At 37.2% G+C, this 70,526-nt stretch overlaps 2 long non-coding RNA genes across 2 annotated transcripts; both read left to right on the top strand.

The window, feature by feature from the left end:
- Positions 1 to 6,397: 6,397 nt before the first annotated feature.
- LOC117662507 (uncharacterized) lies at positions 6,398 to 8,716 on the top strand. Its single transcript, XR_004590441.2, has 2 exons — positions 6,398 to 6,433; positions 8,649 to 8,716. It is a non-coding gene; the product is annotated as an uncharacterized LOC117662507 (long non-coding RNA).
- A 38,591-nt stretch (positions 8,717 to 47,307) lies between these two features.
- LOC117662506 (uncharacterized) lies at positions 47,308 to 52,162 on the top strand. The gene is made up of 2 exons (XR_004590440.2): positions 47,308 to 47,873; positions 51,999 to 52,162. It is a non-coding gene; the product is annotated as an uncharacterized LOC117662506 (long non-coding RNA).
- Positions 52,163 to 70,526: the final 18,364 nt, after the last annotated feature.

The following is a 70,526-nucleotide window of genomic DNA, read 5'->3' as shown; positions in this document are numbered from 1 at the left end:
TTACAATAATTCAGACTGCTATAATGTCAAAGCATTGCGCTGAAAAATGAAGCCCAATAAGTATATGAAAGAGAGAAATTGTAGTAATTTACTGGAAACTCTTCTAACAGAATGGCTATACATTTGAATTATTCACAAATAAAGGGCACTTCTATATTAAAATAGAAGTACTTCTGTGTTACTTTGGAAAAGTAACACATTTCCTTTTGTCAGTTTTTGTTAGCTTTAATTTCCTGTGTTCTGGATGTTATAAGTAAAATTGCTAGTTGCTTTCCAAAAACAAAAAAGCATACTGTGCTTATTTGCAATGAAAGCTATTAAACTAGTGATCTTGGTTCTGTCGGTTTGTCAGTGGGTATGTGAGCATTGATAATGCACCAAAAATTCTATACTGAAGGTCAGAAAGCAAATATAGCAAAAGGCTATATTGTAATCTCAAGGCATACATAAAATTTCTACATAGATAGCTATTGTATTTCTGGCATCTTAGTAATATTTTAGTATATGAAATTAAATTCTAGTGTTAACAAGGAATAAAATACAAGGGTAGTCTCTGTTAAATGGAAACAACATCTGAAATAGATAATATTTGAATTATAATCAAAATTATAATTCATTTTCTCTACAATGCTGAAAATAGGACCAGAAATTGCATTTTACAGAGTGACAGCAATTTATTCAATTACTGCTACCAACATGATCTATTTTGTATCAGATAAGCAAGAACTATCTAAGATTAAGGTGCCCCATCCAGACATGGTTTGACTCCAAGTGTCAAGAAGTTAGGAAAGAATTGGTTATCCAGATTTACATTCCATCCATGAACTTTTATTGCTGGAAAAAAAAACAGTGCAAACAAATTTGCGCTGTATTTCTACAAATTCAGGGGGGAAAAATTTTTTTTAAGGGCTTCTGGAAACAATGGCAACATTACAAGTAATAAGCCAGCCTTATTTGGTACTTCAAAGCTTCTTATTTAATCATTAGTCTCCTTTCATCATCTTGTCTTCTACTGGCAACAGCATTGGAACATTACTTTAGGGTTCTAATTGCACAACAATTATACCTGGAGTAGATGTGGAGTCCAACAATTTAAGCCTGGTAGAGTCTCAGGCAATCCTGATGTTCTATATAGTAATCTAGAATGGTAGGTTGCATATATCATATATGTTATGCAAATATCAAGAACTGGGGTATAGTTATTGTAGCAGAGGGAGAGGGAGAGGGAGAGGGAGAGAGGGAGAGGGAGAGGGAGAGAGAGAGAGATCTTGTAACTACTGGATCATCAGATTCTTGAAGATAGTTAGCAAGTTTTATGCTAAGTGTTGATTTAATCAACTGTCACATTCTAGAACACAAGCAAGTAGATTTCAGAACTGGAGGCTCAATTTTTGATTCTGCCTTATCTGGCCAAGATAGGTTTCATATTGCACACTGTATTTATTGGTGTCAGGTCAACCTTACCTTCAGGACAAAGTTCTGAGGCAAATTCAAAAATAACACAATAGATAAATGGTTGCTTCTACTAATATAGGTATTCCAACAAAATCTAAAATAAAGGTTCACTGTTGTATCATTCTAGTAAAGAATAAAGGTTAAAGGAGAATAAGGCAGGGATGCATCTTGTTTCCCCTGATAATTGTACGCCAATCATCTTGTGACCAAAATAAATAATTCAGAGCATCCATCCCCAGAATTAGCCAATAAGCACATTACCATTTTACTATATCCAAATGATGCAGAACTCCTATTGCAAGCACCAAGTGAATTTAAACAAGTTCTAGTGCTTAACCACTTATTATTCAAAGGAAGCATATGAAATCAATTATATTGAAGCTAATTTTTGCAGGCAACCTACAGGACATGCCTAGTAGTCAAAGAGTCAAACAGAAGAACAAGTTAAAATTTGTAATACTTGGCCATAGTTTGTCATATTTCAAGCAAACTCACACTGCATGATGTAGTTCAAAATGTGCAAAAGTTAGTGGCAGCAACATAAACCGTTCACTTTGCCAGAGGTACATTATTTCAGTAATGCTAAAATTATTCCTATTTGGCTAAGGTATATCCACCACCTTTGGCACCATATCACTCCTTGGACCACGGGTGTCAAACTTGTAGCCTGCAGGCCGGATGGCTCATGTGCTGGCCACACCCACCCCAGTTTAGTGAAGGGGGAAAGTTGCAATACGTAATGTGACGACGTTTCATCACGAATTTAACACCCCTGCCTTGGACTTTCTGGAAAGGGTGCAATCTCAATTTTTAAGGAGTATATTTTACATGGCTCCACCAGCTCAAGTAGGGATGCTATGCAGCAAGGAAGATGGTATCACAGGATCAAATCTAACTGCTCCAGAGAGTCCATCTTCAACCACAGGGTCTTGCATCAGATTTTTAGCATGACAGAGACTCTGAAAGTTGTTAAGTCTCCCGAGTTAAAAGTTGTTGTTTTTTTCCCCAAAAGATCTAGGTTATTTGATTATAGCAGGTATTTAGTAATCAACATAGAAAACTCTAACACTGTAGGTTCTCAGAAGAAGTGATTTTGATAATGTTGTGCCTGTGCAACTACTGCACTCAAGCAATGCAGTAGAGACTTGGAAGGCAGATGGAATCAATCTGCCCTACCCACAAATACATGTCGAGCCTCTTTTTCAGCCTGGCCAGATATTTAAATCTAATCACCATTTCCAAACCTTAAAGAGCATAACATTAGCAGGTGCCAATGCCCTCTTAGCAGCTGTTCTTAAGGGCAAATAGAGTCCCTTACATGCTAAGATTGTGCCATTGTAGAAATGGGCCAATGAATCTATAGCCTATGTTCTGTTACACTGCATCTCCCTATAGAGCTACAAGGGCCAATTTTGTAACTCCCTACTGATGAAGAACCAAAATAGTTCTAACTTATTTTAAATATACCTGTGCCTGTCAGGCCGGTATGATTCCATTTCCTTGATGTAGTAAAATGTTGTTACACTGTTTGTAAAATCCAACACACTTTAATCACCTTAATGATATCTTTTAAAGTACTTTTACTTGAAACAGAAGCTATTTGTTTACTTTATTAACTTGCAGAATTTTGGTCAGTGACCATACTAAATAATTAATTAGCTAACTAGAAAAAGACATGCAGCATTTGCTATTCTCAAAGATGATCCATAATGCTTCTTTTATTCCAACCCAAGACTGATTGGGTTGGAATGAAGACACACAATGAGAAATGAGTCATCTTCTCCTTGTAAAGTTGCTTTATAGAGCAATTAACTAAATGCAGTCAATTAATCCAACACTATCTTCTACAACAATCAGTGCCTTTCTCTATGGAGCCATCTTCCAAGTTACTCGTTCGAGATGCTTTTAGTAAGAAATTATTGGGGCTGAACTGGGTGCATCTGAATACATCTGTGCTCTTTCCCTAAGCCATGACTATTCCATTATGATAAAATATATTTTCTTCTTCTCCTACAAGAAAGGGAAACAAACCAAAGCCATATGGTGTTGTAGGATGCCAATTCAGAGAATTGGTTCAGAACGAAGAACCTGTGGCCCTCCAGATGGTATCGAACTACACCTTCCAGCTTTCCATATCAAAAACAGTGAGGGCTGGAGTTGTTGCAAGTCATATTTCAGCACCATCTGGAAGGACACTGCATTAAAACGTGGTTGGAGTTACACAAATCAGATGTGTGCTCATGGGCTATGATTTTCCTTTCCTTTTCTGTTTAGTGGCAAATTGTAGCTTTCTGTGGCATTCAGACTCAGCAAAGAACAGCTTACAGCTTCAGCTGAATCATAGTTTCAGGGCTAATGAAGAATTACACAATCCAAATGACCCATGGCAAGCAAAGGTTTTCACACAGTTAACAGTGAGATGAAAAATTAGAATGTCAAATCAGTGTGGAACACTGTACTATGGTGTATAACTCCCAACATTGGAAGTCATGATGGCACAGTGGTTAGAATGCAGTATTGCAGGCTAACTGTGCCCACTGCCAGGAGTTTAATCTTGAGCGGCTCAAGGTTGACTCTGAAGTTGGGAAAATGAGGACCCAAATTGTTGGGGGTAATATGCTGACTCTCTAAACCACTTAGAGAGGTACTTTGAAGTACTGTGAAGCAGTATATAAGTCTAAGTGCTATTGCTAATATAAACAAATAAATCTGCTTTCAATCAAGTTAAACTATTTGCCCATCTGATCTAACATTGTCAGTTCTGAGTGCTAGTGAGGGCATAGGGATGTCATTTGGACTGGAGAAGTGTGGCCAATAGTAGGTCAAGAGAGGAAACAATTAAAACTGATGAGATGGAACCTCTCTGCCATCTAGCAGACATACAGACTGGCTACAAGTACCTTGGTATCCCACAGTCACATGGCAACCATGATGAGGAAGCAAGGAAGACAGCAACATCCAAGTACCACCAAAGGTTTAGACAAGTCTTGAAGAGCCAACTCAATAGGAAGAACAAGGTCCATGCCATGTATGCCCTGCCAGTCATCAAATATCCATGGCCAAAGCAGGTCATGGAAGCAGCCACTGTGAAGATTTGGAAACTCCTCACAATATATGGAGATTTCTGCTCCAAGTCCAACACCCAGAAACTATACACCAGCCAGAAAGAGGATAGTTGGGGTCTGGTGAGTATCAAAGCCACTGTCCTGGATGATACCGAGAATATCCAGGAGTACATCAATAAACTGGTACTCAAAAATGAGCTGCTGAGAGAATGCTGAGGTGAGGCAGCAACATACATGGGAGTAAAATGAAACAGGAGAACAGCCATGGCAAGACAAAATCCTGCATGGGATGTATCTAGAGTGGAGTGGAGTGGAGTGGAGTGGAGTGGAGTGGAATGGAATGGAATGGAATGGAATGGAATGGAATGGAATGGAATAGAATAGAATAGAATACTTAATTGGCCAAGTGTGATTGGACACACAAATAATTTGTCTCTGGTGCATAAGCTCTCAATGAATATGCAAACAAGTGATAAATCATGATCAGAATCATAAAATACAATCATCATAAATCATAAGATACAACACTCAGTGACAGTCATAGAATACTAAATAAACAATCAACATAAATCATAATAGGATACTAATAAAAGCAATCAACATAAATCATAAGATACAAAGATATCTGTCTTGTGTATCATTGACAGATGATCTGTTATGTGTATCATTGACAGTTAGCTGAGGCGGCAGTCATTGAGAAATCTTACCAGTGGTTGGAAAGGATTGAACAAAAAGACAGCACTGAGGCACTGATAGTAGCACAAAAGATGGCATCAAGCACCAGACCCATAGAAGAAGGATTCTATCCCACTAGACAGAACTCAAGGGGTAAAATATGAGAGAGGTCTCAGAGAGAGGCCAACACACAGTGGCAGGGTGTAAGATGCAGGCAGGAATAGCACACACTAAACGGCACAATCAAGTAGCTGGCATTTACAGGAACAGCTGCACAGCATATCGGCTCCTAAATTCATATGGGAGATTCTACAGAAAGTTGTGGAGAATAACAGAGCTAAGATCCTGTGGGACTTCCATGTCCAAAGGTACAGACAGGTACTACTGTCAACCAGACATTGTGGTAATAGACAAGCAGCAGAAGATAGTGGTGGTGCTAGATGTAGCTGTGCCAAGTGATAGCAACATCAAGGAGTATGAGAAGCTGGAAAAGCACTAGGGCCTAAAGGAGGAACTAAAAACAATGTGGAAAGTAAAGGTCAAAGTGGTTCAGTAGTGGGAGGAGCACTCAGGGCTGTGATTTCTAAACTGGAAGAGCAATTGTGACCCGAAAAACGATAACAGAACTACCTATATAGAAGAGTAAAGTGTTAAGAACAGTTAAGATGCTGTGCAGAACCCTCAGACTCCCAAACTTCTGGTAGAGGAGCTGAAAGTGAGGAGGACAGATACCATCTATAGAGGTGAGAAGAGAATTTTTTATACAGTATATAGCAAGCTGTTTTCAGTCAAGTTAAACTAGTTGCCCATCTGGTTTCATATTATCAGTTCTGAGTGCCAGTACCGGTAGCTGTCCAAAAGCTTTCAGTCAAAGTTTTCAGCTGTTTCCTGTTATTTTTAACTGAAGGTTCTTCAGATTAAACAAAATATTAACTGCTGCTAAAAGCATAATTCTGTCCACGAGCTGTGCTGTATACTCAGTTCTTCTGTTTCAAATCTAGCCTAGTCTTCAAAATTGCACACAGAGCCCCACTGAGTAGCTACTTTCAATTCCTTCTGCCTTAAAACCTGATATTCAGTCAAAGATTGGAAAGGGTCCACCCATCCAGTCGGGGATAAACTATGTCCAATCACAGCTTCAGTAGAAAGGATCAGTCACGCAATCCAATACTAATTCTCTTTATTCTATAAAGGCAATCAAGATACTCATTATGAAGAAATCAGTAAGCTTATATGCAGTAAGTGTCCAAGAATTTAATTATGTTTAATGTTCTGTAATTTTTGTTCAGCTAATAAAATAGTGTGTTTATTTCTTTAAAAATAATAACTTGATAATAGTGTGTAGTTAATTAGTTGAAAATTTTAATAGGCTTTTGCTAGTTTCATGAGTGGCCACTTCTTAAAGCTTCATTTGCTTCTATGTAACCAAGCTATTCCTTAGCTAAATCATTAAATATCTCCTGGAAATATTCCAGGCAGTATAAGTATATTGTCCTGCTTATCTAGGAAGATAGATATATAGATACTGTAACTCTCTATCTGGTCTATTTGCATTCCTCAGTATAAATTGATTCATGCTGTTTTTAAACAAGCATTTTATGTATATGAGGATGTTTTTATGCAGTTTTCTCTTAACTATTTTGTGTCTGTGTGTATATAAAAATAATATGCAGGTTTTGAGATAAGAACTGCATCTGAAAACCTAGGACATTTTCAGATTGCTATCACTAATGAGTCATTACTAACATCACTATTTTCTCAGCTGTATTGTAATCCAAGAAATGCTAAGGAAAGCAAACAAATTGATTGTATATTAAATTGAACTACATGACTCACATCAATATCCCAGTGACTTCTTTATATGCAGCAGTAAAGCATTTTATATTATTCTGTATTATGTAGCTTTTCAATACATTTTCATATTATTATTTATTTGCTTAGTTGATTTCCCTGTTTTTTATTTGGTTATATTTCTAGTTAACCCATTTTATCCCCACTGCTGTGTAAGCACTCCTGACAATACAAGGCTACCTGCTGTTGAATAAACAGACAGGTACTCTCCTAAACAGTGATTAATTTGTGCTAGAGCATTTCCGTGTCCATCTTTGGCAAGATCTTGAAGGGTAAGGACATCTTGAGGGCAACAAAGTTCAGAGCAGACAGACCTACTCTTTCAAGTAGTGATGAATAGCTGTGACAATTGGCTACTGAGAAAGACAGAGAGAATTATGGATTTGGAAATAGTTCCTAGGAGGGCTATGGACTACAAGATCTAATCAATCTGCCCAAGTCCAAATGAATGCTGACTCTTCTGTTGAGATGATAAGGAAGCAGGAATTCACATACTTGGAGCATGTGATATACTGTAAGTGGAAAAAAGGGAAAAAATATTCTTGGTAGAGTTGAAAGAAATGGAAAGAGGGGAGATATCAGAAAAACTGGATTGAGGAGATCAAAGAGATTACAGGAACAACCTCAAAACACTATAGGCTAATGCTATATATAGGTTGAGATGTAAGCAATTGTCTATGCAGTCAGTTGAAAACGAGGCTGACTCAACTGAACTTAAGTAATAAGTAATCTCTTTGGCATTTTTTCTTTTATCAACCCAACCTTCATTTCTAGGATATATGGACAAATATATATAATTATACAGAGGGAATTTTCTTACCAGTAAACAACTATTTGAGCTTTACTGTATTTAATTTGAAGTGCCAAAGAATTGAATATTTAATTTTGTGGTATGTAACATATATACACAACCAATAAATTATTACCTCTTTATAGAGGTAATTAGTCATTGCGTCAAGGCTGCCTTATTGGAGGAGGTGATATAAAAAAATAAGCAGTTAAATAATTACATGAGTTTGATAAAGTTTGAGCTGAGTAGTCTCATTTACTATTGGACAACATTGTCATCTAGTCATAAATGTTAACATTTTTTTCTATATGGACCAAAGATTTTGTTAACAGTTTGTTTTTTAAAATAAGAGAGCAGAATATATACTTTTGCCAAAAATAAAAATTCCAAAGAGGCCTTACAAAGGATTATGTGTGGTCTGGATAACTAGGAAGGGTCTCTTCTGAAATGCTTCTCACATCCTTTTGCTTACAAAGGCTATGATACTTTTTACAAGTTGCTAATCCAGTCTGCGGTTCTTCCTTCTGTCTCCCAAGGTCATTCCCACATACCATTACCATCTGATTAGTGCATAGCCAGATGTATGGCAGAAACAGCCACAGAAGCCAGACTAGCATAGAACTATGGGCCTTAACAAGCAAGAGATCAGGATATAAGCAACTGATTTAGCCAAAGGTGAAGAAGAAAGTACCTGGGAAGTATATTATATCAGTCAGAATAAAAAATACCCCAAACATGAAACCTATTTAGAAGCTATTAAGCATAATTTTTCCTCTTTTTTTAAGTGTGTGTTTCTCTGTGTTCTTTCATAGGAGGTTCTCTGCTTTCTTCATATTAAAGATCCAAGATATACTGCAAATAAAGTGTAAATCGTAGGGAATGTGGAGCCAGTTGGATCCTTATTGAGTGAATTAGGGACATAGGAAACTAAACTGCACAGCTTTATTCTCCAAATGAAATTTAGTGGAATCAACAACAATGTGAAAGTAAACTGTAAACAAAAGCAGTTTTCTAGACATTTTGCAATCTTATCCCCTGTAATGAAATTTTCATTGTTTGCTGACCAGATCATATAGCCAAGCTGTTTCTTATTTAGTGTTTTATCTGCACTAGGCTGGTTGTTTCTTACAAATATTTTATGTGCTTGCTGTCAGCTCCTACAATTCAGCCAATCTCATACTGTTAGATGTGTTTAGCTTAATGAGGTAATGGGCCATTGCCAATTAACATTAAGTCATGGCAAAAATGAGTAATATCCTGATTTGTTTAAACAGAAAGACAGTTGAAGCCCACTGGGTCTATTGGAACAGACTTTTGTAAACAATCTCTAAGCTGAACCTATTCATACTTGAGATTTATAGCAACAGCCACTCATCACTGTGGTTATATAAGGCCTGTCTGCATCCGTGATATACCACCATAGTGGCGGCTAGATGATACTATAAATTGCTAGTGTGAATTGCCTAAAGGCTTAAAACCGAAGTTATTCCAGAAGAAGCAAGTCATATTTTAAGATTTACAAATATATTGTTAATATATGGGTATGATGATTGAAATAAGTCTTTTAACAATGCATAAATCCTTCAGATTTCAAAATTAAGACATTTCATGAATTTCTTAATAAACATGACATCTTCGGCTTTGACAGATCAGTATCCTCCACTGACTGGTTGGTCTAAGTATCATTCCTTAGGAGTCATGAGTAAAGCAAGATATATTGTTAGATCTGTTTAATGATAAGCTATTTTTTTTTATAAAGCATAACCTTCTGATGCAGAAGTAATTGAACAAAATATAAAAAGTTGTTTGTATTTTAAATCATCTGTAAATGAACATAAATAATGCATTTTAGTTGGAGGAGAAAATCATATACCAGTAAAATGTAATTTATTACTTTGGTTAGCTTCTCAATAATGTGTTGTTCATCACAAAACAGCACAAAGAACTCCTCTCCTAGAGCCATTGTACATGTGCTGGCAATTATTTCAATATACAGAAAACTCTGTTTCAGAAAGTACTCTCGATTTGGAAATAAAACAAAAACACCTAAAATATGTATGTGTGAGCTGATTCTTGATTTTCAAAAAGAGAATTGTTGGAGTTCAAGGCTTCTTGTAGCCTAAGGCTCCTATTTGCAAATGTATGTGGATTGGTTGCAGTTATTCAGCTGAGAGCAAAATGTAAAAGCAGGCAACATCTACAGGGAAATGATCTCTTCTCTGATATTATTTTCTCTATTCCAGAACTGAGCTCTGGCACTAAAATAGATTGCAAGATTTAATCTTGGTGAACCTTGGCACCAATCAGCTCAATTCAGAGATATTTGCAAATGAAGTGGTTTAAAGATTCTAATCTCAGTTTGATGAAGGCCACCATGGACAACATGTCTCCCAGGTTTGGTTAAAGAATGATTTACCCTAAAGCACTGCATTGCATTCGGATTTTGGATTCATGAGATCCAAAGCAATGCAAGGTCAAATACACAGCCAATAGATACCCATATTAATTTTTCCCCCTTTTCTGTTTTTCTTAGATTTATATCCCACATTTTATTCAGCAGCATGAGACAGTGTACATAGCACTAACTACTCAACTGCTTTCAGTTTCCCCACAACAAGGACCATATCCCCTCTTTTGGTAGTACAGTGTTGGTCCATACTGTTTCTCGTTTAAAACAAGTTTTATTGAACATTTTCAACATTAAAAAACAAAACACAATTTTTCAGTCATTACAGCGTTTTCATATCAATGTCAATATCATCCATAACATTTGAATTTACATAAGTTCTATTTCTATGGTTCCCTATCCTATGTTATACAGTCATTTGAATTATAGTAGTATTTATATAGAGATACAATACATTCTTATTATCATCAATATTATATAATTCTTATACAATAATTTTACTCCTATTCTCTAGCCATATATACCATCTACTCCAAACTTGGTAATATTCTGATTCCTCTCTCTCTTTCAATTCTATCCATCTCTGCACATTCATATATCTTTCTTATTATCATTGCCTCTGAAGGAATATTAGTCTGTTTCCAATTTTGTGCAAAAACAATTCTGGTTGCCGTTAGTATGTGTAATATTATATATTGAAGTTTCTTTGCCGTTTTCCCATCTAAGATGCCCAATAAAAATAGTTTTGGCTTCAACTCAATCTTTTGTTCAGTAATTTCTTCCAACTATTCCCTTATTTTATGCCAATATTTTCTTGTGTCCACCACATATGGTAGAAAGTTCCCTGTTTATAACTACATCTCCAGCATTCAGGTGAGTAGTTTGGAAACATTTTGACCAATCTCGCTGGGGGTAAATGCCAATGATAGAACATCATATAGAGGTTTTCCTTATAGGCTGCTGACATTGTAAATTTATAATTTCTCTCCCATAATTTATCCCAATGGTCTAATTCAATACTATGCCCAAAATTTCTAGCCCAACTTAACATTGTCTCCTTCACAGTTTCTTCTTCCATTTTGAATCTTAGGAAGAAGTTGTATGCTTTTATAATCATTTTTCCCCCTGTCCCTAGCAATATTTTATCCAATTCCAATTGTTTTCCATAGATACCATACAGTTCCAAATCTTTTTTATACCTTGTCCTAAGTTAGAGATAGGGCCACCAATCAATCTTTATTCCTTGATTCCTTAGTTCCTGGTCCGATTTTAATTCTCCTTGTTCATCCAATAATTCTATGTATCTCACCACCTTATTTAAATCTAATACATTTGAGTAAATATTGCCTCCATTGTTGAGGTCCATACTGTTTCTAATTCAGTTATTCATTAGGCTATAACTGCACAAAGTGCAATCTATGCATCTAATATAATGTGTCAATCTGCCCATCAGCCATTGTGTATCCTTGTGCCAGTCATTCTGTCTCTTAGGGAAAATGCTCAGTGAAAATAACGTAAGGAAGAACCATCCACAATATTTTAAATTCCCCGGACAAAACATACAACATGAAGGAAAACAAGACAATGAGTATTTGATGACTGCTGCCCTGGCTACTAACACTATTCCTGAACGGAAAATTTACAATATGTTTTATAAAATGTGCGGCAATGTGACATAAAATTATGAATATGATACAGTACTTTTTTGGGGAAAGTAATATTACAAAATCACAAACTGAACTGAACGCATGTGGTTTACATGTAAAAGTGAGGACAATAAAAATGGAAGGAGATCACTTATTATCTCTTTCTATATTGAAGTCACTCCTAGTAAGATGATGAAATAAGAAGCTATGTCAGGCCATCATTGATAGTGAGCAGTTATTTTTGCTTTGTTGGATTACAAATAAGTAGGCCTGTTTTATTGCACTAGTCTCATAAAAGATATTTTTCTATGTGACAGATATTAAATGGAGGCTTTCCTATTCAGGCTGCAAAAATATGGGGATTACTCTTAGGTTAGTGTCCATTAACCTGCCACTGGAGAATGCTTCTTATTTAAAAACTTTCATTTACAATGTACTATAATCACCTGTATTTAGACATCTGCATTATTTTGAAGCATAATATATTTCTACAGAATTTGGAACAAAAGGGTTTTGCTATGGGATTACTTATATTATTTCACATCCACTACATGTCAACATAATTGATGCACGATATAGAGCATGATATTATAAGTATAGCAGATCTTGTAACCTAATTTTTCACATCCTTGCACAGATTTTAAAAACACATTTTGATAAAAATGTCAGTTTTATCCACTGACATTTCCAAAACAATTCTACAGACATAAAATTACCCAACCAATACTGACTATCCTAAATCTTCCTAATGTCTAATTTATTCTACCATTGAAAAGACATGTGTTTTATGTGTTACATTTGCAAGCATCATCCATAAAAATCTACCTGCATGTCTACTTAAATATGGGTTAAGGACATTTATATTTTCATAAAGCCCAGATGGAATTTAACATTTGTCTTTTAGTTAAGTTGATGATAACATGGACTTCTTTTGTAGATTTGACTTTTGGATATGCAACTGGAAATATGCAGACAACTTTAATGAGACATAATCAATAATTCTACAATAGAAAGACAGTGATTAGTTTTTAAAGCCTGAGGAGTTATTTTGACTTTCTTTTTTTCTTGCTCAGTATATTGAAAAGCATTATTAGTAGTGTTTCACAGGATTGCTTCAGAGTCTATTCTTTCCATTGCCTAATGTTTGTTATACTAGATTTACCTAAATTATTTTCTATTATTCATTCTAAAATAACAGAATAATAGAATTGGAAGTGACTTGGAGGAATTCTAGACCAACTGCCTGCTCAAGCAGGAAACATTATACCATTTCACACAAATGGATGTTCAATCTATTCTTAAAAACCTCCCATGTTAGATCACCCACAACTTCTGGAGGCAAGCCATTCCACTGATTAATTGTTCTAACTGTCAGGAAATTTCTCCTTAGTTCTAGGTTGCTTCTCTCCTTGATTAGTTTCCATCCATTGGTTCTTGTCCTGCCTTCAGGTGCTTTAGAGGATAGGTTGACCCCCCTCTTCTTGGTAGCAGCCCCTTAGATATTGGAATGCTGCCATTGTATCATCCTCAGTGCTTTTCATTAAACTAAACATACCCAATTTCTTCATATGTTTTAGCTTCCAGTCCCCTAATCATCTTTGTTGTTCTTCTCTTCACTCTTTCCTCAGTCTCCACATCTTTTTTTATATTGTGGCAACAAAAACTGGATGCAATATTCCAAGTTTGATCTTACTAAGGTATTATAAAGTGCTACTAACATTTCATGTGATCTTGATTCTATCCCTCTGCTAATACAGCCTAGGATCACGTTTTTTTGGCAGCTGCAGCATACTGCTGGCTCATATTTAAGTGATTGTCCACTAGAACTTCTTCTCACAGTTACTACTGTTGAGTCAGGTATCACCTCTTCTATACCTGTGCAATTGGTTTTCTTGCCTAAAAGTAGAATCTTACTTTTTTCACCATTGAATTTCATTTTGTTAGATAGCGTCCAATGTTCAAGTCTGTTGACTTCCTTTTGTATTTCTGGCATGTTGGCTGTCATCTGCAAATTTGATGAGTTTCTATTCTATCCCCTCAGATAAATAATTAATGAAGTTATTGAAGAATACAGGGCCTAAGAGAGAGCCTTGAGGTACCTCACTGCATAGTTCCTTCTATGTAGATTCAGTTCCATTAAGGACTACATATTGAGTCTGGTTGGTCAACCAGTTACAAAATCATCTGGTAGTGATGGTTTGTTCTATGTTCTATATTCAAATAGTAGATTTTGTCTAGTTTATCAAATATCTTAATGAAGTCTAAGTAAATTTTATCTACAGCATTTCGCTGGTCCACTAATTTTATCATATGTCAAAGAATACAATAAGATTTGTCTGGCATGATTTTTTTTTGACAAGCCCATGTTGGCTTCTGGTTGACTTTGCTTGTTGTTGTCTGTGGCCTGTTAAGAATCTGGCCACACAGCTGGAGATGAAACTGAAACCACTACCACCACCACCACCATCACCACCACCCTGATCCATGGAAAAATTGTCTTCCACAAAACTAGTCCTGATGTTGTGGACTTCTGCTCTAGTTTTATATTCCATTCCTTGGCTTCATTCCACCAGGTTTTGGTAATGGAAACAATCTTATATCTGCCCACATGTGCCGTGTTTCCCTGAAAATAAGACCCTGTCTTATATTTTTTTTTGAACCCTGAAATAAGTGCTTGGCTTTATTGCCATGCGCTCAAAAGCCCAATTGGGCTTATTATCAAGGGATGTCTTATTTTGGGGAAAACGGGGTACTTGGATTTCTAATTCATACTGTTTATTCCTCATACTTTGTGCATAGGCATTAGTGTATAGGCATTTCAGTTCTTGTTTAGTGACTTTGAGTTTGTTTTCTACATAACTTTCTACTTAACTTTGTTATACCTATATACAGGAAAAACCTGTACATAATTTGTCCCCCTTCTTTCTCACTACCTGTTTGATTAGTGCATATGGTATGGCACACATCAAAAGCTTGATTTTTCTTAGCAGCTATTTAATATTCTTAATCACACAAACATCTATGTTAGAAACATTGACAACCTTATCAGTTTTAGATTGCTGGGGACAGAAGTCTTCTGTACAAATTAACTCTGTGTCCCCATTATTCAGTTTAAAAGCTTCTCCAGAAAACCCCTGAATTTAATACTAAATAGCTCAGCCCCTTTTTGTGATGGATGCAAACCATCTCTTTTATACAGCTTTTCACAGAACAATTGCGACTATCATGACTAACATAACCAAAGCCTCCCACTTTACACCACTCTTTTAGCTACACATTGAACTCCATTATATGCTGGCATTTCTTTTTTGCTCCTTATATACAGGTAAAACCTTTGAAAAAGTAGGACTACAGCCTATCTTGTCCCAAGCATTGGAAAACATGCTGCACAGAAAGTTTTTGGACAGATCATTTGTGCCAAGATGCACAACAATGCCAACCCCACAGTCCTTACTAGCAATGCTCCTCTTTTCTCTGCTGGCAATAGCACCAGGCAGACACCTCACCTCTTTCAAAACCTCCACATCCTTCCCTAAATTGACTCCTCTTACAGTTGGCTCACCAATCAGAAGGTGGTTTCTCTTTTTAGATATCTTGTTCACCTCACATGGCTGATTTGCAACACCTGATTCATGCCTTCCCTTATCCAGGACAACTTCTTCTTCATAGGCCACAATCCCCTGCTCAATTGAATCATCATCATCACCACAAACAACTGAACCTGCCACCTTAGTATCCTTATTAAGTTTAGCAAGAGCATTATATCTGTTATGCAGGGACACCAACATCTTCATGTTTATTGTCCACAGTTCTCACTGTGTCAGATCCAACAGTTGTTCATACTATCTATCTCTTGCAGACAACACTCTTTGTCTTTACTCTTTGTGGTAGAGCAGGGCAGCTCAATAGAACACATCAGCTGAGTTGGCCACCTAATTTCAGCCTGAAGAGCACAAACTAAAGACTCTAGAGAAGTAATATACCAATACAAAGAGCAATCTGCTTACAAACAGGACAGTATCCAAACTTTTAAAAAATGACATGAAAAACAGCAGCAAAACAAATGTTGCACTGAAATAAAGCAGATATTCTAAAATAACATTGCAATCACACACACATTTCCCAAGGATGAATTACAGTTGTTTTCAAATTACTGATGTTTTTAAGACTACACTTTTGCTCAGATGCCCTCACAATGATTAGTTTCACAGAGTCAGTACAAATAGATATTCTTTCATAGCCTCTCTGTTTTAGATTCCTAGTGTATGATTTGTGCAGCTTTAGGTGCACAGACCACTAGCTTGCTCCACTGGAAGAAACATCATTGTGAGCTACTCCTCCCAGCAAGCTCTGGTGTTCTGCAATAAAAGTGCAACCAGTGACTCAGTTCCCAGGTGGCTAGTTTGTTCTATATTTTCTTTTCTAAAGAAAAGGAAAGAAACCAGATACACATTCATACATTACACATAGCATACACACACACACATGGCTTTTTTATGGTGTTTTGAAAAATTTAGCTTCTGTAAGAAACTTTTTTTTCTGTACAACTGTGGTAGAAGAAATAGTAATCTCTATGATTCCCACTTATGTGTCAGCAACTTTTGGAGAGATTCCAGGATCACATCCAAAGATTTCAGGGATATTCTGTTGTCATGGTGAGTCCGGTTGTCCATTCTTCATTCAGATGTTCTATGAGAGTTATTGGCATTATGTACCTATGATAAAATAGCCACCATTCTCTGAGAATACGAAGAAAGTATCTGACCATTAAATAAAACATTCTTGTATCCAAGAGAGGAAAGAAATGTGAAAAAGAATCATACCACTTCAATTACGCTAGGTATAAGCTGAGATAGAGAGTTATTTTGTCAGGCTTTCAAGACTTTGCTACAATACCCTACAAGCAATAAAGATGTTTCCAGAAATCCAAGTGGTTTTTATTTCCTAAGTTTGCTTGCCTCAAAGGGCTTGACAGTAAAGGAAAATTAAACCTGTATTTACTTAAAGTGATTTGTGCTCAGCCATTTCCTGGAGAACATTCTCTAACCCTCACTCTCTAGAATTATAAGTGTGCTTGAAATCAAGAATATAGCAGCACTTTTTATTAAATCTAGACAACAGTCAAATCAATTTTGCTAGGGTTTACAGGAATTCATAAAGTATAACTCAAGCACAAATATAATACTTCATTCTGTTTCATTCAATAACTGATGTGGTTGCCACCATGTAAAAAAGATGTGGAGACTCTAGAAAGAGTGCAGAGAAGAGCAACAAAGATGATTAGGGGACTGGAGGCTAAAACATATGAAGAACAGTTGCAGGAACTGGGTAGGTCTGGTTTAATGAAAAGAAGGACTAGGGGAGATATGATAGCTGTGTTCCAATATCTCAAGGGCTGCCACAAAGAAGAGAGAGTCAAGCTATTCTCCAAAGCACCCGAGGGTAGGACAAGAAGCAATGGGTGGGAACTAATCAAGGAGAAGCAACTTAGAATTAAGGAGAAATTTCCTGACAGTTAGAACAATTAATCAATGGAACAACTTGCCTCCAGAAGTTGTGAATGCTCCAACACTGGAAGTTTTTACAAAGATGTTAGATAACCATTTGTCTGAAGTAGTGTAGGGTTTCTTGCCAAAGCAGGGGTTTGGACTAGAAGACCTCCAAGGTCCCTTCCAACTGTTATTCTATTCTTTAAACAGGCATAGAATTCTGAAACCTGTAGTCCCCTGATGTCTAACAATTAGAAGTTTTTTTTTTCATGTAGACAAAACTGTACCATTGTCTCTACCTGGGTTGTGAAAATTTTGACCCAACAACCATATGTGCCCTAATTTCTTGCAGCTCTCTGCATCATTTGGTCCCCAAGACACTTTAGATCTAAATAATCCCAACCTGCAAAATAATTCATTTGCTGCATGTGTTATGCATGTGCCTAATGCCAAAAAGATTAGGTGACATAGAGGGGAAAGCATTTGTAAATTTGCAGTATTGCAAGTTTAAATTCTTTGATTGGCTTTTTCCATGGGTCAATAATACTTCATTGAATAATATTCTCCCATTCAGGCTATGCACACCTACCTTCAGATAAATTCTAGTAAAATTAATGGCTTATTTTTTAATAGACCTATAAAGGATGTTTCCATGCAAAGCCGGTAGTAGATATGGAGAATTTAATAAATAGACAATAATATTCAACCATCTGAGAGTAGACCTAGTTTATATTTGTTCACCATCTGGCATTGCAAAAATAGTTCTGAAATGCACAATCAATTTATGGGCTGCCTTGAAGTTTTCATTTTGTATAAAAGTGCTGTTGAGTTCAGAATGGGTAACAGATATAATAATGCTATGTTTTCTCTGCAGACATTTTGAGTCCCTTGTTGTTGCACTGGGTAAAACTGCCAATTATCAATCCTCAAGGTTTGGAGAGAGAGGTGGGGTTGTGTGTGGGAGAGAAAGAGAAGAGTGGGAGAGAGAGTTGGGTAGTTGAAGATGAGATAAAGCTACTTTTATTATTATTATCTTAATAAAAGGATACACAAATTCTAGAAAGCAGTAATCACAACAGGAAATAATGACTATTCCCATACAAGCTAATATGCTAAATTCTAGATAAGTGGTTCTAGATAAGTGGCTATGATTCTGCTCCTAGTAGACTTCCAATAATGTAGAATGGAATCACAAGGTTTTGTTTTTTTTTAAGAATATCACTGCAGGCACAGCAGAAGTACCAAAAAAACCTCATGTTCACTTTGCGTGGCCAGGCTCAGAGCAGAATTGCATAGGCAGAGTAGAGTTAAGACACCTGAATAATGTTATGTATTTTTAGCTATTATTTCACATTTCTGGCCTTTAAAAAAGGAAAAGCTTTGTTGAGGAAAGCTTACCAGTGAAGATATCACTGAAGATAAAAGAAAGCCTAAATTAAGAAAATATGATAAACTCTAAGAGATAAAATATTTCTTAGTAAGCAGTATGCATATTTATTTTTGCCCAATCTTAAAGCTAATAGTTTTATATATAAGAAGGTTGTATATATTCATTTATCATATTAAAAATTATTTCAAAGTCTGAGGATCTCTCTTCTAGAGGATTACAAAATGGATAAAGGAATTCCCGCAATAACTGGCTGCTTGCAATAATTTCCAATCCAATATACTAGATGCACATTTAGATTCAAAATTCGTTATTACAATTATATCCTGTTCTACTTCCAATTTTTTAAAAAATGTAATTTAGCCTTCACTATTCAGTATTTTCTCATTAGGAAACTTTCAGTATTTTCTATCTTGGAGCTATCTGTATCCTGAAACAGAGGCATTCCTAATGACATTTGTGTATAATCTATGTTAGAAAATTTCAGGTGAAATGTTTGAAGATTCTAAACTGAATGAAACTGCCTATTCAAATAGGAAATACCAAATGGCTCAACAGTGACAAACAAGATATGGGAAAAACTAGTTTCAAATAAAGTTATTTTATAACTAGTCATGAACAAGAATCTCCCTAGATGACCTTATAACTAGCTTTTGTTTATTTTATTTTAATTTTCCAAGATGAAAAACTACAATGTAGTGTAGCCTATAGTTCTCCCAGAGAGTTACTCCTTTAATGTGATAATCTCAGCAGCTCCAATGATACTAAGAGTTACACCACCATGACTACATGTAACCATAGGGATTGCAGGAAGCTAAGAAACTATAGTGAGAATGAGGGCATAAAAGAAACCAATTTACTTAGGAGAAAGAATTCTAAGATTTTATCAAGAAAAGGGAACTGTCACAATACTTCGACAGTGTCAAAAAACAGTAAGAAACACATAGGAATTTCACAAGTAGATCTGGAGGGATGACATGACCATAACAAACAGTGAAAAAAAAAATCTATTCATTTTTCGTATCACTATTAACTGAAAAGTTTCTCATCTTGCAAAGATGCGTACAATTGTAGCACTGAATGTGAGATGCATGAACAAAATTGTCAAAGCAATATTAATTTACATGTTTGAGAAATAAATTAATTCAGGTAGACCACAAAGGGCAATTTTAAATTAGGTGATTGGCAATATTATATAGTATTTAAGACATGACAAGTGAAGGGAAGAAGTGGTAATGACACTGAGGATGTGCTCAGCTATCATCCAAAGAAATATAGAATCATGTCTATTGGGATTGGTGGATATCCAAGAAATATCTGTGTAATAAAAATTTATCTCCTTGCTATAGATGCATGGTAGAAGGCACTTAAGAATTCCATTGCAAATTTCAAGATGTAATAAATGCAAGATCTAAAAAGACTGTAGTATTATTAATGCTGGGTGGGAATGTCAAAATTGGAGAAACAGGAACTTGGAATTATAGGAAGACTAGGATTGATAATTGCAATAATACATAGGTCCATGGGATTATGTGAAGACAATTTTTATTTACTACAAATACCCATTTCAAGAAGCATACATGCAGATGCTATTCCTGGACATCATTGTATGGGCATCATTGAAAACAAATCACTCAAACTATAGAAAAGAACAACTAAGAAATGCAGTCAGTCAGGGCTCTACAGATTGTAGAAAAGGCTATGGAATATTAGCCTCAACTATATGGATTAGATTTTAAAAATTAAAGAGAGTGTGACATCCATATTTGGAGAACAAATAGAATATAAGAATGTAAGACCCATGTAAGGAACAAATTCAGTACATGTACTTTATGCAAAAGAGAACCCGAGGAACTATGGGGAGAGTTAAAAGACATTTTGAAAAGTGAAGTTGAAAGCATATTCTCCAAATTTAAAAGGAAAGATCCAAGTGGCTTTCAGAACAAGTTATCATGATAGCAAAGTAAAAACAAAAGATGAAAGCAAGGGCAAATAAGGAGGTATGATGATTGAATGCAGATATTCAATAACAAGAAAAAAACAAAGAAAGCTATTTCAATCAAGATTTCAATGAATAGAGAAAAAGAACAAAAAATAAAAATAAGAAATATTTTAGGAAGATCAGAGGAATCATAACAAGTTTACATCTATGGTAGTGCTCTACAAGAGTAGTCATCAAAGAGAAATAATAGTGACAAATACATTTAAGGAGATAGACTATTCTAAGCCCTGCTATAAACAATATTATAGAATGATGAAACTTACTGAAAGAAAATGTATGCTGTATCTAAGAATATTATTTTGTGATGTCCCCTTTACTGAGATTAATATCATCCTCTTTTGTGGCATGTGCTTTTAAAATAGTTTTCATAGGCTTTAATAATGATTGTTAGTATGCATTTATTGGAGTTTTTTAACTGAGTGTTGCATGCCTCCCAGAGTAACTGTCTTGTGAGATGGGCAGCTATACAAATGTGATAAATAAATAATATATTACAAGAAGAGTAAGATTAGAAGAGAAGAAAGCTGGAATAAGAATTGAAGATCAAAATTTGAACAAATTGATATACCACTTTGCTAGCTGAAAGTAAAAATCTAGAAAAGCTCATTAAGGAAGTGAAAAATGTAAAATTATAATGAGGGTTTCTTTAGGATTCATCTGATCAAAGAGCATATGAAAATTTCTTTCTTTCTTTCTTTCTTTCTTTCTTTCTTTCTTTCTTTCTTTCTTTCTTCCTTCCTTCCTTCCTTCCTTCCTTCCTTCCTTCTTCTTCTTCTTCTTTTTTTTGGTAAATCAGCTAAAAATGAGGCCTTTGCTAACATTTCAAAGGTAGAAAGGTTAGCTTCTCTTTCAACCACCTAAGACTAATTAGGTTGACTCAGCCTTCCATCCTTTCTAAGGTAGGTGAAATGAGGACCCAGATTGTGGGGGCAATAAGCTGACTTTGTATAAATATACAAAAGTACGAAGGCTATTGCTTAACGCATTGTAAGCCGCCCTGAGACTCCAGAGAAGGGCGGCATATAAATTAAAGCAAAAAAAAAAAAAAACCTAAGCAAGCACCATTCAGCTAAAACATGCAGATTAATCCCACCCACCCACCTGTCCCTTCTTGTAAACTCTGACTTCAGAAAAGTATAGAATGTGCAAAAATTAATTCACAGCTAACTGCCTTACCATTTGGAGCTACCTCTTAGCTATTGTTAAGTGTGTAGTTTATTACCAAATGCCCTAAGAGTTAATCAAGGACTTTAGTTAGAACTTAGTGTATACAAACTCTATTTACAGGCTTTTACCACATCTGGAATTTGGGTCCCTCTTAGTATAAAGTATTTAATTTCTACTACAGGAACTACTATAATTCTTAACCTTACATTATTAGTGTTACTTTTATGTTTTATAGCATGCTCTGCAAAGATGGGTACATTGGATCACAAGATCATATCCTGCTGTACTGTAATTTTTACTACAGTAAGATCTACAATAAGCTACTAAAACCTTTTCTTAGCCCACTGTCAGGTTGGATTGAAAAATTCTATGTGCAGGTTTTTGGCACATCAAGATTATTGATTATTGATACTTTTGACAGATCAAGATCCCAATAATTTTTGTTCTTGACTATAGGCTATGCATGACTACAGCTCTTTTTTATCATGTATATTATCTCCAAGCCAATCAATAGAGTCAGCTTTTGAACACAGCCAAAAAGATGGGGGTGGATCTCACCTCCAGCAGCATGATGTTCCAGAAATCAGGAATATGGCAGAAAAGGCTTTTCTCCTGGACCTTACCATGCATAGTCCCTTGACCAATGAGGTCCACAGCATGCCCCTTCTGCCAGTGCAAATGGAGTGGACTAATCCTATTTGGTTGAGATAGTTCTTTAAATAGCCTGGCCCCATGCCATCAAGGGCTTTAAATTCTTCAATTGGACCTGGAAACAAACCAGCAATCAATTCTTAATACTCAATCTTATATGTTCTAGAGGCCCACAGTTTGCCTATGCTGCTATATTTTGTGCCAGTTATAGTCTGAATAGTCTTCAAAGTCTGAATAGTCTTCAAAGATATCCCCATGTAGAATACATTTCAGTAGGCCAAAAATAAGATGACCACGGCATGAGTGACTGAGTGCAGGGCCTCACAATCCAGAAAAGGGTGCAACTAGCACCAAGGCTCTCCTAGCCACAACTGTCACCTTTAGAAGAGCACTTGACAGCTGTGGCCGGGAGGGCGTTTTATCAGGTTTGCCTGATTCGCCAGTTGCGTCCCTTTCTGGATCAGGACTCATTAAATATGGTCACTCATGCCCTCGTCACTTCCCGCCTGCAATGCACTCTACATGGGGCTCTCCTTGAGGAGCACCCAGAGGCTCCAGCTGGTCCAGAGTGCGGCCGCGCGGGTGGTGATGGGAGCGACGGGGCACTCCCATGTGACCCCCCCTCCTGCGCGAGCTGCACTGGCTCCTGGTGGTCTTCCGGGTGCGCTTCAAGGTTTTGGTTACCACCTTTAGAGTGCTCCATGGCTTAGGACTGGGGTATCTATGAGACTGCCTTCTGCCACCAGTAGCCTCTCACTGACCAGTACGCTCCCATAGAGAGGGGCTCCTCAGGGTGCCGTCGGCCAAACAATGTCGACTGGTGGCCCCCAGGGGGAGAGCCTTCTCTGTGGGGGCACCTGCCATCTGGAACGAGCTCCCCCCGGAGATATGGAGGATCCCGGACCTGCACGCTTTCCACCGTGCCATCAAAACATTTCTTTTCCAGCAGGCCAGCCTGGCCTAACCTCTCTTTTGAACTGTTTTTTAAAATTTTTAAAATTTTTAAATTTTAAATTTGTCTTATGAATTTGGGGTGTTTTAAATTTCGTTTTCCGGGCCAATTATTTAATTGTATTTTAATGGTTTTTTAACATTTGTATTATATGTATTTTATTTGGCTGTTCACCGCCCTGAGTCCTTCAGGAGTAGGGCGGTATACAAATTCAATAAATAATAATAATAATAACCTGCTCTTTGAGCAGGAGTTGTTGGTTTAGGAGAACCCCTAGGTTGCACATGGGGTCTGTCTGGGGCAGATTAATAGCTAATTGATAGTTAAGAAAAATGAAAATATTCAAACTGTGGTCACCTTCTGAATGCACTACTATAATATGTTCTGCATGTGACTACCCTTAAAAAACATGTGGAAGTTTCAACTAATCCAAAATATGGTGGTATGGGCAGTTATGTGTGCCCCTAGAATAGCACACAGTGTAGCTCTACTATTTGAGCTGTATTGGTTGCCAGTTTGCTTCCAAGTTCAATTCAAGGTGTTGGTTTTGACTTTAAAGCCCTACATGCCATAACACCAGGTTATTTGGGGGACCATATCTCCCTGGTTACATCCTCCACAGCAGGAGTGACATGTTATGGGTCCCATCTGCTAAAGAGTTTCATCTGACAGGATCCAGGAGGTGGGCCTTTTTTGCCATGTCCTCTGGAACATCATCCCCCACCCCTAAGTGAGATTAGCCCCAACCCAATTGGCCTTATGGAAAACTCTTAAAACATGGTTTTTCTAGCAGTTTTGGGGATATCATAGAAATAGATACTGTGAGATGATTGAATAAGATATTGATCTATTCTCCCAGTGTCTTATTTATATTTATATTTGTTTTTCATGGCTGTTTTAATTTCTCATTAACTGTTTGTTTTATTGTATATTACCCAGAGTCATGTTTGCAAGATGGGCAGATATGGACAGGTTTTCTTTCTCTCCCTCCCTCCCTCTCTCTCTCTCTCCCTCCCTCTTCCTCCCTCTTCCTTTTTCTTTTTTGCATATAAACCTCCTTTGTGCTGATCCATTTTTGATCGTCTTGAATAACACTGACACCTTTCTTTTCTGTGGTTTGAAACTGCCTAATCTTACTTTTCTTTGCCAGGCATTTTTACCATCTTCTCCTTTTCTGAGTTTATCAACAACTCTTTTTGCCAGTTCCTTAATTCATATGAACTTCATTTTCCCCTTCATCAAATATTTCTTGTGTATGAAAAAAATACATTTTCTTCCCATTTTTTCCTTCCCCAAGTTATCAGCTGCAAGTTTATATGCCTGCAACATAACATGAGAGGACAACAGATAGCAACTAACATCTCCATTCTGCTACAATGAAAACTGTAAGTCCACATTATATAAGGAGTAAGCAACATCTCACAACATGCTAACTAAATTCATTGTTGATGAAAAAGAAGTGAGGTGACAGATTGCTTTGTTTTCTTGTTCTCAGGAATAGATAAAAATGGACAATATGTTGTAGAAATAAAAAGAAGATTAATCTGACATAATTCTCAATAAAAATCAGAATAGTTAAAATAATTGTTTTTCTCAGTGATAGTGTAGAGCTGAGAAATCCATACATTAAGAAAGAATGAGAGAAAGATAAATGCTTTCAAATTAAGGACATGGCTGATTATTTAGAGAATCAGGAACTGCAACAATCACTAATCAGTCCTTGATTAAATAAATGCTGACTATTCCCTGGAAGCAATTATTAATTATTAAAACTTACATATTTGGAGCATATAATGCCAGTGGATAATGGAAAAGCAAGTATGCTTGGCTAAGCTGAAAGAAGTAAAAGAAGAAGACAATGGATAAAATAGCCAGATGGGGTCAGGAATATCATTGGAACGTCTTTGGAAGAGTTTTGAATTGGCACATAGCATAGCTTGAAATGGGCTGTGTTTCTCTATATAGTCACTAGATGTTATGCACAATTTGATAGAATCAAACTGTATTCATTCTTACTAAATCCATGATTGCAAATTATATGGCCTTCAAAACTCTTAACCTTGAATATTTGCATGATCCAATGCTTTCAACAAAAAAGGAAAAACAGTGGTGCATCTCTATGATGAAAGTTTTACCCTTTCTATACAGTTTATGATGTCATGACACACAAACATAAGGATCAATGCTTGTTTGCAAGCTGCTTTCTCATTTGCTCCTCACTGCTGAGGTTTCTGAAAATAGCATTATTATTATATTGAAATAGTGAGTGAAATAGGGTATGTCTTGTTTAATAGCAATAGTGCTTAGACTAGACTAGACTAGACTAGACTAGACTAGACTAGACTAGACTAGACTAGACTAGACTAGAATAGAATAGAATAGAATAGAATAGAATAGAATAGAATAGAATAGAATTCTTTATTGGCCAAGTGTGATTGGACACACAAGGAATTGGTCTTGGTGCATACACTTTCAGTGTACATAAAAGAAAAGATACATTCATCAAAAATCATAAGGTACAACACTTAATGATAGTCATAGGGAACAAATAAGCAATCAAATCATGTTAGGAAACAGTCAATATAAATATACCGTTTTACAGTGCTTTACAGTCCACTCTAAGTGGTTTACAGAGTCAGCATATTGCCCCCAACAATTTGGGTCCTCATTTAACCCGCCACAGAAGGATGGAAGGATGAGTCAATCTTGAGACCCTGGTGAGATTTGAACTGCTAAATTGCAAGCAGCCGGCAGGCAGCAGAAGTAGTCTGCAGTACTGCACTCTAACCACTGCGCCACCATGGCTGCCAGCTATAGCATTATGTAACAAAAGCAAGATTAAATTCAAGGATTTCTTGATCATCCATTAAATAATACCTGAGTAATTTTTCTTATGTGTCATGCAACCTTAATTGCATTTTGCCTCCACACTCCATCCATAGCTTTAGGAAAATAAAATAATAAAATAAAATTCCAGTATAACAATGTAACAGCAGATGATTTCATGCATCTCCTTGCATATTCCATATACAGTATTGTAAAATTATTGTGAATCATATATATCATTATAGATACATATAGATATCTACTGTATGTGCATCTATATCTATATCTACTGTATCTATATTTCTCTATATAGAGAGATATAGATACAGATACACACACATATATAACAGACATGCACAGAGAGAGGTGGGGAGAGGGAGAGAGATTTTGTATATGTGTAACATATGGATGCAAAGTTGGAATGAGGACAAAATATTCTTAGTGTCCAACAAAATACATAAGGGTTAATTTGTAATTACTTGGCCTTCATTTTGTAATAGAATAATATCTGAACTTCATCGAATTGGAAAATCAAAACTCTTAACAATTCATACTCAAATGTTGCATGTATATATGAGGATAAAGAAGAGTGGTTTTATTATTAAATCATGTTTTTATTCCCAAGATTTTATGGTAGTGTTATATTATCAAGGGCTACTGTGTAAGCTATTTTATTGCAATAAATATTTTTACTACAAATGTAAAATTCACAGGCCTTTCATATCTGCATTTCTTGGACTTAAGAAATTTCTTTTCTCCAATTACTCTAAAATTGAGGTGGGGAGAAATTCAATAGAAAACATTCTAAAATCTTAACATTTATTCACTGCTACAGATGTTCTAGCTCTCCCCAGTAATGTACCATTATTACTACAGAAATGGCCGTAGTTTGTTCTGGTTCCCAAATTCTCCACACTGAGGAAAAAGATGGCTCATCACATTTGCGAAATGGCCTGCTAACCCAATTAACTCTCTTCAGAAAATTAAAGCTGTTCGTTCTCAGAGGGTGGCAGTCATTTCTTCATGTTTTCTAGTGCCAACAAATCTAAGACTATGACAGATAAATACTTTAAATGAACAGTGATAAAATAAACATTTCCAGCTTGGTAAAAGCTAAAATAAAAATGTTATTTTTCTGCAATACTGCTGTAAAGGGTGTGACTTTTTTAAAACAAAGAGGTTTTTCATGGAGGAGTACAGATGATTCACTTTGTGCTCTCTCTCTCTCTCTCTCTCTCTCTCTCTCTCTCTCTCTCTCTCTCTTTTTGTCACATAAAGTCCCAGCTACATTCTCATCATTTTCTTGTCACCTCGTGTGGTTTTAGAGCTTCATTCATTGTTACTTTGACTCCCTATTTTTCTTCCCCTGCCTTGTCTTCTGTCAAGAAGCAGCCTTCAAAAGGCCTTTCTGCACCATGGATTCTTGCTCTAAAATGAATAAAATCTTTTCTAAGTCTCTGGGTTTTTGTTGTTTCTTTTTCTAAAAAAAAAAATCTTTTGGCTTAATAAAGAGAGGTTGGTTATGTTAAAGTTCTTTTTCTATTCTTACTATGAGAAGAAAATAGGCATTATTTTAAAGCCAGAGGAAGGAACATCAATAATCTGTAGTACACTGATAAATGCTTTTCTGATAGCTGAAACTGCAAATGATCTGAAAGCTCTAGTAATGAAAAATAAACAGTGAAAAGAATGAAAATAAATTAAAGGTAAAGATGACCAAACTAATGACAACAGGTGTTCAACAGGTTTAGCAATCAGATGTCAGACAATTAAATGGTGGAAAACGTCTGTGATTTAGGAATAATAAAGGAACCAACAGTCAAGAAATATACTGCAGACAAGTTTTTGGTGGAGAAAATTATTATGGTTGGTTGCACAGCTAGCCAGATGTTGAGATTGAATTTAGCATTTTTATTGTTGAGGTTGTTCTTAGTCAATATCAACTCAGGACTTTTCATGAACCCCCACACCACAAAACATTCCCACAACTCAGAGTTCAGTCCATAAAATAAAACAGACTCTACATCACTAGTTTCACTAGTTTCACAACTCTAGCATCCTATCCAAATTACTATCACTCATGTGAGGGAGAACCTACCTTCAGTTGACTTCAAAGGAAAAAACTCAGATCCCAAAAGAAAAGGGCAAAATGGAGCCTGCCCTCTCCTCTTTCCACCTGAAAGGGAAAATGATTTCCTCCTGATTGGGGCCTCCATGGTTGATTTTCCCAGGCTTCTGTTGTCTCTGTCTATTACATGGATAGACAGATCAGCAGCTCCTTCAGCTGTATTTCTTGAAGTCATATTTCCCACATTCACTAATGTGTCATCCTATATTATTTCCTTAATAGAAAAATCATACACGAACATCAAATATTTCCATAATGTGTTATTTGAAATTCTAGAAGTAAGTATTGCAAGGACTTGATGGTTTTATGGCTGACAGATAGAAACAATAGATGAATGTTGGGGATATTATCTGGAATAATATCTGGTATATTTTCGGTATATGTGAAACATTAGAAATAAGAGGAGGGAAAATATTCATATTTCATATATAAACATAATGTATGCACTAAAAAATTAAACTTAATCAGTATCTTGAAGTTTAGCAAGCTGTCTAAGGATCAAAGGAGCAATTATATTATTCTCTTTTTCTGCTTATGTATTTCTGCCACAAAAAAGGTTCTCCGCTTTTCAGATAAATGTTTTCTAGAACTCAAATACAACATAAAAATAAGAACCAGTAACATCTTAATTTAAGACAAAAGTGCATTAAATTCATTGACACATTTTTATATGTATTATCATTGAGACAAGATGACATTTGCTGTACATTTAATAGCACATTAAATAACAGAAGAACTGAAACAGATTCATTAAGCACAGTAATATTTTTCATTTCAAAAGCTTTGAAATAACTGAATTATGTAAGAGCTTGGAATAAAAATTATTTTTCACTTCATCAAATGAGATTAAAACAGTTAATTAAATTAATTATGTGTCCCTCAATGTTGCTGCTAATATTGGACTGGGCTGTTTTCTGCATATAATTCTGTCTTCCTTCAAGCCAAATAAGCAGATGGGAAAAGCTATGATCTTTTTAAAAGTACCCTTAGCAATTATATGACATAATGTATTCATTAATAAGAAAACAGAATCAGTTATTGTATTGAAAATATCATTTCTCCTCTTCTTCCACTTCTAATTATTTATGAGTATATAACAATGTTTCACTAATATCCTAACTTTCCAAACTGGTTTTAACCAGATTGAGATAGAAGGATTAGGAGCAAAATTGGAGATTCAAAAACAGTTATGCTCAGGGCTGATATGCCATTATCTGAATCATAGTCAAATTATCTGGATCTTAGTCAAATCCTGTCATGGGCACAATTACAAACTCTGATTCTGCATTGCCATTTCTCTTCCTATTTGCCATTTCTCTTCCTATTTCCTAGGCAATATAAGGAGGTCAGAGGTGGCAATGTTTCAATTGTCATACACATCAAATGTCCCTTTAAAACTTTCACTTTCAACGTTCCTGTATAGATTATAAAGTAGGGCAATTAAGAACTATCCCAATACCAGTACAATACTTTCATGTTGGACTTGGACTATGGATCACTGATTAACAAGAGCCTTGGCAGTACAGTGGTTTAAAGCACCCTGTTATTAACACAGCTGCCTGCAATTACTGCAGGTTCAAATCTTACCAGGCTCAAGGTTGACTCAGCCTTCCATCTTTTCTAAGGTAGGTGAAATGAGGACCCAGTTTGTGGGGGCAATAAGCTGACTTTGTATAAATATATAAAAATATGAAGGCTATTGCTTAACGCATTGTAAGCCACCCTGAGTCTCTGGAGAAGGGCGGCATATAAATCAAATTTAAAAACAAAACAAAACAAGGCTTATATAATAAACAAAATCAAAACACCCAGATCATGAATTTATAATTTTGGGAAAAAGACCTAGTTTATACTTCCTTGTTCTTTCTGCTTTATATTTGTTTGTTTGTTTAAGCAATTGATATAGCCACCCATCACACAACAGTGGTACTGGGGAATGTACTAAAGATTAACACCCCCCCCACCAGAACATAATATATAAAATAACTCAATTATTAAATGATCATAGTAATAATAATAAGTAACATATGACAGAATCTTTAAAAATTCCTTTTTCAATCCATAAAGACCACAACAAAGAAATAGGGCTTTTTTAAACTCTCTTGCCAAAAAGCTGAGGAAACATCCATCAATTCATAACAAAAGAAAAATAGACACACTGAAAGATCCCAGTTCATGTAGGCTGCCTGCTATAGACAGTTACATTTTACGCATAAAGACTAGCTCTTCAAGGATATCTTGAGCACAACCTGGAGAGGGGGCAAAGCTGTTTACCAAAACACCCAGATGTTTAGTTATACCTATGGACAATTGCTTGGATAGGTCTATTGTGCTTTTCTGTTTGTTCACTTTAATCATTATCACACATCAAATTTACAAATTTACAAATTAAACAGATATAATCTAATAAACTATCTTGCAGGAGAAGATTCAACACAAAAGGTACAGGGACTGTAAACATAGTATTTCTGTAAACTCAGAATATCCATAAAGGAACAATCAGGATGTGGAGGCTGATATAGTATATCTGCCTCCTTTTGATGCTCCTTCATGCATTACCCACACTCACATTAAGAAAATCTGTAAATAGAGCTGATACTTTTGCTTCCTAAATATGGAAACTTGCTTTCTTTGATGTATGTTTCTGGATAGTAAATAAGCTCATTTATTGTTAACTTGAAAAAAAAATCTATCAAGTCTGTGAGATAAAACAAATGCTTTAATCTTTTTGAACCATTTATATTATTGGCCTCTAGGAGTTACTTAGCTATATGAAAAACCAGCTGAATACCCGTGCTCTGCTACAAAACTATGTGATTGGGCTTGATAAATCGACACTTAGAGTTTGAAAATTAATGAGTAGTTATGAACGGCCTCTCCTCTCCCCTTCTCTCCAATGGTGGGTTGCTACCGGTTCTCCCCGGTTGTTGCGAACCGTTACTGGAAATTTTGAGTAGTTCAGAGAACTGGTAAACACCACCTCTGCATGGCCCCGCCCCAATTTATTCGCTGCATCCCGACTCCTAGCTGATCGGCTAGAAAGAAAAAATCAGGGCTCACTTGACAAAGAAGAGAAAAAATAAAACAAAATACCATCGCTTTAAATTGAGAAACAAGAAGCCTCCCAACTGATCAGCTAGAAGGAAAAAATCAGGACTCCTTCTGAGCCAGGGAAAGAAAAAAAAAGACACTGTCGCTTTAAATTGACAAGCCAAGAAGCAGCTGCTGGAAGGAGGTTTTTGCTTGCAGAAGCAAAGTGACATTCAGCAGTTCATTTCTGGGTCAGCTGAACAACAAACTGGATAAGAGGAGGGATTCTTATATGGTTCTATATTTTTGAAGTTTTGGGGTTTGTGCACCATGGACTTTGTGTTTCTAAAAAGGTTTGGGCAATTTCCATTGTGAAATATCCTGTCTTGAATGAGTTTTCTGCCTGCTTCTAAATGGAGCTGAACTTCCGGCTTCCGCTTTCTATTATCTCTAACAGTAGCTGTTTTCTTCTTACAAAGTTTCCTTTATGGAGCTGGCAGGAATGTGGAATGATTATCAGGCAGGTTCCTTGTTAGCAGCTTGATTTTTCCTTGCTTTTCTTATGAGTAATATTTTATTTGGGGAAATGAAGAGGGACGAGTTTGATTCCTTCCCAGAGCAGGTTAGTGGAGTGGGGTGGGAATGGGGATTTTAAAGTAATCTTCCCCTGGAGTGGGGAGGGAATGGAGATTTTGCAGTATCCTTCCCCTGTCACCCACGCCACACCACGCCCACTAAGCCACACCCACAGAAGTAAAAAAATTTGAAACCCACCACTGCATAACTCCATCTTAATATTCTATTCCTGGTATGTGATGTTTTGTATACATACAGAGAAAGAAGCACTCTTGTAATCTTTGACTTTTAGGCTTGCTGTCAAACATCAGCCATAATACTAATGACTGTTTTGAACAATACGCAGGTTGTATTACACGAATGGCTATTTTATATGTGAAATTATGACTGAAATATTTCTGCACCTATATTGGTTCACACTGTCAGGAAGTTTCTCTTTAGTTTTAGGTTGCTTCTCTCTTTGTCCAGTTTCTGTCCATTGCTTCTAGTTTTGCCTTCTGGTGCTTTGGAAAATACATTACCTCCCTTCTTTCTGGCAGCCCCTTAAAAGCCTGTTGCCTATCACACTCTTGGGCAAAGCATGTGAGCCATTTCCTCCTTTCAGTGGTTCATGAAAGTGCATTTATAGTATGTAGATAATAAAGCTGAAAAAAGGTGAACAACATTTTTACAGAACTATAGATACGTTGAGGTTGGGTGTGAGAAGGAATGGCTGGGAGGGGAGGGGCCAGGCGAGGCACCCCTTGACGTGAGTGACATTGAGTTGGTCACGCCTACTGTCACATGACCATCAAGCCACACTCACAAAATAAGCCACACCCATAGAACTGGTAGTAAAAAAATTTAGAACCCACCCCTGCTTCTCTCCCTCAGGCTTGCCCCATAGATCCTCTCCTATCCCCTTCCTTATGCTGGCCCCATAGATCCTCTCCTATCCCCTTCTCTCCCTCAGGCTGGCCCCATAGATCCTCTCCTATCCCCTTCTCTCTGTCAGCCTTGCCCCACAGAAACGTCTCGTATCCTATCCCATCCCCTTCTCTTCCTCAGGCTTTCTAGCCCCTTCTCTCCATGAGGCTTGTCCCACAAAAGCCTGTCCTATGCTATCCCATTCTCTCCAGAGTTATTTTCAAGTTGGGAGGGGGAGTAGAACGTCTAACTAATTAGCATTAGAGTGTGTTTTAATAATATAGGAAATACTAATGCTCTGATGGTCATTTCAAAAAATCCTTTCTTAGTGAACACTTAGAAGCCAAGAGGAACATATGTGGCAAATTTCAAGTTTGTAGGCTTTACGGTTCTGGAGATTTTGTGATTAAGCGTGAGTGATTTTCTCTTTTATATATATAGATATTCAGCATAATCCTGCGTATGCATACTCAGAAATAAACTCCTTTACTTTCAATGTGTTGCAGACTGAAACTTGAGAACAACAATCCTAAAACTGTTATATATATGTATTACATTGTCAAAACAAAATCCATGGCAGCAAAACCAGGTACATACAGTAACATACAGAGATTGGTATCATCCATCTTGAAATAGTTCTTGTCTCAAAATAGAATATAAAATGTATACCTCTTAGGGAAGTTATATAAAATGAATATATTAAGGAAAGATGCATAACAGATAAATATATATTGCATATGTTAAAGAAAAAGTGTATATAAAATGTGCTTTTTTTCTGGCTTAAAGAAAGTGCAAATGATATAAAACTTTGAATATAAAAGGAGTATATGATATATGTTGTCTGAGTAAGCATTTGCTGCAGGGAAAAAGCCATTCCTCTTAAAAAAAACCTTTGCATTGATTTCCATGGAATTTGGCACATTTAAAATCTTATAGTGATTTAAAAGCTCTACAAATGTTGTCCTACTCTCGTGAAACTTAAGTAGGCACCATTATCTGTATTATGCTTTTTTTCAAATACAAAATAGATAGGAAATCAGAGTTCTGTTTTTCTCAGCTGATGTTTCAGAATAACAAAAGGTATGCCTGGCTAATTATGACACTGGGGATCAGGGGGAAAAAAACAGTCGAAGTGGTCCTTCACATCTTTTCACAGCATTTGCAGTATTACTGGAAATGATGGATGGAAGGAAGGAAGGAAAAGAGGGAGGGAGGTGGTTGTGAATCCCAAAAAAAAAAAAAAAGTAAGGATGTCACAGCTCTAAATAAAGGTGGTCTGATCTTGTGGAGATACAGAGAAGTAAAGCTGTAGGTATAAGAGCTGAAATATGTGTCAGAAATATGAATTACTATCATCTAAGTTTGTGAAGGCATATGGAAATATGAATGGGCAGGTTGCTTAAAGTTATATGTAATCCCTCCAGTGAGTGAATAAATATTCAACATTAGAAAAATCAATCAAGGTTCTAGACTGCTTATACCAGCAAATCTGAAGAATGACACAATGGCCAGAGGATTGGAAGAGGTTAATCTACATTCCAATACCAAAAAAAAGAGAGACTTAATAGAATGTGCAAACTATTGAACAATATCCCTAATTTCACATGGTAACAAAATAAAGCTTTGGATCGCCCAATGCAAATTAGTACCCTACATAGAAAAAAAGAATGGGAAAAAACAGACATGGAAGAAAAGGAGATAGAAAATAGAGTGAAAACAGAATGAATGTAGAAGAGAAAGCAGGAACCCTGTATGGAAAAGTAATTAGATTAATTTCCCAAGTCAATGAATGGCAAGAGGCTGTAAGAAAAGAGAATGTGAAAGCTGCTTGGAACAGAGTGAAAAGAATGAATGTTACCGAGTGCCAAAAAGTGTGGACTTGTGCTAACAAAAAGGCGCTTGGTGGAATGATAAAGTGAAATAAACTGGAAAAGGCATATAAAAGAATGATTATTGCCAAACATGAGGATAAGAAAAAGATATTGTGCAATAAAAATAGAGAGAAAAAGACAGTTGCAAAAAAATTGTATTCCAGGCAATCAAGTTCAACTAAGGTTAAAAAAGCAGAAAAATGCAGACTAATTTTGATGGAAAATATAATGAAACAAAACATTTGTAAAGTGAAGGAAGTAGACTAAACACTCTGTCCAGCAGACTGGCTGGAAATAAAAATAATAAAATGTATTTAAAATTAATATATGTTTTAGATATTTGTATAGAAATAATGATAATGTGTTGAATAGTGATGAAATGAATTAAATGAAACAATATTTATTTGTTTGTTTGTTTGTTGATTTGTTTGTTTATGTATTTACTTATATGCTACTCATGTCACCCATCCCAAGGTGATTCTGGATATCTTAGAAACGTTAAAACCAGTACGCATTAAAGTGATAAAACAAAAATAGCAACAATAAATACAGTTAAAAGATGGGAAAGAGGGGAGCATGAAATGCATGGGAGAGATGGGGTCTTTTCTTAATCCAATAGCTACTTCCTGAATGGTGCATCCAAGTTGGCATGCCATGCCCCAACTGGAGAGCCAGGTCTTCAGGTCCTTACAAAAAGGGTGGGTGAGGATCTCACATCAGGAGGTACAATGTTCCAAAGAGCAGGAACTGGATCCCACCAGCTGATCCCACTAGTATGCCCCTTCTGCAAGAATATATTATATTACTTATATAAACTTATATTAGTGCCCAAGAGGAAAAAAAAAAGCCACAAATAATGTGAGTGTTGAAAAATAGTAAAGTAACAGGTAGAACTGGAGAAATGTTGACTATGAGTATCCTTATAACATACTTGGTTGTGATCATACCTTACTATTTCTTTTTCTTCTGTTCAATTGTGTCCAGTTCTCCAAGACTGCCTGGACAAGTCCCTACAGTTTTCTTAGAAAGATTTCAGAAGTAGTTTGCCATTGTGGTCTTCCTAGGGCTTTGTGCCTAAGATAGGACTAGAACTCACATTCTCGGAGTCTCTAACCTGTTGCCTTAACTGCTACACCAAACTGGCTCTCACTTTGCTATTAAAAACACCCACATTCTTACAGGTTATGTTAATTTAGGAATGGATGAATTATGTTTAAAGATCTGAAGATCTTATCTGCCAAAGCAAGCGATACATTGAATTTTTCAATCCATTTGGGAAATAGGCTAAAAAGAGATGCTAATTACAAATATTTTGATTAAAAAGTACAATAAAATAAGACATGAGCCTGTGAGTCAGTACTCACATCTTCACAAGGGCAAAACTTTTAAGCATAAACAGATTTCCAGAATGTATTCTAGCATTACTAATAGCAAGATAAAGTGAAAATCCAACATATCTTCGAGACCGCCTGCTGCTACCAACGACCTCCCATCGACCCGTGCGCTCCCACAGAGAGGGCCTCCTCGGGGTGCCATCAGCCAGACAATGTAGGCTGGTGACCCCCAGGGGGAGAGCCTTCTCTGTGGGGGCTCCCACCCTCTGGAATCAGCTCCCCCCAGAGATAAGGAGAATCCAAGACCTCAGTGCCTTCCGTCGCGCCCTTAAAACCCATTTATTTAAACAAGCCGGGCTGGCTTAAGATGAAATTTTTAACTGTTTTTAAATGTTTTAAACGTTTTTAATTGGTAAATGAGTTTTAATTGGGCCAAATTTATATATCTTTTAATTGTTTTTAATATTTGTTCTGCATGTTTTTTAATCTGGCTGTACACCGCCCTGAGTCCTCAGGGAGAAGGGCGGTATAGAAATCCAATATAAAATAAAATAAATAAATAAATATTTTAAATTGATCAAATTATAATGGTGGTTTACAATAAAATTTACTATGGGCAGCTGTATTTGGGGTAACAGCTTTCTATACTTTGTAATTCTATATTGAAAAATTTTTGTCTGAGAACTTCATAACATGTTTTCTTGGGAACAGCTGAAAATCCCAGGGGTTTTTTTTTTTAATATACCTTTTGGGTTTTTTTTAATTGTATACCTTTATCTGTCAAAATAAGTAATGCTGAACCTTTAATATTTAAAAAGAGTTTTAGCCACTACTTAACATACATAGAATCATATGCCCATTTCAATTTTTATGAGCCCTGCCTCCAGATATAGGCAGTGGAGAGATTCACCCAATTCGCACCACTTCGGGAGAACCGGTTGTTAACTTTCTGAGCAGTTTGATGAACTGGTTGTTGGAAGAAATCATTAGGACAGAGAACCAGTTGTTAAATTATTTGAATCCCACCACTGGAAATAGGGCAATATTAAACACACAATTGACCCCCTTGGAATAACTTTAGAAGCTGGTGGAGACTCTTTAAATTATCATAATTGATCCCTTGATTTAATAAAGATCCAAATGGTATCTGACTCAGTATCTTGGCTTCAAAAAATTTCAGTGCAACTGGTATGTACTGGGCACCTATAGAGAAGATAAAAGAAAGTTGCTGCTATTTGAGCAGCATACTTAAAAGAGGTAACCTATATTTTATCCTCTCGAGAGCCTCAAATCAATTTTAAAGCATAACCTTTATTTTCTTATAATTGATTTGTAGTCAGTGTTCTTTACAGAAATGGGTCACAACTCTCCTAGTTTTACTGAAGCCAACAGGTATTAGTGGCGGAGTCGGTTGATGGCAATAAGGTCAGAATATAAATTTAATAAATAATAATAATTGGGTAAAATGGATTTGTTTCTATGACTACCACAAAAATGTTATAAAACTAGGTCAGTTACCACGTGGTTATCATTATTTTTGAGAGGTGACCTGCTGTGGTCCATCTTATCCTCAAGCTGATATTTTTACAGTATGCAGTACATATGTGTGTAGTTAAGCAACAGTCCACCTATTTTAGATACTTTAATTTGGATCCAAAGCATTTTGGTAATAAAGAATCAAAGGGCTGCTTAAGATCTACAAACGGGGAAAAACGAATTGATTCAGATGGCTGAATATTTTTTTAATAAGATAGGCACGTGTCAGTCTCTGATCCTAGGAATATGCTGCTAAATCCTCACTCTTCCTCAGTTAGCAGGTTCTTCCAGCTGGTATAAAAATTTTCAGTGAAGATGACTAGCATAGATCTTGCTGATTATCCTAGGAAGGTTCGCTGGATGATAATAGGATGGAACAATTAGAATAATGCTGTTAATTTTCTTCTAGATAAAGGGAATGTATTTATTGGGAGAAAAAAAAATCAAGGGGATTAATTGAGAAGATGTTTGGCTGAATTCTGTTCAAAAAAGTATAATGGTATAAAAGATGATAGCTACCAAAATTTGGGAAGTATACGCAGCTTTATGCCAGGATGGGGAAGTTTTGCTCTGCAGCAATTCACTGAGAAATATACTAATAAAAAAAAAATTGTTGGCTTAGAGAAAGTATATGATAGAAAAGGCTTGAATTATGCAATATTTTGCACAATATTAAAGCTGTAAATTGATGGCTAAATTTGCTAAAAATATATGTTAGAAGTAAACCATGCATGAAAGTAAATAGAATTGTTAGCGAACAGTTTAACACTGAACAGTAAATGAAAGAAGGATGCATGATATTTCCTTGGTTATTTAATATATTTCCGAAACAAATGTATAAGGAATGTTTGTAGTGATATTAGATGTGTTTTGTTGTAAAAGTGAATGTGAGAATACTATTTTATGTACATAGCATCCTGCTGTGAACTAAGAGTCCCTCTTTGAGAGAGATGGGAAGTTCAGAAATGTGATAAATAATCAAATAATATCTGAATTATTTCCATTGAGTAATATATGATGCAATGAAAAATATGAATCTGAAAATTAACATTAAAAAACCAAAGTAGTGTCAGGCTCAAGTAACCAGGAACAGCAGCTGAGTTCAAAGCACCAAAGTTTATTACATGCAACTTACAGACATGAATCTGATCTACTAATGGTCAAATCAAATTGATGCTAAATAAGGGTCAACAGAATTCATGAAGCACTGGACTGGTGCTCTCACTCTTATGGGAGTGTAGTGTCAGTTTGCCCCCCCACCCCCACACACACACGCACAACTTCCTTCCTTCCTTCCTTCCTTCCTTCCTTCCTTCCTTCCTTCCTTCCTTCCTCCCTCCCTCCCTCCCTCCCTCCCTCCCTTTCTATTTCTGGATACTCTGTTCCATAATCTCCTGGTTCCTTCCTTGTATGTGTTTTTAAAACTAAATTATAAGCCCCTTTTTAATTTTTGAAGGGCTCTTAGTATACTTCTAGTCCTGATATGTACATTAATAGAAAAGATGAGGAGATCTTTCAGTATTTGCATAAAATGCTATGTGAAAAAGGAAGTGGGAGAAGGAAAGCAGGATTCCATGGTCAACAGGATTGCCTTGTCAGCCATTTGAGATAGGCCACATTAAAGAACAAACACTGCAAAAATTGCTGGAACTATTGTTGTAGGAGGCAATAAGATACTCTTATACTATCTAGCATCAAAATGGGGCAAACTTGAAATTCTTCCCCTCTCCATTCTTCTTTTCTCCTAAGCAGTGGCTGTTATATACCGTTTTTAGAAAAGTATAGGGATAACCCAGAAGAAGATCCTCAGCTTAGTGACCCTTTCAATTAGACTGCATTTATTACCCAATCATAGTATTTTGAGTAGGTAGCAAATTTATGGGAATAGAGTTCCTCAAGCATTGATTGGAAAATACTATGTGAGAGGAGAGGCTGAAAACATGCAAGACTTTGGAAGCTTGCTGTTTAATTGTGAAGGATTAATTGTGAAGATGGACAATGCTATAGAAATAATGTGATCATGCAGTTGCTTAGGTCCAAATCCAAGAATTAAATAGCCATTAAATGCCTGTGACAATGCAAACAATTGTAGTCAGTTGTGATAATAAACTGATTCTAATTGTAGTCAGTTTCGATAGTACTTCCTTTGCTTTAGTAGCTTCCCAAAGGGCCATATCCATTGACATCTCAGATATTTTTATTGCTTGGAGTTTTATTGAAACATGCATTTTGTTTTTATGAAATTCTGCCTTGCATTTGTTCAAAGACTGTTCATGCATATAATAATTATGAAAATAATAACAACAACAACCGAGTTGCTAAATTAATCTACTGGTCATTATGTAAAAAATACGACTTACCTGTATCCGAAAAGTCATGGGAACATAAAGTGGAAAAAGTTGTCAAAAATGAGAAAGTGAAGATCTTGTGGGACTTTCAAATATAGATGGGTCATCATTTGGAACACGCCAGATATCACAGTTGTCAAAAACCGAAGTGTACAATTATTAATATCACTGTACCACCAGCATCAGTCAATGATATTTGTGATACATTTTTAAATGTTCAGTTGACTGAGTTTCATGTTTAATGAATAAAAGAGATAATCATCATCATCAATCATCATTGTACAATTTATTGATATCGCTGTTCCAGGAGACGCCAGAGTCAAAGAAAAGGAACTGGAAAAAAATCACGAAATATTCTTATCAATTTCCCAGTACTGTATTGGTATGGAAAATTTGAAGTGAGGCTATAACTGAACTGAAGCACCCAAAGAGATTGTAATTGCATTACAGTAAGTCATATTTGCTATTTGGTTATTTTTTTAATTTTGTGTCCCTCAATCATAAAGAAGATTCCTACCTTTTCAACTTTTCTGATACAAAAAAAGCAAATGCATCAAGAGTAAATCAGACTGATATGAATGCAGAATGTATTGACTTCAAGGATATTTAATTTTTAAGTGTGCACACCAGGGGTGGGTTCTAAATTTTTTTACTACCGGTTCTGTGGGCGTGGCTTATTTTGTGGGTGTGGCTTGTAGGGGGTAATGTGACTAGGTGGGCGTGGTCAACTTTTTTTTTTACTTTTAAAAGCATTTTTTTCTACAACCTTAAGAGGTTGCAGAAAAAAATGCAAAAAAACATCCATAGATACACTCAGAAGACATTTAATCACCCGCCCTTCTTTCTCCCCCCTCTGCGTACCCAGCGCCCTATTACAGCCACCGCCTCTGGGTCCCAACTCCCGGCCGGGCAGCCAGCAAAGCCTCTCCCGCCACTTTCTCCTCCTCCTGCTGCTGCTGCTCCGACAGGGAAGCCCTGCTGAGGGAAAGCGAGCTACTCTAGCCTGCCCATCAGTTCCTTCTCCTTCCTCCCCTCAGTTTACCCGGCTCCATCAAAGCGGCACCAGAGCTGCCAGCCCGCCTTTTATCTGGTGCCCCGAGTTTGTGCACTGAAAGGAGGCTCACTCAGCCCCTGGTGAGCATCGAATGGAAATCCCAGCCGGCCTCCCCTCCCAAGCTCCGCAGCCGCAAAGACAGAGGCGCTTGTCTGGGGCCGCCAGCGGCGCCCACTGAAGCCAAGGGGTGTCGAGGTGTGTCGGTGCGTCTTCCTCAGTCCCAACGGAGGGAGCGGGATGGGAAGTCCCTGTGCCTTGTGAGAGTGGAGCGGACCCTGGTTTTAGGAAGAAGAAAGGCACTAAGCAGGGTCAGGGATAGGCGCATCCTCCGCTCCTCCGTGGACACTTTTGTCAGCCAATCAGGCCTCCTTCCTTCCATCCCTCACCCGGGGATCCCCCATGCCCCGTGCCTTCCACGCCGGCTGAGCGAAGCTAAAGATAGCCCCAGGCCTCTGGAGGGAGGGAGGGGGGAAGGGGGGAAGGGAAGCCCTGGCCTGCTGCTCCTGCCGCTGCCACCCCCTTGCCCCCAGCAAGAGCAGTTCTCGTGCTGCCGCTTCTCCAGCAGCACCAGGAGCAACTGCCAGGGCAGAGAAGGCGGGGCAGCCTGTGGTGGCAGGCCGTTCTTGCCAGTAACAGGCAGGCTGCTCTTGGAGCAGCCAGGAGAAGGAGAAGCTGCCAGCGGAAAGGCGAGCTGCCCCAGGAGGACCGGAGGAGAGCGCACCTTCTCACTTATGGAGATCTATCGGTGGGGAAGTAGGGGCGGTAAGAAATGCGTGAGCCAGGAAGCGGTTATGCTCCCTGGCCGGAGAGGGTTGCACGTTCATTCCAGCAAAGGTTTGTGCAACCCTCTCTGGCCAGGGAGCATAACCGCTTCCTGGCTCATGCATTTCTTACCGCCCCTACTTCCCCACCGATAGATCTCCATGAGTGAGAAGCTGCGCTCTCCTCCGGTCCTCCTGGGGCAGCTCACCTCTCCGCTGGCAGCTTCTCCTTCTCCTGGCTGCTCCAGGAGCAGCCTGCCTCTTACCCGGCAAGAACGGCCTGCCACCACAGCCTGCCCCACCCTCTCTGCCCCGGCAGTTGCTCCTGGTGCTGCCAGAGAAGCGGCAGCACGAGAACTGCTCTTGCTGGGGGCAAGGGGGTGGCAGTGGCAGGAGCAGCAGGCCAGGGCTTCCCTTCCTCCTCCCTCCCTCCCTCCAGAGGCCTGGGGCTATGCCAGAAGTCTGCTCGGGCAGGGAGACAAGAAAGCCCCGGCGGCCCATCCTTGCCACCACCGCCCCCTCGCCCTTGATGGCAGCGGTTCTCTCACAGGAGCAGCTGGCAGGGGAGAGGGGATGGTGGCAGGCTTCGGCAGCAGACAGTTTGAGCCGGCTAAGAGGCAACGTTCCTCCTCCTGCCAGCCTTGAGCTCAGCTCCGGGCAGCGTCCCCCCAGCCATACCTGGCTGCTCCCTACAGCGTGGATCCCAGGCAGCGTAACTTCGGGGCCTTTTCTCATGGTGGCAGTGATGAGGCAGGCAGGCAGGCAGGCAGAAGGGTGCATGGGAGTGACTGACGGCAGCGCTCCTGGCTGGCAAAGGGCAGAGTCCCGGGGCTGCATGCATGCAATGATGGTGGGCGGGCTAAGCAAGCGGTGACCGGGCCGGGAACTGGTTCGGGGGCGTGGCCACCCAATCTTATTACCAGTTCTCCGAACTACTAAAATTTTTTACTACCAGTTCTTACGAACTGGTGCGAACTGGGAGCAACCCACCTCTGGTGCACACAGTCATTATATTAAGTCTTTTACAATTGTATTGGAACTTTCTTGGGTGCCCATGTAACTACCTGTTGTGGCTCCATTGCCTCAGCCTGGGCTATCGACAGATGCAGACTCTGAGAGTGAGGGAGAGGAGTTGGCAAGGCCTCCCTCTCCAGGACCCTCCTCTCTGGCAATGCCTCCGGAGGACACCGAAGGCCAAACGATAGGCTCAGAGCCAAGCACGATTCCGCAGCCACAGGTGGACAGCGACAAAGAAGATAAGTGCTGGCTGGACCCTCGGCAGAGGCACAGGGAGAAGCGTGCGCAGCAGAGGGGAAGGCATGCCAGAGATTAGCTGAGTCACTGGACCACACCCCACAGGGTATAAATGTGGGTGTGGTGGCCAGTTCAGTTTGTGACGAGCAAAAACTGGAAATAATCCATGATCTCTGTGTTACTGGACTTTGCCTGCTTTATCGGACTGCATTTGGATTAATCCTTGTATTGTTGAAACTCTGCCGGTTTTATCGGAATGCTTGCAGTCTAATCTTTGTTTTGTGTGAGTAAAGTCTGAATTGGCAGCTAGCCACTGGGTTGCTGCCCGGTTTATCTTCAAAGAGTTTTGTCGTGTGGTTTATTAATTCCGGGCCGTCTGTGGGGATGCGTGTGTGGTACGGGGACAGAACATCACCAAAGAAACCTTTGAGAAGTGAATATTGTCTCCAACCTTTAGTGGATATTTCTGAAACACACCATTCCATAAGGAAAATGGTTTCCTCCCTATTTCCATCTTTATTATGTAAAGCAATATCTTTGTCTCTCAAGATAACCTGCAATTATTCTCCAATACATACACAGATATTTTGGAGACTCGTGTTGAAAATGCATGGCTGTTATTCTGTCAAGGTTATCCTGAGCCTTACTATAACTTACATGGCTCTATTTCATAGACTATTGCATAAACTGATCAGGCATATAATGGGTCTCAGCCATACTTCAAAATTATTTTCTTCATTATGTAAATCATTAAGAGTCCCAAAGATTAGATTGCTTTAAGGATGGTGTTCCTTCATCTTCTTCATCATACTGAACCATAGCAAGAAAGGATTCAGAGAAATTTTCACCTAATAAAGGCTAATATAGAAAATCTTCAGGACTGAAATAAACTTTGGATAATCGCATTAACTAAAAGGCAAGAATCTTTTTTAATTTAATGCTGAAAACACATATTCTTTTAGCAATATTATAGTATCATTTAGAAAAGCATGATAGCTGACTGTATGTGGTATGTTGTATCAGGTTAGTTTTAACCACAGCTATTGCATAAACAGATTAATTTTTGTGCAGTTTATGAATGAAATTTATTACATATTTATTTTATTTATTTGTTTATTTGTTAGATTTTTCTCCTGCCTTTATTATTTTATAAGTAATTGACGGTAGTGAATGTACACAATACTCCTTCCTTCTTCTGTTTTCCCCACAACAACAATCCTGTGAGGTAGGTTGGGCTGAGAGAGTGTGACTGGCTCAAGACACCCAACCAGATTTCATGCCTAAAGTGGGACTAAAACTTACAATACCACCACCAAACTGACCCTTATGTTTCACCAAGATGGTACCCCAGGTTGACATGTATCTGATATCAAATTTATTTGAATTTGGAAGTTCCCATCAGGGTCATTTAGGGGGGAGATGGAATTACTTCATCTCTCATAGCTGGAGCAGAAGCCATCAAAGGTATGGTTCAGTATTTAAATTTAGTATCAGGTAGGTTTATATCAAAGAAAACTTGACCCAGCTTAAAATGAGAGGAGGAATTCACATTTTGAAGTCTTTCCTCAGAAAGGTATAGTCATACAGACATAATTAACTGTTTTGCATTTAATATGCTATATTTTGTTTTAATTTATTAGATTTCAGGAGAAAAGTGTCACAAAGTTAAATATATGAATGCTTTCTATGTTATAAAGAATTGTCTTTATTAAAAGTCAAATCAAGATTGAGAGAGAATGACTGTAAGTAACACTGGTAAGTACATTTATTACATACTAATAAGGTGGAAGACCATATAACAAAAACATCTATTTATATTTTCTATAACATTTTTCCACTTAGTGTATAATAATATAATTTATGTCAAGCTATTGTGCAATTTCTTCTGGACTGAGGATTCCGTATGCCTTTGAATAGAAAATCAGGGGCTTCACTGAAGCAATGAACCACTGCAAAAACATTTTAAAACTAAAAATCAACATACAGAATATGAATATTTAAGACCATCTCCCTTTAAACCTTCTGCAGTAAGATTAATAGATTAATTAATTGAAATAGAATTAATTCTCCTCCCATTCAGACCCTCTCCTTTTAATTCCTTTCCCATTTCAAGTAGAAATCTCAGTGAAATATGATTACTGAAGTGGTAGATTTAATGAAGTAAAATCAATTTTTAAAACATTATTCTTAATTTCCATAATGGCCTCTCAGATAGTGTACCTCATATATAAAATTAAATATTGGTCTGTCTCTTTCACAAGTACATAATCAAATCAATCAGAATTACAGTCATTGATTGGAGAGAAAGAGAGACCTGATCACCACTAGCTGTCTGTTAACAAAATAAGAAATTGGCATACATGAATGCACATAGCTTTTCTCATTCCAGAAAAACCATGTCCTTTATGAATTTTCAAAAACCACCCAACATTCCATCATTTCCTCATCGTCTTCTCTATATGAAAAACTATTTTAAAAAGAGTCTATCTATCAGTGAAACAATTTACCCATTACTTTTCCCTGTAATCAGTTTTAAACAGTGTGCAATCAGTATTACAAAAATTATATTTATCCTAAGAGCAAAAGGTTATTTCATTGTCTGAACACTAACAAAGGAAACCAGGCCAGACTGACTTTTCAGGGTTCAGGAACAGGAAATAAAGAAAAAAGAGGAGAGGAAGATCTAACCAAGCAATATATGATAGGGAGACAAAGACAGCAGAAGGCAAGGATGGAATTTAAGGATGGGAGACAGCATAGAGAGGCAGAGTAGAAAGAAAGATGAGAAAGAGAATGACTGGAGTTTAAGAATGGGGTTGGGTAAATGATAAAGAGTGAGATAGAGAGATATGGGGTTTTTTGTTGACTGGGATGAATGTTGAAAAGAGACAGCTATGGATATTTGGGGAGAAAAGGGTGAGATAGAATGGGGCAACAAAAGGTGGAAAGGCAATTAGGTGTAAAAGTTTGAGGGATATATAGGGGATGAGAGGAGGCAGCAGTATGCATTTATGGATGGGGTTATAATACCTAGTGGTGTAATTGCATACAGAGATAACAGGAGTTGTATGAGAAGACCAGTCAAAGCTGGAGAGCAGAGTTAAGCATGTCATCATGCTGTTGCATTTCCACAAGCACTCCAAATCCAACACCTCCTGAGTTCTGTTGATTTTTATCTGGCACCAGTTTAGTGTTGAGCTTTAGTTGACTAGTTTCTTGTATATAGGCTTGAATAAGCATCTTCTATGCTTCAGTCTTACAAATGTTCTGATTCTTACATCCTTCACAGGAGAAATTTCATACCTTTAGGTATGAGATGGAACTTTAGAGATGGATGGATGGATGGACGGACGGACAGACAGATAGATAATTTAGAGAGAGAAAACCTATTTGAATCTATCTAGTGGAATATGGACTAATCAGGCGAATCCCCTTGAGATAGTAAGGCTATATTATACCAGAAATATAGACAAAGAGACAAGAAAAGGACAGACACTTTTTTATATATAAAAAACACATTTTTAACTCAATGGGCATATTGAAAAGAAGTTATGTAAAAGAGCTCAAGTCTTTATCCAGCTGTCTATTTGTCCATTAGGGTGATAACTCACTAAAAGAAGAATGAGGGGAAAAGCTGGTAAAAGAAAGATCAAATTTTAAAATGGACCAGATTCTGAACTCTAGCCAAATGCTTTGAAGAAAAAGTCCTGAAAAATAATCCCAGAGTCTATAAAAGAGTCAATTAGGCTTGGAAAAGCATTGATGGCTCTGTTCAAATTCTCCAAGGCAAGGCTACTATTAAGGGGTTGCAAAGAATTCTAGAAGCACTGTTCTCTGTATGTTGTCCTTGCCTTTCTGTAGGTACATTTGTTTTGAGTTTGCCTTTTCACCAAGTTTGTCATGCTTGTCTGAGTTACCTCTGCAATGTCAATTGATGGCTGCTAACTGGATTCTTCACTATTTACTGCACAATAAACTCTGTTAATAGAGGCCACTGCCTTCTAAGTAAAAGTCTCTACAAAATATCCTACAAGAAACCAGTAATATAGGAAAACCTGGAAAAGTTATGAAGTTTTAGGAATGTATCTATTATTGTTGTTCAACAGAGAAAGAGCATCAATCCTTGGCCAGAAGCAGCAGTATAACTAGAAAACCAAAGGAGAATTAATTTGTAGATCTACACTTGTATTTATGAAAATAGCCTGGAAATCAAAGCTACTCTGCCAGCAAAAAATACCCTCCAGGTATGAGTCACAGCTTACACCTTACCAGTTCATCTCCTGTTAGTGCTTCCTGCTTGTTATGACATAATGCTTGGGTGCCTATCTCCATGGGAACAGATAAATACAGATGCTTTGAAGTTAAGGCTCAGTGTGAAAGCAGCAGCAGTAAGCCACTGATTTCAGCATACAGTGCTTGACTAAGGATTTCCTGATCCAGTCAGCTTCGAAAAATATTAGATTGCTCTTACACTGGGGAAGACAGCATCTCAGGTCTCCATGTCAGAAACAGAAGGAAAAGCTGCTGCTTCAACATCACATCAGGCAAAAAGAACAAGGCAAGGGCATAGAGAAGAAGGCTTAGAAACAGAACTGACACCAGAAACAAGTATAGTCTACATGAATGATTAATAAAAGTATAGCCTTTGTTTTATAAAGGAAAAGAACAGACAACTAATACAATTAAAGAGAAGAATCAGCTATACATGCTACGTAAGTAATGCGCCTCTGAATAATCAGCAGAAGGATCAGTGTATCATGAGAGCAATGACTGGAAGCATAGTTTAGCATATAACAATTTGGGAACAAAAACTTTGTTGTATAAAACAGCTGGGATCCCAACACTCTTGTATCTTCAACATTTCAAACAATGATAGAAAAGCTGTAGATACAATATTATTTTTATTTTACATCAGACGTTATCTATTTTGAGACTCATTGATTCTGTAATCTTCTTAATCTTTTTTGTTACTTTTGGATGTAATTTTATATTGATAAATAACTAGCTTTTTTTAAAAAAAATGTATTCTACCTTTCATCCTCCAATTTGTTCTTACAGCCCTGTGAGGGAAATTGGGCTGAGGGTCAGTGACCAGCCCAAAGTCATTCAATAAGCTTCCATAGCAGAAGGTGGACTTTAAGCTTCCTCTATGGACATGGATAAAGCCGTAAGCACTTTATAGAACCACTGGCTCTCACTGTTCTGTTGAGGAGTTACAACTGAAAAAGCCTTTCCACTTTTTATTATATTAGGGTAGGAGGATCCACAATATTTCTCTTGGTGTACATATATTGAACAGACAGATTCTACATATTTGAGTGCCTTAAAATTGCTTATCAATTAATATTCAATGCAGCCTATTGTTTCTTTATTATGAACATAATAAAGGATAATTTGATCATTTTTCTCCAAGGAATGAGTCTCTCACACTTCTACATCAATTCTTCTCTGTTGATGAAGACCAGCATAGCAGTCCCCTTTCTTTTTCCTTCCATCTTTTGAGAAATCAGACTATCAACAAAAGAAGGCAGGAATTTGATGGATCTCTGATGCTTGGCAGAAGTAAATTCCCAGAGGCTATCAGGACAATTTGAAATATGAAATGTTCATTATTCCTTACCTTTTTGAAAGACTGGTCAGTTGATGTAGGGCAACATCAGTATCTCTTGTCTGTTCGTTTTTGTATTGTCTCCTTTTATTACTTTCAGTGGGATTTCTATCCTCTAATTTCTGAATTTCTGTGCAAGTTTATTTTTTTATTGGATTTTTGATGGATTTTTTTCCCCTTCTGAAACCTTTCAGTGCTATGTACCAGCCATGAATATTGTCCACCATGTTTAACTGCTGCCAGTCATAATAGGATGGTCTTCCTCAGGAAGGATCTGTAGTTTTCCTAAGTCATTTTCTGAGAGTGTTTTAGTGTTGAGACAGTTGAAATTCTGAAGAGCACCACCTCACTAGCTTCTCTGTTGTAGTTTCCTAAAACTCTGCCCTTTCTGACTTCCAGACTCTGCGTTGTGCTTTCTTGTCCTTAATCCTTGGGTGTGTATTGGATTATGGGTTTTTGCTGCCCTTCTTCTTTGTTTTAGTTTAATGTCCTCCTGAAGAAATCAATAAAGCATCTGACAAACATTGTAAGATATAGCCCATCTCTTCCCAGAAATAAAGATAATATAAGCCATGATTGTAAAATACAAATCCTTTTTGGTGATTTGGTATACACTTGTGCAATTGTTGTTTCCCAGCATCCAATTTTCTCTTTTTTCACCAAGATGCTCAATTGCAAAAAAAAAAATTGCAAAAAAAATATTAGTGCTGCTGTTCCTTTACCTTACATTTCAAGGCCTCATATTCTCTGATCATTCTTTAAAGATCCCTCCTGGCTGTCATTCATTCCACCATGAATCAAGAGGAAAGAATGGTTGCTATGGGTTTGAATAATATAATATAATATAATATTGAATATTATGTCCTTTATGTAAGCACCTAGAAAATCATATACCTCCTCAAATATTATCTTGAGCTGCGTGGGTTTGTTTTTAAGAAGGAATCACACACTGCCATAACATGTCTTTTTTTCTCAGGAAGACTCAATCCATGGAGGCCAAAGTATCTTCTATAATGATATGTAATATCATTTGCTCAGATGGCTATTGATCATCATTTAGCAGTGCAGCTAGAACTGGTTCCTGAATTTCACTGGCAATGAGTGTGCCTGATTGTCTTGCTTCTACCTGTTTTCCTCTGCCAAAGACAGTTTTTCTATTCTGTGATATTATCTTTATTTCCTTGCCTCTTCTTGAATAATTTCAACTATCCTGTCCATTAACTTTTTATCTTCATGATGCATTGTGGAATAGAAACTCTCTCCCCAGTTTCCTTCATTTGCTCTTCCAGTTGCATTTGTAACAAGTATAGTTTGAGTTAGATTAGGGTGGTGGTTCCTCATTGTCTATGCTCACACATAAATCTACTCTGCTTGTTTCCTATGTTTTGAACTCCTATAAACTGCCTTCTCTGGGTCAGGATTAGTCTAGACTGGAAAGAGGAAGAAAGAAAAAAGGAGGGGGAAAAGTTTTTTTGCTCAGTGAATAAAGACGATAGTCTTTTATTGTGAGAGTGAAGTGCCTGTTATAAGCAGATGGGATTGAATACGCACATTTTCACTAGAGATGCTTAAGAATTTCATTAAGTGCCCATTTTTATACAAGCCTGCCAAATTTGCACTTCTCAAAGTTGATGAAACAGTTATTCTTTGGTATTCACACTTCCACAAATGTTGATGTAAAAGTTCACAGATTAAAAAAACATCAAGGAGATATAAAAATATGTATCATATGATAAATGTATGCAAAAGTTTAGTCCAGCAGAAGTCTATAAAATATTCTGTGTATTCAATGGATTGCTTTTGATATTTTATATTTTAATAATAGTTTTGAGTCTTAGCTCTTAAATAAACTGCCTTCAGCACTAAATAATAAATAATTGTACTGGATGGGATGCAGTAATGTGATATTTTCAATTGCAAACAATTCAGAAATAGGAAAGAACTCTGTTTTACAAATAAACATATTAAAAATATCCAAAATAAATAAATTTCTCTATTCTTCATTTGTACAAATTTTGGTTCTTGTTCCAAATTTTGTATGTTAGTCAGTTCCTCTTCTAATATTTATCATCCTCTCTTGGTTATATGTGCTATATATTCCATGACATTTTGTAGGTCCCTCAATCTCCAATATTTGGGGTTTGGGATGTATTTGGGAGCTGCACAAAGGAAAAAGAAACAAGAAAATTGCAACATGTGAAGAATATTCCATTCACACAACTCAGGATCTAGTCTTATGAAATGGAAAATTTATTCCAGAAGCTATTCCACCACTGAATATCTGGTTTGAAACTACTAGCTGCCAATTCATTTTGGACTTCCTGCAAGAGAAGATTTTTTCTTCTCAAAATCATATTGCAAAAACCAAAATCTGTTGTTACGCTAATGAATTGGCTCTCTTCTCTTCCAACAATATGGGGATCCAGGAAAGAAATAACTGAATGCTGAGAATGAAATGAGTAGCAATTACGATATTAAATGCAGGGTGGGTGTGAAATGCAATTTTACAAAAGGGCATTCTCACATGGAAATTCATCTTGAAATACTTTGGATTTATGATAAAGCTCTTCTGGGTATTTCATTAAAAGAATTCTACATTCCCATCTACCTGTAAAAATGTTGTAGGTCATTCCTATTTTCAGATGGATGACTGACACTTAATTACTACTGACTACAATTTAGCAGATGACCTTTTTAGAAATAAAATAGTTCTTGAGAATTTTCTGAAAACCTCCCTTAAAGATTAGGGCCTGACATCTCTATTTCCATGGAAGTAATTCAGCCCCTGCAAACCAAGAACAATATTACTCTCTAAAATGGGTGGAGATTCCTACTGAACCTTTTGTCTCTCATGGGACATGTTGTCTATAATTATAAAGACAGGCTGTTTCCCAGTATTTGCAATTATTGCTTCAGCATACAATATAGAGTGAAAGTTCATTCCTCTATCCAAGAAATCAAATGCTATTACAACTACTAAAGTTGACTTCCAAGAAAACATGCTGGAGCTTGAAGTTTCATAGCTACAGCCTTTAGAATGTAGTCATTCCAAAAGAAACAAATAAAGTTAACTTTCAGGTGCTTTCAGGCAAATAGAAAGTAAGAATATATAGTAAGTATTATATTGAGTGATTGCTAGTTATCATTATTTACATTCCTTCTCTTTCAAACAAGATCAAGATCATAATCATAATGTCTCCTTTTCTGGCTTCCCCTTGGTCGATTTTAGATCAACAACAATCCTGTACAATTGATTTTGTTAAGAAGCAATGACTGGCCCAGCATCACCATGGATAAAATGAATTAGAATCTGGGAACACCGAAAATACCACATTTCTTCCTCCTTACCCATTTCAGAATAAAAATGCCTGTTTCTCTCCTTAAAACCCCAAATTTACTGCTAATTCAAATTTCTTTTGAAAACAAAAGAATATCAAAGAGTCAAGACAGGGCAGTCTTGAGTCTCACAACAAGCTACATGCTATCCACTAAATGTTAGCAGCCATTGTACATCTTAAAAATCTCTATCCATTTTCGCTCTATGTTTAGGAAACTTTCTACCAAAGTACACAACTACATCAATGTGCTCTAGTTTTCTGTCATTTCTGTATTAATTGTAATAGTTTACTCCATTTTCCCTATCAAACATAATTACCTTTGAAAATTTATTTTCAGATCTATAGTCATTGCACTATACAGTCTATTTGATATGTGCTGCAAATCATTTCTCAGCAACATGACATCATCTGAAAACTAATGTACACACATGTTTGGATCATCTAACAACACATCTCTAATGACACAAGCATCCCTTTTAGATTTACTCATAAATACATCAAACAACCATGTAGATATCACACTTTCACGTTGTAATACTTGTTCAATGTTGAATAAAGTTTTCTATCATACACCACTCTTACTGCATTCAGTGAAAATCTCCATTGTTCAAGCCTATTAATTTTAACACCTTTCTCTAAATCAACAAACATGGAAAAATATTTTTTACTTTAATACATTACTGAATAGTTCGTTGAAATGCAAAATCTGGCCTGCATGATCCATGCCTGGCTTAAAGTCAAAAAAGCATTTCCCAGATTTTGCTCACTGTCACCTTGTATTTTTTTTCTCAAAATTCTGTCAAACATCATTGACATTACATTTAATAAAATAATCTCCCTGTGTTTTTTGCATTAATTCCTTCAATCTTTTTCTTTGTAGAAGGGAACAATGATGCAGTCTTCACAATTACATTCAACAAATCCCACACCATCACAAAGCTACATTCTACTGCAATATTTCTTTGGTTACTTCTATCATGATCTATCATAATATCATTTTTCAAATTTAGTATGCAGTATTTAACATTTAGTATGCCCATTTTTTTTCAACAATTTTATAAAGGATTATATCAAAAAATAAGAATATACCTTTTACAGAAATATATAAAAAAGAGGGGGAAGAACATTAACCTCTTATCACTGTCTCTTCTTCTACATTCCAAGCCTCACCCCATTTTCTATAAACTCAGATTTAAATCTTCCACTTTCATTAATCAGCATATATCCAGGAAGAGTTAACAGAAATAACAAATAGTTATATTTCCATTTCCATTTAAGCAGATTCCCACTAATCCCTCTCTTCAAATAATCAAAATCCCATTTCAATTAACAATTAAACACTATGAAAAATAACCTTAATTATTAATCCATTGCACCCAATTAAGTGTCTAAAATAGCTATCATCCAATCCCAGTTTTTTTTTAAAAGAAACAGTTAGGCATCACCAAAGATAACAAACCATTACTCTAACCATAATCAAATAAACCATTTTTGTGTTTATTTTCTGCCAGCAAACTGTAGGTCACACAAATAAAATCCCAACATCTGCTTTCTGATTATCTTTTTGTCTTTTCCCTCAAAGATCTTGTCATCTGCATAAAAGTCCTTTTGCAGTTCAAATAAAATAGTTCCAGTAACTCCTTTATAGTTCAATATTAAAAAGTCCATCTCATGGGGTTTATTACTTGTATATTTTTTTAGTTTGTAAATTATAATCCAATTTCACTTGTAAATCCAACATTTCCATCTCTTTCTTATGAGAGGTAGTTTTTAAATCCACCTTTAAAGTCCATTTCATTTCTATTCAGTGGGGCTTTTTCCAATAACACATTTTGCTTTCATTATAAATAGCTGATGAACTTTTTGGACCTATGTGTCAAACATTTCTTTTAAAATGGCCATCTGGCCCTGTAGTGACCAGATCTCAAGATCTTGCTATCAGCTCATAATGTAAGCAAAGAGATTTTTGCCATGGCAGAGAACCCTTTAATTTCAAGAACTTTCTTTCATTCAAATTCACTTGAACCCTTAAACTGTTTTTTTTTTAGTTTTAAAATCAACATAATAAGCCTTTTGCTGTGTATTAAAAAGAAAGAAAACTCCTACAAAACTATAGCATATAATTTTTTTTGTTTGTAAATGGATAGAAGAAAGGCTTACCCAACAAACTCCAAACCTCTAGTTCTGAAGCTTTTTTTCCAACACTTAGCTCAGTCTTTGTTGACCCAACCAATGGCCAAATCTCTATCTACATCTCACCATATTGTTCATGGGAGAAGCAACCTTCATCTGGCAACATTCTAGTGCTGTGGCCATGAAAAACACAATCAAATAAGCCAATTGATCAACTCCATATCAACCTGTGATCTCTGAGTTCAGTAACAAAACCATGTCTTCAGAATCTTTCAGAAAAAAATATTGCTTCATACAATTTTATCTCTGGGATATGATGTTCCAGAGGGAACGAGCTACTAAAAAGAAGGCCCTTTTTCTTGGTCCCACCAGATAATCAAATTATAAATACTTTTCTTTGAAGGAAATAGGTTAGCTACACAATTCAAGCCAACAGAACCAAGGGCAACATCTACTGCAAATGTGGGAAGGTACAGTCCCACCCACCTGAAAAGCATCAATTGCTCCATACTAGTTGTAACATGTAAGATTCCTTCTGCTCCTAGGGTTACAAAACACTATCAGGGTCCAACAGTCACCTAAAAAACACAAAGTTTCTCTGTTCAGCTACCTGATATATAGGTATATTATCCCTGTGTTGAAAAAAATATTTGTAAAAAAAAATGAGGAACACCCATGACCCATGTGAGATCAACATTTTGTTTTCCTTGAACTAGGAACCTTCAAGTATCAAGTGATATAATGTCAACAGCTGGCTGGTAAATTATTTAGGACTGCTGTTTCTACAATTTTCCCTTTTTCCCCCCAAAATTAGGCCATTTTACAGGAGATGAAATCACTGCCTGCACAAGGAATTTATGCTGCCATTTTATGCACAACTAGATGAGAAGTAGCTAGAACAAGAATATGCCTCCAGTAGAAGAAATCAAGAAAATGCATTCTCATCCCTTATCCTTTTGCCAAGCTAGATATTTTTAATGCTGTGAAATCAACAGGGTTCCTTTAATTGGGCACAGTACAGTGTTATTTGAAATGTCAGGGGACTGACTGAATCAGCTAGTGGTACTAACAGAGTTAAATTGGTTTCAAAATACCAACAGGAGGCAGTTACAGAAAAACACATCAGCCAAAATATTGGCCACTTCTACAGCATCTGAAACTTTTAACAGGGAGGTTTTAGACAGAATTTCTAAAAGAAGATTTTAGAGCAGAGGTGTCAAACTTGATCCCATTGTGGGCCATATCAGGATTTTGTTTGCCCTTGAGGGGCCAGGGTGGGCCAGGGCCGAGGTGGCATGGGCCAGTCCAGAGGTGGTATTCAGCAGATTCTGACCAGTTCTGGAGAACTGGTAGTGGAAATTTTGAGTAGTTTGGAGAACCGGTAAATACCACCTCTGACTGGCCCTGCCCCCATCTATTCTCTGCCTCCTGAGTCACAGCTGATTGGGAAGACATGGAGATTTTGCAGTAACCTTCCCTGGAATGGGGAGGGAATGGAGATTTTACAGTATCCTTCCTCTGGAGTGGGGTGGGAATAGAGATTTTACAGTATCCTTCTCCTGCAACTCCCACCAAGCCACGCCCACAGAACCGGTAGTAAAAAAATTTGAATCCCACCACTGGCGCCGGTCCCTCGCCATCTCCGGGACAGCCCCTTGGGACAACACTGGACCTATTGTGGGCCAGATTCGGCCTGTTTTAGAGGATTCCTATGAAAACTGTACAATAAGAGTGGAAAGTCAAGGTCAGTATAAACTGTTCATATGATGGCTTTATTTACATTTTCTGTAGGCCTTTACAAGAGCAAATTCCACCTTTCACAGCAAAAAGGACAATTGTGCTCTTGCTGTAGCACTTTTCAACTCCACATATGTAATTGCTATTGCGTTTAAAAAGCTGTAATACACATACAAATATACATGCACATAGCATTCTATTTTCTATGATGTAGTGGTCTATCAGCAGCTACTATGAGAGTCAGAATTTTAAATTCCTAACCCTGATGTAAGAAAAGATTTTAAGTTATTTTTGTCCTCTCCTCCCCCAATGCCTAGTGAATCCAAGAATTAGGCATGTAAGTATTTGTATTTCTAATGATAGGAGTGTGTCCAATCAAGCATATCCTTTGCCATATTGGCAAAAAACAAAAACAAAATAAATTTGATTCCAATTTTATGTTGTAAGTGAAAAAAAATCTAATAAACGCTAACCCTAATAAACCCTCAATGCATTGCATTTTTTACAAATTTAATTTACTTTCACATGGTATATCATTTTTCTGAATCACTTTTACTTCTAATCAATTTAGAATTTAAATAGACTTCTTTTTCTGAACAAATGCCTTGGATTAATAATGTATACTTAATTTACAGGGCAACAGGTTCATGAATGATTAAAAGTATTTTAAGATTCAAATAAAATATATTAATATTGGTAGTATATCTGTGAAGGGCTAAATTATGCTCATAGCATTTGGTATAGTCTATATATGATCCAAAACTATATGCATATGTGTGTGGGTAGGTGTATGTATGTATGTATGTATGTATGTATGTATGTATGTATGTATAAATACCAGTATTTATAGAGAGACGGCAGCTCAGATCACGTGTTGCTCGCACAGGCACGAAGCCAAAGGCACCAGCCTGAAGATGACAAGTGGGGCCTCGTCGAAACGTCGCCAAGATACTCTCAATCTTACACAGGAAAAGATCTGAATACACCAAAACTTGCATACCTCTACCCATGAAAATCTATGAAAACAAATATACATACATACATACATACATACATACATACATACATACATACATACATACATAATTTTGTCAAGCATGTATAAGATAACAGATATAAGTATAAACATGATTATGAATACAGGAAATGGATACAAATAAATGGAGACAGTAGGACAGGGATGATAGGCACATTGGTATGCTTGTGCACACCCCTTACAGACATCTTAGGAATGGGGTGAAGTCAACAGCAGACAGTCTAAGGTATGGGAGTTTGGGGATGAAACCACAGAGTCAGGTACTGCATTCCAGGCATTGACCACTCTGCTGCTGAAGTCGTATTTTCTGCAATCGAGTTTGGAGCGGTTTACCTTAAGTTTGTATCTATTCTGTGGTCGTGTATTGTTGCGGTTGAAGCTGAAGTAGTCACTGACAGGTAGGACGTTATAGCAGATAATTTTGTGTACTACACTTAGGTCAGACCAAAGGCGGTGTAGTTCTAAGATGTCTAAGCCCAAAAGTTTAAGCCTGGTGGCATAAGGTATTCTGTTGCGAGCAGAGGAGTGGAGGACTCTTCTTGTGAAATATCTCTGGACTTGCTCAATTGTATTAATGTCCGATATGCAGTGGTTCCAAACAGATGAGCTGTATTTGTGAATTGGTCTAGCAAAGGTTTTGTATGCTCTAGTTAGCAGTACAATATTACCAGAGAAGAAGCTACACAAGATTAGGTTAACAACTCTTAGAGCCTTTTTGGCGATGTTGTTACAGTGGGCTCTGGCACTTAGATCATTAGAGATGAGTACTCCAAGGTCCTTGACAGACTGAGGATCATCTACGAGGTCGTATCTGCCCTGAGTGATGGTCATAACATTAGATTGTATAATAGTAACATCTATAACTAATCCCCATCTTACTTTTGGGAGAGGAGGGGAAAACACACACGCTCAGACCATACAGTATATAGCAATGCAGTTGCTTCTATTTGATGTCTACCAAAATAACATTTTGCTTGATTTCCAATTTAAGGCTTCAGAAGTAGGCTTACTTCAGCTCAGAGCAATTTGCAAGTTTCCTGATTCAAGTTAGGATCTGAATGCTAAGATCTAAGCTTAGAAATTCAGGTATCTGTCTTTGTTATATGTTGACATTAGATTCCCAACTTCTCTCTCCTCCCCTCCTCCCTTATCCTACAACCTCAATTCAAAAACTTAGGTGAGAGCTGCAGAAACAATAGGAGAAGTGGAAGGAGCTAAATTTCAGGTAAATAGAAGCAGGAGTGTTTGCAAGAAGCACCTTTATGTGTTGATATCTGCTGTTACACATTTAAAGAGAAAGGCTTTTTGTTTTCTGTTAAATTGGCACTAAATCATTTAGGATAGTGATGAATAATGGACATAGAGCATTATGCATTTTTTGAGGCAGAAAGACAAACACTAAATATGACCAGGCAAATATCCAATGCTGCACACTTCAATCTCACACATTTCCCAGAAGCTCTTTTACCTTCTCTATGACAGCTGGATGATCTATTGCTTTAGCATCCTCTCACAAATTACTGTAATTAGAAACCCTTGATAATACCTTTAACAATGACCAAAAGCTAGTGCTTCCAATCACAAAGCTACACCTGCTCTCTCCATCTCATGTTTTTTCTTACTCGGAAGAAATACATCAATGTTTGTAGACAACTGTCTGGCTTCATATAAACTGGGATTTTAAAAGTCTGGTTAAACAAGGCAGCATAACATTGAAAATAATATTAAACCAAAGTACACATAACTCCAAAGCAAAAAAAAAAAAAAAAAAAAGTCACATTGTATTACTTATAAACTAGACAAATAGACCACCAGTTTGCTTCTCTGGGTGGATTCACACATCATAATTTGTTTGTTTGGGCTTAGCAAATGTAGCCATTATAGCTTTGGGGGCCTTTTTGAGAGGTTCAGCAAACCTATTAAGAGGTAGCAAGTTCAGATCCAGGTCTCCTGCACCTAGTTTATTTCTGGATTCAAGATTGGCTGAATTCATAGCATTACTTTAGCAACTTCCTTTATATATACATACAGAGGCATTACAGTTCACCAAGCCTGTGGCAATATATATTCGTGCTCCAGCAAAGATGTTTGGATTGCAATAGCTAAATTAAATAGAATAGAATTCTTTATTGGCCAAGTTTGATTGGACACACAAGGAATTTGTCTTGGTGCATACGCTCTCGGTGTACATAAAAGAAAAGATACATCCGTCAAGAATCATAAGTTACAACACTTAATGATAGTCATAGGGAAACAGTCAATATAAATCTTAAGGATACCAGCAACAAGGTTACAGTCATACAGTCATAAGTGGGAGGAGATGGGTATTGGAACGATGAGAAGATTAATAGTAATGCAGACTTAGTAACTAGTTTGACAGTGTTATTTTTTTAGCAGAGTGATGGTGTTCGGAAAAAACTGTTCTTGTGTCTAGTTGTTCTGGTGTGCTCTATAGCGTCGTTTTGAGGGTAGGAGTTGAAATAGTTTATCTCCAGGATGCAAGGGGGTCTGTAAACATTTTTACAGCCTTCTTTTTGACTCATGCAGTATACAGGTCCTCAATGGAAGGCAGGTTGGCAGTAACTGTTTTTTCTGCAGTTCTAATTATCCTCTGAAGTCTGTGTCTGTCTTGTTGGGTTGCAGAACCAAACCAGACAGTTATAGAGGTGTAGATGATAGACTCAATAATTCCTCTGTAGAACTGTATCAGCAGCTCTTTGGGCAGTTTGAGCTTTCTGAGTTGGCGCAGAAAGAACATTCTTTGTTGTACTTTTTTGATGATGTTTTTGATGTTGGGTGTCCACTTTAGGTTGTGAGATATGGTAGAACCTAGAAATTTGAAGGTCTCTACTGTTGATACTGTATTGTCTAGTATTGTAAGAGGTGGTAGTATGGGAGGGTTTCTCCTAAAGTCTACCACCATTTCTACAGTTTTGAGTGTGTTCAGTTCCAGATTGTTCTCGTCGCACCACGAGGCTAGTTGTTCAACCTCCCATCTGTATGCGGATTCATCATTGTCTCGAATGAGACCAATCACTGTTGTGTCATCTGCGAACTTCAGTAGTTTAACAGATGGATTGTTTGAGATGCAGTCATTGGTATATAGAGAGAATAATCACTCATGAAGCCTAAGGAAAATGATTGTTTTTAGCAGGATAAAGATAAAGCATTTTCTTCACTAAGTATTTTATGATAGACTTCCAGATCTTCTTTCTTATATTACCTGTATTTTAGAATTCATTATTATAGGTTGCTTAGTCAAAAAATGAAAAGAATAGCCGAAAATGCTTCACCTCTTTCAAATTTTCAGTTGTTAAGGTTTGAAGGAAGAAATAATCTTGCTCAAGCCTTGACCTGATGGATTTCAAGAGCACAGAAATATAGGAAAAGCAGTAAATAATCAGATAAATGCATGCATTTCTTTTGAGCACATGAAATGTTCCATAAAAAAGTTGTAATGTTCAGCAATTTCTGCACAATTCTATTGCTCATTCCATTTTATTTGACTTTGTTTTACTTTTACCAATCTTCCAAAACTAGAAATAAGCCAATTTTCTTTTATAATTATGGCTCTTCTGAAGTATGGCAAGTAGGGTCAGAGACTGTCTGGCAACTTTGTTTCTTTTTGCTGGAGGATGAGTTAAATAGAAATTCTAAACTTTTGAAAATAGAATTGTACATTCGGGATGTATTCAAGATGGTCCTATCTATAAGGAGGTAATTTAAATATCATTATGTAATGTTACAAACCAATTTTGTTCTAAACAAAATTCATTTATTTCACAGTAAATCCCAAAGAAAATGCACAGGGATTGCACTATTATTCATCAGAGCTTTTTTCCACATTTTCTAAGAAATTATCCTTCATTTTTCTCCATTTCAAAAGTAAAATTCTTAACTATTTCCCTGTGACACCACTAGATATACAAAATTAAAGTTTAACACTAGATGGAAAAATTGCACAAATTGCAAAACAATGACTTTGAATTTCTCTTGTGTTAAATTAAAGTCTTTGTATGAAATATAGAATTGGTCTATTATCATTGCTTTGTGTTGCTTTGCCCTATAACAGGGATGTCAAACTCGTGTCATCACATTGTCATCACATGATGTAGCATGACTTTTTTCCCCTGTGCTAAAATAGGGGTGGAGGTGGCCAGCGTGTGATGCATCTGGCCCACGGCCGCGAGTTTGACACCCCGTCCTATAATGACATTTTCTTTGATATGTTTTATCATTATTGTTCAGTCATATATTTAAACTTGATTTGGCATTTTTAAAAAAAGTATGTTTATGCATATTATTTTATGACTACTGAATGTGTCAATATATTGTATATACAGTGTATCTCCTACTTAGCAAGATATGGCAAATATGGTGACTATCTCTGAACTTGGATTATGAGAGAAAAATTTTGAATTTTAAACAAAGCAGTGGTAAACAGCATTAATGAAGTAGAAAAAGATCAGAATGAAGGTGATGTTGAGTTGATGATTATATATAAAAATGAAGATGTAGGTTTAATTATTGTGTACATCAAAAATTATAGATTGGTGCCCTTGAGTCTGTTCAATTTGTGTATGAAAATAGGCATCCAGAGATTGGTGATAGTTGTATATTATATTCCACTGAATGTTGATAATGAGTCTGGGGGAAAATTATATAGTGCAGATGAGTGGACTTTTCCAACAAAAATGTTTTCAAAAATTATTCCAGAAACTGGCCATATTCTTCTTACTGACAAGAACCGAGCATTAGTGCCAGACATTGACTTTTTATGGTATGACTCAGCTATTAAACTTGAACTCAGCTAAAGACTCTCAGACTCAAAATATAGAACAGCTAAAGAAAAAAATTATTGCACACTAGGTAGACACTCTATTATCCCAGTGCCAAAGAAATCCTCCATCAAGGAGCTGAATGACTAAAGATCAGTTGTTCTGACATCTGTAGTTATCGAAAACCTTTAAAAAGTGAGTGCTAGCCCACCTGAAAATCATCACAGATCCACTGCTTTAGTCCCCTTGCAATTTGCCTACCATGCAAATAGATCAGAAGATTATGCTGTTACATTGACACTGCACTTCATTTTATAATCCTTGAATCCAGAGGTGGGTTTCAAAAATTTTTACTACTGGTTCTGAGGGTGTGGCTTGGTGGGTGTGGCATGGCTTGGTGGGCATGGCTTGGTGGGTGTGGCAGGGGAAGGATACTATAAAATCTCCATTCCATCCCCACTCCAGGGGAAGGTTACTGCAAAATGCCCATTCCCTCCCAATCAGCTGGGACTTGGGAGGCAGAGAATAGATGGGGGTGGGGCCAGTCAGAGGTGGTATTTACCAGTTCTCCGAACTACTAAAAATATCCACTACCAGTTCTCCAGAACTGGTCAGAACCTGCTGAAACCCACCTCTGCTTAAATCCCCAAGGATCTATGCAAGGGTCCTTTTTGCAGACTTCAGCTCGGCATTCAATACCATCATTCCAATAATTCTTCCCTCCAATTGAGGGAATCAGCTAGCTGTGCCTGACCACATTTGTAGGTAGATGATAGGCTTTCTAACAGATAGAAAGCAGCAGGTGAAGCTAGATAAAATCACATCAAATACCGTTCAATTAGCACAGACACCCCACAGGGCCGTGTGCTCTCTCCATTACTCTTTTCTCAATATCCCAGGGGTGCCAAACTGGAGGCCCATGGGCAACCCTAACCCTAGCCCATGCATCATATGCAGGCCATGCCCACCCCAGCTCCACAAAGGGAAAAAAACATCAAAGTGAAACATCACATGATGGCAACGTGACGCCACAAGATTGACACCCATGCTCTATACCAATGACTGCATCTTGAAGGATCCCTCTGTTAAAGTACTGAAGTTTACAGTACTTGGTCTCATTCAAGATGGTGATAAGTCTACATACAGCTGGGAGGTTGAACAACTGGCCCTGTGGTGCAGCTGGTATAGAGCTGACCACAGCTATAGAGATGATGGTTGATTTTAGGAAGAGCCTTCCTATTCTACCATCTCTTACAATTTTAGATAACACAGTATCAACCACAGAGACTTTCGGGTTCTGGGTTCTATAATCTCCCAGGACTTGAAATGGACTCCTAACATAAGAACTATCATTAAAAAGACACAACAAAGAATGTACTTCCCATGTCAACTCAAAAAGCTCAAATGCCCAAGGAGCTGCTGATACAGTTCTATAGAGAAATTATTGAATCTATCATCTGTACTTCTATAACTGTCTGGTTTGGTACAGCAAACAAGACAGATATAGACTTCAACATATAGTTAGGATTACAGAAAAAACAATTGCAACCAGCCTGCCTTCCACTGAGGACCTGCATAATATATTGCATGAACCAGAAAGAGGGCTGAGAAAATATCTACACAGTCCACTCACATCTTGGACATAAACTGCTTCAACTCCTCCCCTCAGGATGCCACTGTAGTGTATTGCATGCCAAAACAACTAGACACAAAATGGACTTTGGGAAAGGCCCACCTATATTTGCTTAGAGTTAGGGTATTAGAGGGCTTGTATGTATCTGTCTAACACTTGGTGACAGAATTCAGGGGCACTCATGATATCATTTTGATGATCAATGACCCTGATTCTTTCTTTTACTATTGATTTAACCTTCTCGAGGTATAATTAGCCTAAATATTTAGGAGAGAACCCAAGACTGCAAAGTTCTGCTGTACAGATATTGTGCCAATGAGATTGGTAGCTATTTGACGACAGCAGAGGCATCAGGCCTGTTAGAATCAAACATGATTCTAAATCCTGAGATTAGAATCCTAGTCAAGATTTAAACCTTAATTCTTGGCACATTAACTTCAAGCTCAATAATGCATTTTGGGGCACCACACAAGTCCTAAGGAAATTTGATTGAATGGCTTCATGTGCCCTTAAGCTTGTGTATGGGCCAAGTTGTATGCCATACAATAGTTGGGCAACTGTTTTAGCCAAAAACAATTTAACTGCTGCTGTGATATAGTTTGCCCCCTGTTGCCTATGAAGTTTAATTATTGCTTGTGTGTGCTCTTTTGAGCAGTAAGAGTGACATAATTTACCTGGACTGTTAATTTTCTAGAGGGCTGAAATACTATGTTCAAGTATTTAAATCATTTGAGCTGCTCTAATTCATGTGAATCCATTTGCCCACTTGTGATTTTGTTAGAGAAAACTAGAATTTTTGATTTATCATAATTGATTATTAATTGTCCCTCATTGCAGTTGGATGTCAGGGTTCTTATTGCCCACTTCATGCCTACAGAAGACAAGGAAACAAGAACTGCATCATCAGCATAGAGTAAATTAGTTATCAGCTAATTTAGGTGCATGGATATCAACTCTCTGAAAAGTTTTAATCAGAGAGTTAATATATACTGTATGTTAAAAAGCAATGGAGCTAGAATAGATCCTTGTTTCACCTTCTTGATAGTGTGAATAAAGTTTGAAAGATCTCCCTGATTACATCTTACTCTAAGGATGGTTTTATTGTAGAATTTATGGATTTAGGAGCAAGAGTCTTTTTTCTATAAAGGATCTGCTCAGAATGTCCCAAAGCCTTACTCTTGAAATTTTATCAAAAACTGCCTTGAAATCAATAAAGGCTGCATATAGATTCAAGTCAGAATGCTCTGTATATTTATCTGTCAAATTGCATTAGGCAATGTCTATAGTAGAGCATCCCAGATGAAACCCTGTTTGCTCTGGGTCAGTTAATCCCTCCTCCCTCGCCCAAGTTTGGAGTTTGATAAACAAGTACCTGGCATATAGTTAGAGCTAATGAGTTCAATAGGCTAATTGGCTTATAATTAACCAGATCATTCCTATCACCATTTTTATATCAGGGAACGATTATGATTTCCCATCAGTCTTCTGGAATTTTGACTATGTGGTTAATGTATGAAAATAAACAAGCCAGGACAGAAGCCCACCTATTTGAATTTGATTTAATTAGCTCCCGGAGGCTTTACCATACTTAAGTTGGTTAATGAAAGTTTTTACTTTCTTGCATTTGACTGAGGATCACTGCTGTAATGACAATAATGGTATATCCATCTCTTAGGTGTCATCATGCAGATCACCATAAAAGTCTTGGAAGTGGTGTACAGAGTTGTATAATGTTGTTATGTGAACAGTTTATAATAGTCTGTGAAAATAGGGAAAGATTTATGAACTCTATGGCTTTGATTAGTTGTGACCACTTTTTCCTCTGAGGTCCATTTTTTTTTTCTGAGCAGAGTCTTATATTGTCTTTTCTGATCCTTTAAAATTGGGTGGAATCTGATGAGATTGGCCTGAGCAAGTAACATAGGATTTCAATAATGCTGATTTGACAGCAATGTAAGATTTATCAAAGCAATTCTTTGAACCATACCCTCCTGGTCAGATTGCTGTTTTGTCTTCGTTACAAAAGGTTGATGCTTAACTGCGAGATAATGGCATACATCAAGTATTCTACTATCTTGTGGGATGGTTGGGTCTGAGCATGCTCCAAAGTTACACAGGGTTGAAAAGCATGCATTTCCTTCCTCTGAGTGAAACCACTGGGCTATCCTATCTTCAAGGGAGTAATTCCATCTGACCTGATAAGAGCCACCTTGGCCAGGCAATTTAAATGGTCTTAATTTGGTTCCTAACAAAGCAAAACAAAGTTAAGGGAAGGCGATTGCTTTCAGTTCTGGGGACTATGCCAAAATCCTTAAGGCAAGGGGCCAGATCTTTAGAAATTATTAAATAACCTATGGTGGATAACTGGTAAGATGACCAAAATGTATACTATCAATTTGGACAAGGCCATTTAACGTTTGTAGGTTAGGCTTTTTTATGAGATGTAGCAGCCTAATCCAGCTAGGTTCTGATTTGTGTCTTTGAAGGATCTAGACATATTCTAAATAGTGGCTCAATTACTTCTTGACAAGGACAGGCATTGAAGTGTCCATAGAGTTTCATCATTACAACCTGCTCTTGCATGTAGAGTAGAGTAGAGTAGAGTAGAGTAGAGTAGAGTAGAGTAGAGTAGAGTAGAGTAGAGTAGAGTAGAGTAGAGTAGAGTAGAGTAGAATGACAGAGTTGGAACGGACCTTGAAGGTCTTCTAGTCCAATCTCCTGCTCAGGCAAGAAACCCTATACCATTTCAAGTAAATGGTTATCTAATCTCTTCTTAAAAACTTCCACTGTTGGAACACTCACAACTTCTGGAGGCAAGTTGTTCCACTGATTAATTGTTCTAACTGTCAGGAAATTTCTCCTTAGTTCTAAGTTGCTTCTCTCCTTGATTAGTTTCCACCCATTGCTTCTTGTTCTACCCTCAGGTGCTTTGGAGAATAGTTTGACTGCCTCTTCTTTGTGGCAACCCCTGAGATATTAGAACACTGCTATCATGTCACCCCTAGTCCTTAATTTTCATTAAACTAGACATACACAATTTCAACAATTGTTCTTAATATGTTTTAGCATCCAGTCCCCTAATCATCTTTGTTGCTCTTCTCTGCACTCTTTCTAGAGTCTCAACATCTTTTTTTACACTGTGGTGACCAAAACTGGATGCAGTATTCCAAGTGTGATCTTACCAAGGCATTATAAAGTGGTATTAACACTTCACATGATCTTGATTCTATCTCTGTTAATGCAACCTAGAATTACAATAAATTGGCTTATAGTAGAATATATGTAGTGGGAAACTCATTCAGACAAAGATTAAGGAAAGTATCAACCTAATTCCAGGTTTGAGTTACCTGTAACTGGAGCTGAGAAGGAAGATAGAAATTAATACATAATGAGAAAAAGTGGTCAAAGCCTAACAAAGCATCAAACTGAGGTGATTGTTTTACAATTGAAATACGTAAATTGGAGACTATAAACAGATCACCAACACCCCTCCTTAAGGTTTGCCACCTCTGAGATTGTGAAGGGGGTTACCAGAAAAGTAGTTGGAAACTGAGAATTTCCCCAACATCCATGTTTCCTGTAAGAAATTACATCAGATTTGGACAGGAATGCAAGAAAAGTTGGGTCTGCTTTTTTGTGTGGGGGGGGGAGGGTTCTACCCTGCTATGTTCCAAGAGTGGATGAGGAAATTATCAGCGGGATAGTTGGTAATTTTCTCTTGGAGTCCAGTCTTTGGATAATTGTTCAGAAGGAGCAACATATGGGATGAACAAGTTGGTGTCTGAGAGCAAACCTATGGCTTCATGTTACAGGGCTGGTATTCTAAATTTGGGGTAATTTAATAGATGTTTTATGAGCATAACAAGTACGCCAGAATGGGATTGGAATCAGGCTATTAGCAATGTTCAGGTTTTCTATGGAAGGAATTCACTTGCAAGGAGTAATAGCAGGTTGTAGATTGGGCAGCCATAGGATGAATACATAAATCAGGATCTATGTAGGGGGAAGACAATGGATGTAGGGCTGTAGTTTGACTAGTTTGTTCTTTGGAGTCCAATTATGAGGGACAATCACCTGTAGAATTATAGATTATAGAAAGATTGTGTCACTCTAATCAGCTTGTCCCAAAGGTGCTTTTTCAGGAGGCAACTAGACTTCCTTATTTTTCTTTTGAAGATGTTTTGCTTCTCATCCAAGAAGCTTCTTCAGCTCTGACAGGGTAGAGGGGAAGCTTCTTGGATGAGAAGCAAAACATCTTCAAAAGAAAAACAAGAAAGTCCCGTTACCTCCTGAAAAAGCACCTTTAGGACAACCATGACCTGGATGAGTGAGAATCTCTACAGCAGCGGTTCTCAACCTGGGGGTCGCGACCCCTTTGCGGGTCGAATGGCCATTTCACAGGGGTCGCCAAAGCCCTCTCTCGCCCCCCCCCATGCCTTCACTCACCCTCACCCTCTGCCGGATCGCCGTTTGCTGTTCACTTACCCCGCCCACTCCCAATCTATTGCTGTCTCCTGAGTCCCAGCCGATGGCTAGAGGGAAAAAAACTGTTTAAATTCTTGCTGCGGGGCTTCAAAGGGCCGCCCTACAGCTGATCAGTGTTAAAAGAAAACAAATGAGTAGACCGGTGCCTGCAAAAATAGAAAAAACAGCCCCTTTCAGCTTCAGCATAGGTTAATTACCACAAGTTGATTAGATCGGCCTCCCGACTCTCAGCTGATTTGCTCAGCTGTTTTGCGCAGGGGTCTGTTCTCTGTTGCTAGCTGCAAAGAGAGCTGGAGCAGATTTTTTTCCCCTAGCTATGCTGAAAAAGTGAAACTGAAAGTAAAGCAGGGTCTTTGCTGCAATGTGACAAAATGAGGCAGAGAGAGATTTCTTTTTCTTTTTCCTCACCAAAAAAGGTAAGTGCAAAACAATGGGAAATTTAGGGCAAAAGAGGAGGTTCAAGATTTTAAAACACAAAAGAAAAAAAGCTCTATTTAACAAGGGAATTGTAATAATTGAAATACGATTAATTGTATATTGTATTGAAAGCAGAAATGGTTAAGTTGTGGTTTGGAGAAATATATGGGGGAAATTATTTGGTTTATTATTATTGGTAAATATAATTAATTGATTTGTAAGAAATTGGATTGCATGGAAATAATTGGAATATTCATGTTCATATTGATTAATATACAAAAAAGATAGTTATATAACTAATTGATTTATATTAAAATGTTGAATTTGTATTAAACAACTGTATTACATAATTACATAAGTAACCAATGGGAGGATGGATATAAAAATAGATGACAATGTGAAGGGGTATAGAATAGAAGGGAAAAATTGAATTTGATTAAAATAAGAGATGAGGATGAAGGGTAATATTGGTTTTCTAAAAAAATAGATGAGGAATAAATATGGCAAAAAGGAAATATAGAAATTGTAAATTTAATTGAAATGACTAAACACTGTTTAAATTTGTGAACCAGCCAAATACTCTGTTCAAAGAAAATACATTGTATGTTTGTATGTGTGTATCTTTATATTTGTTTGGGGTTGGTTTTCTTCCCTTTAATCTTTTTTATTGTACAGCAATCTTTCTCCTCAAACCTACCACCTCTCTCTTTTCTTTCCTTCTTACTTTCTCTTTCCCCCTCTCTTCTTCTCCTCCCTACTTCCTCTTCCTTTCTCCTTCTCCTCCTCTCTTCCTCCCTCTCTTACCCTCACTCCTACTCTAATTTCCCTTCCCTTCCTTCATCCCTCTCTATTGCTGTATCCTTTTATGCATATGGACAACTCAGAGGGCTGAAAAAGTTATTTTTGACTGGTCCTCGCACTTTTGACCAGTCCTCGAACTTACGACTGTCCTCACATTTTACATTTTTGCCCTATCTTGTCACCATGGTGAAGAGAAGCACTTCTGAAATGAGTGACACAGTTGTTAAGAATGCTACATAAATGCTACATAAATGATGACCAGTCATAAGTGCGAAGACCGGTCAAAAGTGCGAGGACCTGTCAGAAATCACTTTTTTCAGCCCTCTGGGTAGTCCTTTTGTGCACATGGACTACTCAGAGGGCTGAAAAAGTTATTTTTGACTGGTCCTCGCACTTTTGACGAGTCCTCGAATTTACGACTGTCCTCACATTTTACGTTTTTTGCCCTATCTTATCACCATGGTGAAGAGAAGCAGTTGTGAAATGAGTGACATGGCTGTTAAGAATGCTGCACGGGCATAAATGTGAGGATGGTCATAAGTGTGAGGACCAGTCAAAAGTGCGAGGACCTGTCACAAAAGACTTTTTTCAGCCCTCTGAGTAGTCCCTATACACATAGCCATGGCCACCCGGTCACATGACCAGCTAGCCACGCCCACCCAGTCACATGGACCCCCCCAAGCCACACCCACAAAATAAGCCATGCCCACAGAACCGGTAGTAAAAAAATTTAGAACTCCACCCCTGGTTGGGGGTCACCACAACATGAGGAACTGTATTAAAGGGTCGCAGCATTAAAAAGAGTTAAGAACCACTGCTCTACAGATTAATCAGCTTGGTATTTCCTTCATTTGTCTAAATGAGTTTTGGACTGGAGCACTTTTTTTATTGTTTTTGGAGGTGCTAGGCACTCAGAAAATGAACTTATCAGCTTTTCAGCAGAAGAACAGCTGGAGGGTAGTAAAATGTTGACTCAGTTGCAACAGTCATTGATTGGAGCATTGAATTAACTGTTTCAGGATTGTATATAATTATTAATATTCAGTAGAGAAAGTGCCAAACAACTGAGTTCTTCCTCATCTTTCATCAGATCAACTGCTATCTGTATCTTCTCTTTAATTAAATTACGGATGTTATGCTTCCTGTGCTTATCTGGACCTGACCTTGGAATTGATGGAGCATTCTTCTGTGTAGGTAATTGCTGGATAATATTATGAGCTCTGAGGCTAATGCCATCCTCATGGGCTTGGCTCTTCTCCCAGCAGAAGCCATACCCTGCTATTATGAAAGACACGTATAGGTGTAATTTGAAATTCACTTAAGACATGCTTAGGTTTAAAGATCATTGAAGGGGGTGCAAAATGCCTAAAAGTCAATATTATTATTGAATAATAATATT

The sequence above is a fragment of the Pantherophis guttatus genome, chromosome 3, assembly GCF_059756535.1.
Source record: "Pantherophis guttatus breed Tessera chromosome 3, ASM5975653v1, whole genome shotgun sequence".
In the NCBI taxonomy this organism is placed as follows: Eukaryota; Metazoa; Chordata; class Lepidosauria; order Squamata; family Colubridae; genus Pantherophis; species Pantherophis guttatus.
This window is presented reverse-complemented; position numbering and strand designations above follow the sequence as displayed.